The sequence below is a fragment of the Onychostoma macrolepis genome, chromosome 10, assembly GCF_012432095.1.
Source record: "Onychostoma macrolepis isolate SWU-2019 chromosome 10, ASM1243209v1, whole genome shotgun sequence".
NCBI classification, from domain to species: Eukaryota; Metazoa; Chordata; class Actinopteri; order Cypriniformes; family Cyprinidae; genus Onychostoma; species Onychostoma macrolepis.
In genome coordinates this window covers 15334518-15406606 of record NC_081164.1, presented here as the reverse complement: position 1 = coordinate 15406606, position 72089 = coordinate 15334518, and the positions used below count along the sequence as shown (strand labels likewise).

The 72089-nt window shown below is 35.2% G+C and overlaps 4 protein-coding genes across 9 annotated transcripts in view; 2 read left to right on the top strand and 2 right to left on the bottom strand.

Moving 5' to 3' along the window:
- The window catches only part of LOC131548755 (uncharacterized), an 18797-nt gene extending 4244 nt beyond the window's left edge, over nt 1–14553 (bottom strand). Inside the window, exons 1-3 of the mRNA XM_058790266.1 lie at nt 14349–14553; nt 12940–13236; nt 12701–12815 (exon numbers count right to left, since the gene is read on the bottom strand). Coding sequence (XP_058646249.1) covers nt 12701–12815; nt 12940–13236; nt 14349–14408 — 472 coding nt within the window. The 5' untranslated portion in view covers nt 14409–14553. The remainder of the gene's footprint in view (nt 1–12700; nt 12816–12939; nt 13237–14348) is intronic.
- A 4252-nt stretch (nt 14554–18805) lies between these two features.
- Nucleotides 18806–59682, top strand: xpo7 (exportin 7). Of its 2 annotated transcripts, XM_058788599.1 has the most exons (30): nt 18806–18962; nt 22496–22642; nt 22782–22875; nt 22964–23130; nt 27557–27622; nt 27839–27943; nt 28067–28232; nt 28890–28963; nt 29065–29184; nt 29402–29548; nt 29709–29881; nt 29970–30163; nt 30243–30348; nt 31376–31511; nt 33623–33696; nt 33804–33884; nt 34009–34072; nt 34315–34423; nt 34502–34608; nt 34758–34846; nt 35257–35364; nt 36048–36130; nt 36262–36476; nt 36565–36703; nt 36851–37011; nt 39727–39825; nt 40062–40189; nt 40386–40452; nt 55567–55626; nt 59623–59682. In XM_058788599.1, exons 1-29 carry the CDS (start codon nt 18945–18947, stop codon nt 55603–55605), a joined length of 3276 nt encoding a protein of 1091 aa, XP_058644582.1. In that variant the 5' UTR covers nt 18806–18944; the 3' UTR covers nt 55606–55626; nt 59623–59682. The 2 variants fall into 2 exon arrangements, with proteins under 2 accessions (XP_058644582.1, XP_058644581.1); XM_058788598.1 differs by lacking the exons at nt 55567–55626; nt 59623–59682 and having other exon boundaries at nt 18930–18962; nt 40386–42176.
- On the top strand, nt 40386–68901 carry dmtn (dematin actin binding protein). 5 transcript variants are annotated; one of them, XM_058788601.1, is made up of 15 exons: nt 48712–48791; nt 55567–55626; nt 59623–59685; nt 59831–59986; nt 60287–60331; nt 61836–61968; nt 62050–62094; nt 62213–62356; nt 63519–63628; nt 63820–63925; nt 64412–64476; nt 65574–65627; nt 66175–66240; nt 66528–66608; nt 67724–68901. In XM_058788601.1, exons 2-15 carry the CDS (start codon nt 55618–55620, stop codon nt 67835–67837), a joined length of 1191 nt encoding a protein of 396 aa, XP_058644584.1. In that variant the 5' UTR covers nt 48712–48791; nt 55567–55617; the 3' UTR covers nt 67838–68901. The 5 variants fall into 5 exon arrangements, 1 of the variants encoding a protein (XP_058644584.1); XR_009273042.1 differs by lacking the exon at nt 48712–48791 and adding an exon at nt 40386–40452 and having other exon boundaries at nt 65574–65622; nt 65861–66608; nt 67724–67791; XR_009273040.1 differs by lacking the exon at nt 48712–48791 and adding an exon at nt 45272–45351 and having other exon boundaries at nt 65574–65622; nt 65861–66608; nt 67724–67791.
- pbdc1 (polysaccharide biosynthesis domain containing 1) lies at nt 42705–44344 on the bottom strand. The gene is made up of 6 exons (XM_058788602.1): nt 44263–44344; nt 43754–43819; nt 43588–43647; nt 43374–43514; nt 43176–43287; nt 42705–43064 (listed from the first exon to the last, which is right to left on the bottom strand). The coding sequence occupies exons 1-6, from the start codon at nt 44290–44292 to the stop codon at nt 42952–42954; spliced, it is 522 nt and encodes a 173-aa protein (XP_058644585.1). The 5' UTR covers nt 44293–44344; the 3' UTR covers nt 42705–42951.
- Nucleotides 68902–72089: the final 3188 nt, after the last annotated feature.

Sequence of the window (72089 nt, the reverse complement as noted above, 5' to 3'; positions counted from 1 at the left end):
GAAATTCAAAATTGGATGTCCACAGGAGCAGGAAGAAGCCAGAGAAGGCAGCCCTGTCTAAGTTCGGCCTTTGTTCCTTCGGTTGATGTTCACAGCTGTCATTTTCTGAGCCTCTTCCTCCTCGCTCTACATCTTCCAGGATGAAACACACTCTCAGACTGTTGGCTTGTTGCCCTGTGAGGCCTCACCCGTGACTGTGAATGTCAAATTTACTTGTTTTTCCTGTTCGCTCTCGTTTGCAGCACTGCTCGGGGAGAATGTTACACGTAGACGTGCGCAGTTCTCATGCTATCTAGAGATACAGAGGGCACACGTGTGAAGCACGACTGTTAAAACGGATGACTCACTGGACACATGCAGCAGTTAGTGTTCTGATTTAGCTGGATATTTCATTTGATATTTTAGTAACACCTCTCTGTTTAGATAAAATGTCATTCACTGGCTGTGCTTTATTCTTACTTATTTAAGTAATGTCCTTCTGCTGGATTAATAATCATTCAGGTTCGTATGCACATGAGTTTGTTTTTACTCCTGTTATAATGCTATTGAATCATATGCATGTTTTTTTTGCTTTTTTTATCAAATGTAGAAAAAAGTAAATTACTGAACCACAACTGAAAACAGGTTTTATGCAAAAATAAGCATATACACTCTAAAAACGTATGTTTTTTTGTTGGGTTTTTTTAACCCAAATGCTGTGTTCAGCCTGTTGGGTCATTTTATTGGGTTGTTTTTAATATGTTTACCCAGGTACTGGGTTATTTTGTTTAACACAAATGCTGGGTTCGGCTTGTTGGGTCATTTTATTGGGTTATTTTTAATTCAGTTGAATTTAATTCTAATTTTATTCACCCATGTGTTGAGTAGGTTTTCTGTAACTAAGTGGCTTTGTCATTTTTAACGCTGAGTTATTTTTTCTACCCAACCACTGGGTTGAACCTGTCTCCAATGAGACAACCCTGCTGAGTTACAGCACTTTGGTTACAGTCAGTGCGCAGGCTTTTTGCGTCCACGACTGTAACTCAGCAGCTGGGTTGTTCCTGTAAACAGAAGAGAGAACAATTCTCAGCGTCGCCGATTTGGTTCACTTCTCCAGCGAAATAAAGGTTTGTATACATTTTATTTCATTTATAAAGTCTTTACTGTGCTGTAAATTGTAATATTTTGTGCAGCGCAACATAAGGACGAGATGTCAGTCAGCTGCATCAGCAGCGGTCGATCATTTTGCACGATGGAAACGCCTTTTGCCTTGCATAACATAAATGGATTTTATTCATTATAATACTGAGTTTAATTTGATGTTAAAATATGTTCTCTAATCTCAGTAGGCCTACTGTTTGTTTATGGGCAGGTTACAGAGTCAGTCGCGGCATCTTTCAGCTACGAGTAAAACACGAGGCCACGGTCTGAATTTCGCAATTTCCCCGGCAAACAGCAGCCCTTCACTGGCTCAGATTTCGGCGACACACCGGCACGAGAATTAGCACTACTTCTGTAAAAAGCGATTGAACGACTGATTACACTTCAGTTAAAATGTTTATTTTAAATGTTACATTTTTATGTCTAAAATGCTTGTTAAACGAGTTGAAATGTATGTAGACTATGCTGTATTCACTCGAATAAATTCACTTTGTCTTGTATTTTGTCCATGGGTGTTCTTGCCTAATAAATGTTCATCTTTTGATTATTGCTGTTGCCTCTAGTAATTCTGTGTGTGATTTTTAATTTCAAGTCCATGAAAGGAGAGACGGGCACCGTATAATGAGGTGTGTACTGCTCTTCCTGAGCCTGAGTCGTGATCGTCAGGCCGTCTTAGCCGAGGCCTCGCCTGAAGGACGGTCCGCAGATCCGGCTTCGGCTTAGATCCGGCTCTATCCCGCTGCTCTGTTTCTGCTGTTCTCAGTATGAAGAGGAGGTACACGGATGGGGCTGCCTCCTCCCAGCAGCCCCAGAAGCTAGAGAGTGGCGAGGGAGGAACCGCTGGAACGCCGCCGCTTGTCTATGAGCCTCCTGAAACCTGTCGACGACAGTATTGACACGTCGCCGAACAGGCCAGAAGGCGCAAGTGGGGCGTCCATAAGGTTATCATCTACTCTGACTTCCTCGCCCTCATCCAGCTCCTTCAGCAAGTCGGCTTGGTATGCTTGCAACACAACCATAGTATGCAACATACCCTTTGCCCACCAACGCTGAAGTAGTATGCAGTGGTTTGGAGGGCAATGCTGGGGCTTTCAGAGACGATGCTACGCTGGGAGACAGATAGCTCGCTAGCGTCTGTTCTACCCGGGGCATCGCTCTGTAACCGTGATCATCCAATCCCACAACGTTAGAATAGTGACTGGCAGTGGGACTGAAGATACGGGCCGAGTATGGCTTAGCCCATGATCTCGACACCTCAGTGTGGAGATTGGGGAAAAAAGGCAAGCCCCGGAGTGGAGGTAACATCTAGTTCATCTAGTTTGCTTTTTGGCGGCTCGGTCTGTTTTTTGGTGGTCCAATCGATGTGTAACTTGGCTACCGCACGAGTAACTACCTCCACTAACTCCTCATACTGGGGAGACTGGGGTGGTGCATCCGCAGTCTCATCAATGCTCTCCACATCAACCTCCTCGGAGGATGATAGGCAAAGCGCCGAGCCCTCTCCCTGAGTGGAAGAACCCGCAGTGCGTGCTTCCAATCTCTGGGAGGGGGCGCTGGATCTGGAGGGTGAGGAAGGAGAAAGGGACTGGCCCGTATCCATTCCCTCCACCAGATCCAACTGCGATCCCCACGACTGTAGCCGCTGCCCTGCTTCAGCAGAAGTGGGACTAGAGCCGCGAGGAACACTGGTGAGAGCTCCCTCCTCAAAGAGAGCTCTCCGGGAGTGGAGCGTCCGCATCGAGATGCACCCTCGAGGGCTGACTGAGCGTGCTCTGCTCCCAAACAAACAACGCACAAACTGTGTGTATCCCCACCCGTGATGTAATGAGGGCAGGGAGGAACACACAGCCTGAAACACTGTTTGTCACCACTCTTTGAATCTCTCTTAGCCATAATAAAGCAGCAAGACAGACACCAATAAATAGGACTGACACAGACAGAGAGCGCTTACTGAATGACAGAAGCTGCCGCTGTTTCCACCGCATGCGCTTTTAAGCTTCCTGGTCGTGACGTCACCCCGTCCGTGACGTCTCGTCACTCCGTTGGACTGATTACACATGTAATTCAGAGCGTGGTCACGCTGAAGGCATTCCCAAAGCGTTCAACGCAGCTTGAGTTCCTGAAGGGGAACTAAAAGACTTTCAAATCACATGAGCCAATATTTTATTCACAATAGAACATAGAGAACATAACAAATTTGTAAACCGGGTGTGTCTCAATTGTCCTTAAAAGTGAAGCTGCGGGCTCTTTGATCGCCCCCTGGTGGCTGGCTTCAGTACAGGTCATAAACCCCGCCCTCTCCATGTAAACGAATGGGACTTTAGTCAAAATAAAAAAATTAATTACAGTTCCAATACAATTTTCCGAAATATGGTTTTGGTCATTTAAGGTAGTTGTTATCATGCTGATATATGTTCAATTGTTCGTTTTTGTGATACGTTTGATTTTATCTGGTAATTTGATACTATAAAAACAGGGCGTGTTGTTATGGTTGATTGGGTCTGCGGGAGTTTGGGCAGGAGTTTGATTCCGCGGCTCCACCTCACGACTCTACTGCGCAGACTCGGGCTCCATACAAATCTCTACTGCGCAGACTCGGGCTCCAAATGATGTCATTTACTCAAGATGGCAGCAGCCATACTGAGATGTATTCGCTTCACTTTTCTATAGTGGAAGGAAGCGGAGATGCGTCGTCCATCTTTTTTTACAGTCTATGGTTTAAACAGAGAAATTTTACACTTTTATCCACTAAATGACCTCATTTCAAATTTGATGCCTGCTTCAGGTCTCAAAAAAGTTGGCACGGGGGCAACAAAGGGCTGAAAAAGCAAGAAATTTGGAAAAGATTCAGCTTGGAGAACATCTAGCAACTAATTAAGTTAACTGACATCAGGTCTGTAACATGATTAGCTATAAAAGGGATGTCTTAGAGAGGCAGAGTATCTCAGAAGTAAAGATGGGCAGAGGCTCTCCTGTGAAAGACTGTGTAAAAAGATTGTGGAATACTTTATAAACAACGTTCCTCAACGTCAAATTGCAAAGGCTTTACAAATCTCATCATCTACAGTGCATAACATCATCAAAAGATTCGGAGAAACTGGAGAAATCTCTGTGCGTAAGGACAAGGCCGAAGACCTTTGTTGGATGCGCGTGGTCTTTGGGCCCTCAGACGACACTGCATCACACATCGGCATAATTCTGTCATTGACATTACTAAATGGGCCCAGGAATACTTCCAGAAGCCACTGTCGGTAAACACAATCTGCCATGCCACCTGAAGATGCCAACTAAAGCTCTATCATTCAAAAAGGAAGCCATATGTGAACATGGTCCAGAAGCGCCATAGTGTCCTGTGGACCAAGGCTCATTTAAAATGGACTGTTTCAAAGTGGAAAAGTGTTCAATGGTCAGACGAGTCCAAATTTGACATTCTTGTTGGAAATCACGGATGCCGTGTCTTTCAGGCTTAAGAGGAGGGAGATCTTCCAGCGTGTTATCAGCGTTCAGTACAAAAGCCAGCATCTCTGATGGTACGGGTTGCATATACTAGGGGTGGCACGGTACACGTACAGAACCGTATGGTTCACGGGGCAAATTCCAAATGGAAGTGATCATACCTATCCCCTTGGAGTGGGGACTTTGGAGTGAACAGGGCACATGCGAGACAGCGTCCTGAAGTCCTCCAGGAGGCTTTTAAAAAATAAACTGTCACAGTCCTCTTGAGGAGTGCTAGCTCTCCTACTCACTGTTACAGTTGAATAGTAATACAGACGAAAATAACCGTCATTTTTATCGTTCCGGTCAAATATTGCAGCACAAATATTGTTAACATCTTTAATATATTAAGCGATTTGAATGCACTTTGCGGAGGCAACCGCTGCGTGTCGGGTGGTTCTTTGCCTCCACGTTGTGCATTCAAATCGTTTAATGCACAGCTAGCCGTTGATTATCCCTTACATAGCCACCAGAGGTCGCCCTTCCATCAAATTGACTCTTACACTACACTACTGTTGCACGTCACCCACAGACTACAATCATCCATTGCACTGACGACACACACACACACGCACACAGCTGATTGCACTGATCACACAGCTTACTTTAACCATGGACTTCCTTGGTCAGATCGCCTAGTATTGTATAGCATTTATCACTCTCCTAGCGATAGCTACTCGACGGAGCTCACTTAGTTGTCATAGTCTTGCCTTGCCTTGCCTGTTTTCTCGTGTTTTGATTCTTGCCCGTGTTTCCTGGATTAAACCTTTGCCTTGCTGTGCTCTGTTTGCACCTCACTTGGACTATTGCTCTTGTACCTGGATTATCTCTCTGCCTTACCCTGTTGTATATTGTTCGCTGATCGTCGACCCACGCTTCTGTGTCTTGTCCATGCCATACCTGTTTGCCGATGTTTGACCCTGCCTGTGTTTGACTATGTTTCTAAATAAAAACTTGCACATGGATCCGTACGCCTCACGTCTCCTCGGCTCCGTTACACCTATATAGCGCACATAGCCCCTAAATTTAGCGATCAACTATGCATATTATTAACTTAACATTTAACGTACAACATTTTGTCTTTGTTACTCTTAGTTATGAAGGATGGTAGCACATCATTTTTGAATGAATGTCTTCATGAGTTTGTCTGCATCCATATTGCATATTTCCTCTCACTTGTAAAGTATGGTAGCAGTTATTTCTTCTAGTTGTTTCAAAGAAGTTCTTTCTGTGTTTCCGCTCTCGTTTTTAAATCTGTTTCATTGAGGTTCCAAATAATGGCTCATTGGCTTAGATATAATACCTAGAAGCATATATTCTTCTTATACACACATGCGAAGTATTGCAGCTGTTATTTCTATGAAATTCTGTTGTCTTTGCTATTCTCTTACTAATAAAATAGTTTTTTGTTGTTTTTTTCACTGCTTGTATTTTGGCACAACCCCTAAATTGAACTTGAGTAGTTTTACTAAGGGCACCCATCTCACATGAAATTAAACTAGCCTATGTAAAACATATTCTACCCGACATCCTGATATAAATTACTATAAATTTCATGTAGTAATTAATACTGAGACAAAGAGCACTAATGACTTGTTTAAGGCTTGAAGCTAAAAGTTGAGGACTTGCAACTCAACTTGGACTTGCCTATCTTGACTCGGGACTTGACTTGGGACTTGCCTATCTTGACTCGGGACTTGACTTGGGACTTGTCTGTCTTGACTCGGGACTTGAATCAAGACTTGAATGCAAAGACTCGAGACTCACTTGTGACTTGCAAAACAATGACTTGGTCCCACTTCTGGAAAATTCTATGCTATTTTATGCGGTGGCAAAACCTGTCTTTTTTCTTCTTTTTTTTTTTTTTGTGGAAATACAAACTTTCCAGGAGGACTTGAATGCACCAAAACTAAATCCATCCATTGGCTCTATTTGAGAACCTAGTGAGCTGCTTACATTATTTTGTAAGTATTTTAAGACCTCATAGTTGCATTCTTAGCAAAAGTTCTAGAAGAAAAGATACCTAATTTTGGCCAAATTTAGGGTGACCACACGTCCTTTTTATAAAGTCAATCCAATAATGCCTTTTTTCACTAACAAAACTGATCCAAAATGGCACCTAAACATACTAATAAAATAGTCTAATTGAAACTATTTTGCTCAGTATTTGTCATTAGCTTAGAAACATGCTAACACTAAACAGTTAATCATGAGCCAAGTCTCTCATACAATGAGAATCAATCACCTATTAAGTTCCATCACGTTTAAGTGAGTAAGCAGTGAACTAGGTTCAGAAAAAGAGCTGTTGTCTCATTCTTGTTCGCTACCATCATTCACTTAAACGGCCTTGATCTCAATAGATCCGTTGTCAAGAATTTTTGTTTAGATGTCCAAGTTGTCATTTTGGGAACGATTCATTCAAAATTCTGTTGTTATTATGTTTTCCTCATTTGATTCGTGCTTTGGTGCAAAGAAGGACTTGACAATTACTTTTATGTGTTCATTAACGGTAAAATGACTCCCAGTGCCCATCTTGATTTCAAGGGTGTCTGATGAGATCTGGCGAGTGTTAATCAGCCTCTGATTGTCAGGTCACTGATTAAAAAGAGTCTTAACGACCCCGGTTCATCAGCGTATTGCGCAGATCACAAGAGGCGATACATGAATTAGCCATGAATTTTTTGCTTCAGCGTAATTGCGCATATGTATATATTTATTTTTACATTTCCCAAGTGTCATCTGTTTGCTAATTTCAAACAATGCATGATCAAAAACATTTCCATCACTAATTGGTTGTCTGTTCGTGTTCTAGGCTTTAAACCCACAGCCGTATCAAAGATACGGTCAAACCACAGCAGCACAGCCGGTATTATTAGAAAGCAACACAAGGCCAGTGTGAAGTTCACCTCAATGTGAAACTGCAGCACCTGCATAAATAAGATTCAGGTACTGCACAGCGGATTCAGAAGATGAGTCGGGGGCTTCTTGGGAAGGAAAGGCACGATAAATGCAATCCCAACTGTGAGACGCTGATATTGTCTTGACTCTCAAACTATAGATCAGAGAAAAAAAAATACCACTTCCTTCCTATCCGGCCCATGAGTGTTCACACTGAGCATCAGTCGGCTAAAAATAACAACAGGAACTACAATACTTGAGTTGCTGACCCAAAATCTATCTTTAAAAAAATTTGTCTTCCTGTTGCCAGTTTTGCTATGTTAGAATAGTGTACTACCATATATTGCAGTATGGTAGGGTGCACAGTATATACATTTTCTGTATGCATGGAGCTCTCAGATAAAATACTACATTTGCCTAAAATGTGTGGACAGAGTGCATGACATCCCAAAAAACTGTATCCCAAAATGCAATGCGTCTAACTTGCATTTTCAAGGTGACACAAAGTGGAAGCTATGAAATGTTTATCTTTTATTTCTTTTGAGAGTCATTGTTTAAAATATAAATAATATCATATTTTTGTATTTATAATTTGTTATTTATGTATTCTGTCATTTATATTATCGTTCTTATTGATTTTGTATAAAGATGTCTCTTATGTTAACCTAGACTGCATTTATTTGATTAAAATACAGTTATTGTGAAATATGATTTAAACAAACTGTTTTAATTTGAATATATTTAAAAATGTAATTTATTCCTGTGATGCAAAGCTGAATTTTCAACATCCAGTCTTCAGTGTCACATGATCCTTCAGAAATCATGCTAATAAGCTGATTCGATGGTTAAGAAACACTTATTATTATTGTAAAGTTAATTTCTTACCCCAAATCTTTGAATGCCGTATAACAGTTTCCACACAAATATCAAGCAGCACAACTGTTTTCAAGATTGATAATAAGAAGAAATATTTCTTGAAATCAGCATATTAGAATGATTTAAGGATCATGTGACACTGATGCTGAAAATTGCCATCAAAGGAATAAATCATCATTTAAAATATATTAAAATAGAAAACTGTTATTTTACATTGTAATAATATTTCACAATATTACTGTTTTTACCATATTTTTGATCAAATAAATGCAGCTTTAGTGAGCAAAAGCGACTTCTTTCAAAAACACAAAAAACTTCATAATCTGAATCATCCGGTCGCACAAACACTCGGAAACGTTTAAAGACCAGTCAGATAAATCATTGATGCTGTTTAAATGTAAACATGAAGACAGATGGAGAAAACGCCTCATCCGCCTGTTTGCCTCTCTGATTCCCAGAATTTCACTCCCTCATGGAGACCATTTGAACGTTTACTTTCCACCTGCTCCCAGTTTCTGTCTTTGATGTCGAGCTCCTATACAAAACATCATACACCACCCACAACCTAGCGACTTGAAACATTCTTTTTCATCCAATCAAATCTATCAGGGGGTGGTTGCAATCCAATTATCCCTAAACTGCTGCAAGCCTGACCTCTAGCATCCTTAAACTTACCAGCACTTGGAATTGAAGAGACTGGCAGCTGGACTGTGAAGTATTTCAGGTCAGCTTGACAACTAGATTGAGATCTTTTCCATACAAAGATCTATTAATTTGTACGTTTTACATGAATAATAGCCATTCTGTGAAATGTACATTGGAGAAAATGAAATATAAGGGACATTAAGAGACAGTTAAGAGAAGGGTGATGAACATAATTACTTCATGTTCTGCCAAGTCTAGCGATTTGCTTATAATTAAAAGCTATTTGCTCAGTCCTTAACCAAGGACACAGGAAATTGAGATTATGTTCAAAATAGCACACTACTCTTATCATTTCTGCCATATACAGTATGTAAAGTATGTTCTGTATGAAGGGAATATGATAAATGTGTGGTATGCAACTGTGTGTGGATACTGTATTCCACAATGCAATGCATCATACATGACCTTGCATTTTTAGTGTAATTACATTATTTGAAGCAATGCTATTTTTTTACCGATAGTTAGGTGAATTTTCCCTTCCAACATATCTTTCTTGACTCAATATTTTGCATTGTTTTTACACAAATTCCACTCTAAAAAATGCTGGGTTAAATACAACCCAGTGCTGGGAAAATATTGGACAGAACACATGCTGGGTTGTTTTCAACCAACAGTTGACCACTGGGTCTAAACAACCCAATCACTGGGTTTGTCCATATTTTACCCAGCGCTGGGTTTTATTTAACCCAGCATTTTTTAGAGTGTAGATTAAAAGTAATTTCTATATACGGTCCCACTTTATATTAGGTGGCCTTAATTACTATGTACTTACATTTAAATTAATAATTTGATACAATGCATTTATTGTGTACATACATGTTTTTACATTGTACTTATATATTTTTTTTAAATACCTATATGTGATTACATGAAACGACCCTATAGGTCGTTTGTGCAAGCCCTTATTACGACCTATATTTACGTTTTAAAGTTAAGCGCCCTCTAGCGCGCGTAAAAATAATGACAGTCTCGTGTTGCGTCTGTCGTCATGAATTGACGTATGACTATCATTACCAATCAAAATGCCTGTTTATTTAAATACAATGTGTGGACTTTTTACACCGATCTCACAGTATTCGTACATATTTTACTAGGTGGCTAATTCGTACGAATGCCACACCTAACCTACCCCTTACAGGAATCATGCAAAATCATGATTTTTAGTGCACATTTTATGAGCGCGTGCGTTCTCTGGGATCGAACCCATGATCGCGTAATTACATATCATTGTATAACGCAATGCTCTACCAACCGAGCTACACGAAACCTAAACTATAACGCAGACAAAAGAGTACAAAACATTAATATGAAAATGTCCTGTTGCCGATAGGGGCGCAATTGTAGTATACGCTCTGATGGGTCGTATTTCAGGGATTTGGACAAACGACCTACACGGGCGTATTGGTTGGAGGACAGGTTGGGACCACATCTGTAATTAATTTCTGTAATTAACTGTTGACCCATCCCTTACACCTTAACCCACCTTTAAACCCACCCATACCACCAAACCCGTCCCTAACCTTAATTGTATCCCACCTCAATAGCACCAAAAGTGTTTAGCAATACAATATGATCACAGTAAGTACATTGTACTTATTTTTTGTTGTAAGTACATAGCAGTTAAGGCCACCTAATATAAATTGTGACCCAATATACTTTTTATAACTTGTTCTGCAGTTTTGTGAGATTTACACATCATGGACAAGTTCAAAATGTATGTACCCATCATAATATACAGTATACATTACCGTTCAAAGCTTTGAGGTCAGTAAGATTTTAATTTTAGAATTTAGTACTTTTGTTCAAAAAGGATGTTAAATTGTCAAAAGTGGCATAAAATGCATTATATAATCAAACAAAAAAAATATTAAGAAGCAAAAGAAATGTTTACAGCATTTCTAGAGCAGCAAAGCAGCATATTAGAATGACTACACAATATTACTGTTTTATTTTTACTTTTTATTATATAAATGCAGCCTTGGTGAACATAAAAGACTTCTTTCTTTCTTAAAACATTAAGAAATCTTACCAAACCCAACATTTTAACAGAATTTATATACCTATTTTTGTAATATATGTTTTAATATACTTTTTAGTTCTTGTTTGTCGATGTTGCGTCACCCCTCCTCAGACGAGAATAGAAACATCTTGAAGTTCATGAAGTACTGATTTACACTCAGACAAGTTTCATCCTCCTCGCTTCCTCACTCTCTCTCTCTCTCTCTCTCTTGCTCTCACTCGCTCTCCTCTCCTTTGTGTCATTTTGTCTGTCTGCCTGTGCTGCTCTAAAAACTTGCAGAACGGAACCCAGACGAAGCCCCTCTGACAATCTGAGAGCTGTCACCCCAAAGTGATAAAACGGAAGTTAGAGCTATTTTTTGGCCGGCTGCTCCTCTGGCACAAAATGAAGTCAGATACGATGTCAGACAGTCACATCCAATTCTGAAATTTTGAACAACATCATTTAAAGCTGAACATAAAAATGTATCCATTTTCTGATTAAAATGTGAGTGGTGCTTGCCTGTGCAAAATTAACAACCATATTGTGGGTGGTTTCTAGGTCATTGCTAAGTGTTTTTTTTTTTTTTTTTAAGTTGTTATTGATTCATTCATTTGAAAGTGCTATTAATGACATTCTGATTCCCAAATATTCCTCAGGGCCCTCATTCAAGACACTACGTTGCGCACTTAGTAGTAGTGGTAGTGACGCTTGCCTTAGCGAGCGCCACAAAAAAAGTGCTCTGTTGTCAATGATGCACAAGGACCAATAGAAATCTTGAACTAGATGAAAAGGAAGAAGCAGGAAGTCAATACGAAGTGGCCTCGGGTGAATTTGAGGACAGCTTGCATCCCTGTGCTTCATTTCATTTGTCATCTCTCCTGAATGAGCTCTCTCTATACATACACCTGAAAACAGTGTCCCCTCTTTCCTGTCCTTTAATGGAATCAAGGTTGGCCACCTGTGGCCCAAATGGGCAATTTGACTCAAGCCTGAGGTTTCACTTGAAAAAAAGGCTGTTCGTCCTTGCAATAGGACAAACTAAAATAGCATCTCTCTCTCCTCTCTGTCCCTCCAATATCACTAATATTACCAGTTAGGGTGCGATGCATTAAAGTGTTACCTGACATATAAAATATTAGAATAAAAAGGTAATTGTTGTGATATATATATATATATATATATATATATATAAAACATGCTATATTATTATTATTATTTTATGTATTTAGATAGATAGATAGATAGATAGATAGATAGATAGATAGATAGATAGATAGATAGATAGATAGATAGTGTGTGTGTGTACTGGTGTATATGGTTTATGAGGACACAAAAGTGTATAATGACATGGGTACTACAATGTAAACATGGTTTATGAACAAAAGGCTTAAAAAACATGCAAACATACAACTGATTTAATGATGAAAGAGCAAGTTTAGCCTTGGGTTTGCAGTATTTCAGGGTCACAGTAATGCTTGTGCAACCCAATTCAAAATGGTAAAGGTAGATTAATTGTAAGGAACGTGATTTTATAATCATTTATAAGTTATGTTTAGGTTGTCAGCGTGACATTAAGTGCCTTACCGCTCTCGGCTGTATCATAAAGTGAGTTTTCCTGCATTTCGCTGGCGTGGGAACTGCTCACAGGTTCAGAATAGATGCCGCTCTCTCTCTGTAACCTTTGTTCAGCGTTGGTGTCCTGAAAAGCATTAAATAGTTTCAAAGTGTGACATCTGTCCCTGAACGTGTCCATTATGTATTACGAGCAATTAGCAAAACGCTCATCATCATTATGTGCTGTGAAATGATGTGATTGAACCTACAGGGAACGCCTGCTCGCACAGACTCTTGATCCAGCCCTTCACCTCTGAATGCTGGGCAGCGAACACGTAAAGTTTGTCTGAGGTCTCCAGATAAAAGGCGGCGCAGTCTTTGGGGCAGTCGGCTACCTCTCTTTCTGATATTTGGATGCACTCTCGCAGTCGGATCACCTGTTTGTAGTCGGGCTTGCGTTTGCTGGAGCCCTGTTTGATGGAGGAGTGTTTTTGCTCGTACAGCTCCAGCCGTGACACGCTGCGTCTGCTCTCCGCCACCAGCACACACCATACCTTCCTCCATCTCTGAAGAGCACACACGCACATCACAGCCTGAAATACTTCAATACATATAGCCTACTTTAAAGCCCCACGTTATTGCATTGCATAACAAATATCAAACCAAGCAGTATTTAAAAAGAAAAAAAGAAGAATGAAAAGCACAAAGACTCTTTTAAGCAAAACATTTAATTAAAAATTAAGGTTTTAAATGGTGAAACAACAGACAACAAGTATTTGGATGTGATTCTGGTTGCCAAAAGTTAGTAATGTATTCATACAGTGCTGGGTAGATTACTTTCAAATTGTAATCTATTACTGATACTGATTACAAATGACATGATGAAAATATAATATTGATAACTCATTTTCTCATTTTAGGTAATGTATTCTTACTACTTTTTGATTAATTGTAGATAACTTTTTTACCTAACTTGTTTATAGATTGTAATGGGATTGTTGTATAAAAAAAAGAGAGAGAGAGAGAGAGAGAGAGAAATAAAATAAATTTCATTCTTTTTATCAACATTATTAAATCAATTTTCTCTCTCTCTATATATATATATATATAGCATTATGTAAGTAACTTTAGTGACTTTATAACTATATATGTATTAATATAATAATGTTAGTTTTACTATATTGGTCTCAGAATAACTTTTTTAAATTGTTAGCATCTTTTCATCATCCTTTAACATTTTATAATGATATAATGATATAATAATGTAACATTAATATTAATAGATAAAAATGCAATATAAAACAACATTTCTATTTATCAAAACCGAAAAGAGTTTTGCTGCTTCATAGTTTTGTATAAATCACAGTATACATTTTTCAGCATTTTTCTATATATGTATATATCACGTATGTGTGTGTGTGTATAAACACACACACACACACACACATTAAATTGCAATATAATATATGCGTGTGTGTGTGTGTGTGTGTGTGTGTGTGTGTGTGTCATTCAAGGCCAGTACAGCGGCCGCATTTCTGATCTTTGCCATTGTCAGTCCACTGATAAATGCTGAATCCACATCCATGCAAGAGTATGCAAATGCATTAATTTCTTTAGTTTAACTTGTGAAAATAATTACACTACTCATAAAGCTCTTGAGAAGGACATTGAGTCTCACCTTGCCGAAGCGTTGCTGATGAAAATAAAGCATCCCTTTTCTCCTGATGTCCTCCTCCATGGTTCTTCGGCTGGCCTTTGTCTTGCTTCTCTCTCCCCAACTCTCTCTCTGTAGGTTCCCTTGATTCCCGTTTGCTTTTAAACTGTTTGAATGACTATGAGAGGCATTGCTGTCAATGGCGGACTGACCTTAGATACATTGCCAGTCTTACTTCCTGTCTAAGATGAAGTCTAAATCAGTCACTTGGAGAAGTCAGATGAGTGGGCGTGTGTCTGTATGGCTGTGGTAGGGTTGGTTTCCTACTCATATGATTCTTCCTGTTTGACACTATTTAGGGCTAAAGACTATACATCTTCTGCGAAAGTGTGAGTGCATTTAACATCCTATTTACACCTTGTTAGAATCAATCAGGGCCACAGGAAATATTCACTTTTCCTCACATCTTACAACTTTCCTAACAGCAAATGCTATGCAAAGTTGTGCATAAATTCAAATGTCAGTCCAAATCATATTATCATGATCAGCAAAATGTTTGCATTTTAGTATAGGCCTATATAAAACTGGTCACATCACATTATATACTTTGTCACCTCAAGTCATGTGAAAATAGCTCCCAGGAAACAGACCAGAAGATGTCAAATACAGTAAGGTTTCATGTCATAGGTCTGATGGATCTAGAGTGCCCCTTTGTGACCAATACTGGCTATTACAGCACATTCACAAACATCAACAGGTCCACATATGTCCACATTGTTTAGAAACCCCTTTAGACTTTCAATACAAGCACATAATTAGAACTATTAGAACCCCAGAACTAAATTAATATAGTGTGATTTGAAAAGGGTCAAAAGGTTATAGCTTGAACACTGTTCAAATGTTAGCTTTGGTCATGTGACATCCTGCTGTCATCTGGCCAATCAGCAGAAGCTTTAGATAGTGGAACTTACTTACAGGAGGTTAGATGACGAAATACTTTTGGGAAATGTCCTGTTGTGTGACATGCTAAAGTCAAAGATTATGTATGTTCTATTATTTATTTATTTATTTTTTCATATTTTGAATTAGTTTTTATTTTTATGTGTTCCATTTTCATTTTAGTTTTAGCCATATTAATATGTATTCGTTATTCGAGTGTTTTTTATATTTCTGTATTGCTTTAGCTCAATTTTAGTATTTCATTTCAAACTTATTTCAGTTAGTTGCAAAGACAACATTCCTAATTTAATTTGAAGTTTCTTCAATTTGAATGTCCATCTTATATTTATTTAATATTTATTATCTAGCTTTATTTCAATTACTGAAAATGATTTTTAATAGTTTTAGCTTTAGTTAACAATAACAACACTGTTTTACACAGCATTTTGGTAATTACTTTATTTTTACAAGCAGATTTTATGAGTTTTAGTGGGAGACCAAATGGAACATTTGTATTCTAATTAATTTGTCATGGAAGAACATGCAGAATAAAACTGGAATTAACTACTTAACCTAAAATTTTGATGTTAATTACAAAAACAAAAACAAAACAAAAAAAGATGGAGATGTCAATTACTCAGTTGCAAAACTGTTCTGTTCAAAGCAATTCTAAGTCACAGTGTGATAAATCCAATACAATAACAGGGAACAAACTCTGGATGGAAACGCATCTAATCCTGTTGCTGTCTCTGCGCTCTTTTCACTTCAGTGAATACTTTGAATGAGCTGTAAACTGGCACAACTTAATCTGAGTGAAACTGTCAGGCGTAATAAACTGTGAATATCTTGTGGTTTGGTAGAGAGCCTGAAAGCTGTCAGTCTAACCGTCTTTAAAGCTCTGTATTATAAGTTGACTGTGTTCATCTGAAGTTCATCTGGTGGTCAACATCTATTGATAAGATTAACCCTTTGGTGCTGGTTTGGTCAGTGTTACTGAAGAATTTTATGTCTTGTTTTTTTGTTTCTTTTTTTGTTTGTTTTTGTTTCTTTTTTCAGAATGGGACGAAATTTGGTAAATGTTTTAGCATTTGCTATGCAAACACACACACACACACACACACACACATTTTTGATCTGAAAGGTTAAATGGTGCTGAAGAACATAGTCACATTTGTACTGTTCGCAGTCAAAAACAAAACACATTGGTAAGGAATGGAAAGGAATTTCATCTAGTGGAAAGATTTGGTACCACCGCACCCAAACAAAATCTTACCGAAAAGTCTTTTAAATTTTTTTTAAAAATAAATAGAAATATCAAACTCAAATTTGAAACACAACAAGTTTAGACTTATGACTTTGTAAAACAAATATGTATTTGCAAAATATAGGCTATGGAAACAAAATATTTTTGTGCATTTTTCATAATAATACACTTTTTTAAAGAAACCAAATTTAAGTCTGTGCTCCAAATTTACGATTTACATTTAAGTTGGAAATATCGTTTATGCTCAAAAAGTGGTAAATGGTAAAAAAAAAAAAAAACTAAAATATAGTACATTAATTTCACAGAGAGAAAAAAAAAAAGGCAATGCAGGCAACACCAGAGGGTTAATGAAAATTTAATTCCAACCTCACATCATCATCATCATCAATGAATTAACTACTTATTTTAGGGTACAACAACCCCTACGACTTTATTAAGAACCTAGCAAACATCAAGTAGCCTACTAATTAGCAATGTTCCTAACTTCCTAACAAAATCACTCTTATTTATCACAATAGGGTTTTTATTTAAGTTAAGCCTAATGAATTAAACTCAATCCACAAATAACTGTACATTCTTATTTAAGGTGTTTATGTAGGCCTAAGTAGGCTACATTAAAAAGGACAACCTATAGGCTAAATAGGCCTAGTCATGATTAAAAATGTACTGAAATTTGGTTGTTGCTTCACAAACCATGGTACGAAGTCAGAGGAAAAGGAATATGAATACAGAAAATGCCGGGCTCTCAAGTCTCACGCATTCACCGTGAGACACGCATTTCAACCAGTTCACACGCTCTCACGCTGAGAAGGGATAACTTGTCCCGCTATATATACAATTAATAGGTGGAAATACGGTGGTAAATTCTCTGCCGAGTTCATAGCTGTCTCGAGTTATACAGAGTTAAATGCCACCTACCAGCCAATCAGAAATTAGGATGTTGTTGTTTAAATTACGCGATTCTGCAGCAAACTCATTCGTTACTAAGCAACATGGATGCGCGCGCACGTGGAATGTATGCGAAAACTCCGATGAATGCTGTAGGTAACACCTTCATTTTCAATTTTCGATTTTAATATTCCTGGACGAAATTACTTGCCTGTGAATAGATAGTGAGAGCTGATGTTGGGGAATATAGCCAAATTCGTGCTAAAGTATTATTGATGCAGTCAAAAACAACAACAACAACAAAAAAAAACTCTCCAACTGCTTTGCAACCAGCTTTAACTTAGCTTTGGCTTCCTGAAAGGACAGTACTAGAGATGTTATAACAGTTAGGATTTGATAAAAGACAGACAAATTCATCCAAATAAAATAAATTGTTTTATATATTTTTTAAAAGTATCAGAAATACAAAGAAATTGTATGCAACAAACATTTACAACAGAAAAAAAAAAACATAAGCTGAAATGTGTACTCACTCTGTCTGTCTCTCTCTCTCTCTCACACACACACACACACATCTTGACATACATGCTTAGGGTAAGTAACTGTAATCCTACTGTATGTGTACAGAATGTACATTGAGTACTGCTGCTCAGTTGGCTCGTTTGGGGCAAAAATTATTTTTATTTTTGATACATTTGTATTTTTAAATGTATAAATATTTTATTTTATTAGAATGAATTTGTCTTTCATCAGATTTACCAGATGTTATAATTTCTATTTGTGCTGGTCAATTATGAACAATAGGTAAAATTGAACTGCTAGCAAAAACTTGGGTGCTGCAAATATTGGGGAGTTGCTCCTCCCCTTTGCGTGGCCCCTCCCCTAATCTCACTCCAAACTTTTGCTATAACTTGAGAGCCCTGGAAAAATGTATTATTGTTGTGGTTATTAATATGATTAAATCAGTCAGCTGCATAACAGCTAGTCATGTGATGTCAATATGGCTGCATACCTGAGGGGCAACCCACTCCATGTAAATTAAAAACACAGAAAGCAATATGTCTAGAGTCTTTATCTCCCCAAAAGTACAAAATTTTTATAAAAAAAAAAATAATAATAATAAATAAAAAACTTGTGTCTGTTTAAAACGTTCTAATTAACCTTATTACTATTTGCACGTTTGCAACAGGTGTAGCCTTCAGAGTCAGAACGGCCGCAGAAGCCTCTTTGAACAATTAATAGCATTATTTCTCAACTTCACAATAAGCACTGTCAATCACGCTTATGTATTAATAGAATGATAAATCCACGTGACCTCTAATATCTGAATTCGCAGTTTCACTTTAAGAAGCATGTAAACAAAGGCTCTTTCCGGCGTTGGTGGTCTGCCGTAACGGGATTCACGAAGCCCCGAGCGAACATCTGGCTTTATCACTACGTGCGTCAATTGCGTAAGTGTTCCCGTGATCGTGGACAGATGCGCGCATGCTCATTGTCAGGGGGAGTGAGAGGAGCATGAATGGAGCAAAATGGCGGATCATGTGCAGGTAAGTAAATGATTTTGTTTTGTTATTATTAAATTCATGAAATATGATCCACTGCAGTCAAACGATAGATACCGAGGCTTATTTCGTTGATGCGCACGTGTTTGTTATAAATGCATGCGTCGCGCGGCGGGAGAGGTTCACTCGCATGCTTTATTGGATGCGATTATCAAGTGTTGACTTGTGGCCTGTCATCATGTTGATTTTAACTCTGTGATCCAGGCTAACACACAACTCTGCAGCATGCGTGAAAGTTGTTTTGAAGCAAAATGCAAAGTATTTTATTTTAAGCAGCAGAGCTCGTTAGATCCCGAGAGATCGTTTATATTAAATTGCACGTAACTCTATAGCAACAGTGATGTTTTACGTTGTAAACAAGGCATCATCCCTCAGCCAACCGCTTGCATTGCAATAATACACTGGCCTTGTATACACAAGCGATAGTAACTCGAGCTCAGCGAGGCTTTTTCCAAGAGAAAAGCCTCTCGGTAAGCCCAAAAGCATGTTTGCATTCAGTTATCTGTCATTCTGTTATTGCTGGACGCAAATGTGTCCGGTTTCGCTGTTAGCCTGTAGCTCGCGTGCTAACTCATGAGATTCTCCCGCGCACCGCCTCGTCAAACCAAAAGCCCGACCAGAAAAGCGTTTTTCTTCAAAATTATAGAAACGATGTGTACGTTAACATCTCCTGCGAATTGTAAATAGTTAGTAGTGTTTAAAGTCATCCAAATACATATAGTTTGCATTATCTGTAGTGTTTGAGGAGAGTTGAATGACTGGATGAAGTGAAGGCAGCCAACCAGAAATGTCTTTTGTGAGCAATTTTCGCTGTATTATATGTAATATTTAATGTTTATTTTCTCTATGGAGTATTTAGAGATGTTTATTAATCGAAGTTTTAGTACATTAACTATAATGTATTTCGTTTTAATTATACTTAAAAAGACTGTCCTGATAATAATCTTGATAACTGAGGGGTTAATAAGGCCAACTTGGCAACCAAAGTAGTCTCAGGCGTAACTTGATTGATAGATAAAGTCTTTTTTATTTTCCTCATTTTCTCAGTATGGCTGTTTCCTGAAAACCACCCTAGTTGGACAGCATTTTTGGACATGACTGGTCCGTTAAACACCATACACCATGTTTTCAAACAGCCGCTGCTTGTCATCTGTCAACTTGTACACAAGCTGCTCATGACAAATGACAAGACAGGTCATATTTGAGGGCAAAGGTTAAGGAGGTCTCGGAGTTAAACACAGTGTTGAATAACTGCTTATTCCCATGAAATTTAATGAAGTGGGGGACGATGCTTTTGTTAACCTGACTCTCATGTGCACAGGCAACAGTAAACATGAGCTTTCCAGTGTTGTTGCCACGCGTCCTGTTACTCTGTAGGTGGTGAAGAAGCCACTCCATTTGCAGTAATAGATTATTAATTACCAATGGAGCAGCTCTATGTCTTAAAGGCCGTTTGTGGATCACATATTGGTAGTGTAACACTTGTTTTAGACCTAAACCAACCAAATAATGCCTCAATATATATGTGTGTTTACATAATTATCAAAGAACATGTTAGGTTGATATGACTCAGCAGTATTTCTGGCTTGTAACATTCAATTCCTTTTTTGTTTGGCAGCTTTAAACTTTTTGTTTATTGTAAAATTGTAATATAATTCAGAAGCATTTAAGTACACTTAAACATTGAATGCAGAATGTTCAAAGCATGGGGTGGTTATTAATATGTTATAGGTTGGTATGAACAGGTGGATTGATGATAGTTTTAGTAAAAACCAATGCATGGTGTTTTCATTTTAGGTTTTTCAACTTGGAGGTGTCTTATCTTTTCTGTGCAGTTACTTGCAAATACAGCCTGCGTTTTATCTTGCATTTTTTTCTTGTATGTTTAGGGGTCCTCCCTGTTCTTTTAGGATCTCTTGATTCGGTTATCAGCAGGTTGCATCAAGCATATACATACATGGACATGAGAAACCAACTTAAAGTTGGCACAAGAAAGTGTATGTTTCTAAAGTATTAAACTGTTAATTTAACATGGGATTTATTTGTTGAGTGCAATAAAAATGTAGAAATAACTCTGTAGGCTACTGAGTTCATTAGTTCAGAATTTTTTAGCATAATAAACTTGAAGTTTTTCTTTGAGGCTGTGCATTTGTTGCAGCTGCTGGTTTTCTGCTGATGCTGATTTTGTATAGTTATGCTCCACAAGGGAACAAAGAACTGTTTAGAGTCAGAGGCTTGTTGCTGCATAACACGAGTTAGCTCTTTTATTGCTCATCTATGTATTCCCAAAGTGTATCGCTGACTTTTTTCTCCAATCACCATATAGTCTTTCATGCTTGCATGAACCAGATACTCCCTCTGTGACCTAGAACAATAACTTGTGGATGTGATGTCTGTGCATTAATTTGCTTAATGGAATATTAGTGTGTAGTTTTTCATAATTCTGATGTTTGATGATGTGATTGTACAAGAAGATCCTAAAGCTCTCTGTCTTAAGACTTGTGCACATTTTGAAGTATTGCATCAGAAACAAGCAATGGAGATGCCAAATGTGTAAAAAAAAAAATCCCTTCATTCACAAAAAGGTTTTATGCGTGCTTAAGATGGTTTTTGACTTGTGCGAAAGGAAGAGGAAGTGACGATTTTGTTCTCTTTGACTCATTGGATGGGAATGGTGCTTTATTCGCTAATGTTTTATGCAATATTCCAATTTAAGATTTTTCAATTTTAAATTCTCAACTTTGGATGGAAACATAGCTAGCTAACAATATTTCAAATTACGTTATTTGTTGAGGAGTTGTGCTATTACAGGTCTAAGCAATTGGAGCAGTTTAATGACACTAAAAATGTCATGTGCTGTAACTTTTGTAAGTAAAAATTAATATCAGATTTCCATAAAACCTTGAATGCATAATTTTTTTTTTCCAGAAAATATTTGCTTTTTAAATTTTATTTTTCTTAAGGTATAAGTATTTTTATACACAAATTGTGAATTATTAATTTATAAATGTTTTTGTTGAGTTGCACCACATGACGTCTAAACTAGCCTTGTCATAAACAGGCCAAATTATTTAATATTTTAGGATACTTTATGACACTTATTGATTCAAAACCATATGACTTATGATTTGGCATACAAAAGTTTTGTTAAAGAAATTGTCAAATTTATATTTTAAAGAAATGGTTAAAGATTGTCTTTAATTACCCTGACATTTTTTTTTTATTATCCCCTAAAAAAGTATTAAAATAGATTTTAATGCAGATATTAAAAACATACTTATGTCAGAATAGTTGTATTCAGGTCGTTTTTTTTATTTAAAAAAGTAATAGATGCGGATAAATGAATGTCATTGACCACATTCATTATCTAATTTGAATATTTACACATTTCTGCAAGTAAACTTTGTTTATAAAAAATAGTTTAGGTGTGTGTAAATAGTTTAGACAGTTTTATTGGTTCAACTCACAAATATCCTCTGAATGTGTTTTCACTAAACTCATGTTGGTCTCTTTTTCAGAGCCTAGCCCAGCTAGAGATCCTGTGCAAGCAGCTATATGAGACCACAGACACCACCACACGTCTACAGGCCGAGAAAGCTCTGGTGGAGTTCACCAACAGTCCCGACTGCCTGAGTAAATGCCAGTTGTTGCTGGAAAGTGGGAGTGTAAGAATTAAACTTTTTGAGAACTGAGAAAAACAAGATATCTCGATTGATCTGACAACAGTTTTCTCGAAAATCCAAGTCCATTAGTTTGAGTTAAGCAACTATTTAACTTGACACTGTATTTGTAAAATCTTTACAGTCCTCGTACTCGCAGTTGTTGGCTGCAACGTGTCTCTCCAAGTTGGTGTCTCGAACGAGCAACCCACTTCCCCTGGAGCAGCGCATTGACATTCGTAAGTTTATCAGATCAGCCATGAGATTTAGAACCCCAAAACCCAGAAAAGACACATTTTTGAAATAAATGTCACGTTGTTTTCTCAGGAAATTATGTTCTCAATTATCTGGCGACCCGGCCAAAGCTTGCTGCCTTCGTGACACAAGCCCTGATCCAGCTCTATGCCAGAATCACCAAGCTTGGCTGGTTTGACTGTCAAAAGGAAGATTACGTCTTTAGGAATGTCATTGTCGATGTGACAAGATTTCTGCAGGTATAATACATTTTATAGCATTATTAGATAAGATAATATTGTTCAAGTTCAGAGTTATACTACTTGGAAATGTTTCTTGGTTTTTTGCTATCACATCTTTAAGGCAAGTAGGGATGCACAACGTTTTTTTTTTTTTTTTTTGCACTTAGCATGAATGTATTTAACATGCATTTAATTCAACACTTTACATAAGCATGGTTTTATAAACCATTTACACAAATGTATTGCTCATGTTTCATGAATGAGGGCAAATGTCCTCACAAAGTTCAAGTTGATTTTGAGAATTGGATCAAAAATCCAATGTTTTTTGTTTTCTCACCTCAACTTAAAGTTTCTTTTTAAATACTAGATTATTTGGTAATACTTTAAATTAGGAACTATTCACTATTAACTGGTTGCTTATTAGCATGCATATTACTAGCATATTGGCTGTTTATTAGTACTTGGAAAGCATTTATTAATGCCTTATTCTACATGACCCCATACCAAAAATCAACTTACAATTGTACAATAATAAAAAAAAATCTTACAATAATAAGCAGCAAATTAGAAGTGTATTGAGGCAAAAGTCATAGTTTATAGTGAATATGTGTTCCCTAATCTAAAGTGTTACCAAAAAGTAAACGCATCCATATAAAATTTTCCACGTTCATTTGGATTTTTTTAGGGAAACTGCAGTTGATGGTGTTCAAAATACAAGTCTTGTTCGAGATACTGTATGTGGACAATATCTTGTTTGATATTTTCGATGCAGTTATCAAAATCGCCTTGAACTTTGTGAGGACATTTGCCCTCATTCATCGTGAAACATAAGCAATAAATTTGTGTCAATGGTTTATAAAACCATTCTTCTGTAATGCAAGGTAAATGCATCCATTTCCATATAAATAATTTATGAGCAAACAACAAAAATTTAAATACAAATTCAATAATCGAAAACTCCTGTTTTGTGAATGAGGACCTTTAAACATAACCGCACAATAACTAGATAATTATTAAAGGGGTCCTATTATGCTCTTTTACAAAGTCTTGATTTTGTTTTGGGGGTGTACTAGAACATGCTTGGTTCGAAAATCGCATTATTTCATAATTCATAATTTACATTATTACAATACCTCTCTCCCCCAGCCTGGCACAAACGGCTCGATTAATTCCGGGTTTGATGAAGGCCCGCCTTCCGATAAACGAAATGTGTTGTGATTGGTTAGCTGTCCCAGCGCGTTGTGATTTGTTAAACAGCTTAGATGGCGTTTCCGTACTGCCCTGCCCCCTGTCAAAACATATCAATTCAGACCCCGAGAATATTGAATAAGAGGAACTTTTGCACTAGGGATGTTCATTTCGGTTATTTTTCCAAACCGACGCTTGTTAACCGATTGTTAACCGACAAGATTATTTTAAATTAGAACTGAATTAAATTAGAAAGAATAAGTGTCTGTGACCCGTTAAAAATACTAACATTTGTTTTCTGGGGATTCATTTTACATGCGTAAAAAGCAGTAAACAACAGAACATGAGGATTCACATGGTCATCATAGCTATCACATCACGCACCTGCAGCGGAGAAAAACATAATAAAGCTAGGCGCTATATATATATATATATATTATAACGAATAAATAGGCCTATACGAGAAATATATTTTCACTTAAATCATAATTTAAGAAAACGAAAGAAAAACTGTGTAGTACTTATGTAGTAAAATCTGTGCCGTTAAGCGTTATCACCGTACCGCCATGAAGTTATGCGAAACGCTTTGTTTTACGTGGATATTGGGGGTGAAGTAGGCCTAGGCTACATAAAAGGTAAATAATATTTTGGCATTCAAATACATCACGAATACGGAAACATTTGATTTTGTATGAATGAGAGACCCAACATTGATTTCAGTTTCGTTTAGCCTAAATTAATTTGTTTTGGTTTGTCATTTATATAGCTAGGCCTATAGCTTCTTACATTTTTAATTCTTGTTCTTTTCTAAATAGCCTACTGTTAATTGAAAGGATTTGTTGAGGAGTGAGGGGAACTAAAATAGCCTATATGTTTACAGTGTTTATTGTAATGTTTGTAATTCGCGTCGGCCTATTTCTGAATGAAATAATAAAATGCGATATAAAGTGTTTTTTTTTTTGTTTTTTTTTATATACGTGTAGCATATTTTAACCATACAGCAAACCTTTTAAAATATTTTTATAAATTACTGAAAAATAAATAAATAAATAAGTGACTTTAAACCGTTTAACTGATCGTATTAATCGGTCAAAATTCTTATCGGTCGGTTAACGGTTAAACGGTTAAAATGAACATCCTTACTTTGCACGCACGGATATTGCAAGACATATTAAAGTGGTAACGTTATTGTTTTTTTGGACTAAATCACGTTTTAGATAGGATGTCAACAACAGCTTAAAAATAACTGCATTTACTATGTACAGATAAGTGCAATGGTAAAATTGATTGTTTATTGTTCTTTAATTCTAACATTATAACATGAATTGCAGTGAAACTGTTTATACAGTTTAATTTATTTATACTAGGGGTGTCCCCGACTAAGGATTTTCATAGTCGAATCTGTATTTTCGAATCTTGCCGATAGTCGAATGATATGGGGGCGGAGACAAAATACATTACCAAGAGTCAAGTCAGACATTCAACAGTCATAAATACTGACGTTAACACACAGGAAAAATGTGTAACGGACGCCTCGCAGATACAAAAATAATGTTTTATGTTTTAACGTCAGCGAAACCTTAAGAATTCACAACATTTTTTACAATAGTGCTCTCATTATAACGTTATGTATATGACAGAAGTTATTAATGTTGTGCATTTGAACTGCGCGCGCTGAAGATGACCAGTAGAGTGAAGCATCTGATAGCAGATTTTTAATCAATGGGATTATTTAACTCATCATTTATCTCATCTAGAATAACCTACGCTTCATTAATTATACAACATAACATTATATTAAGACTTATAGGCTATCTGCAAAAACATGCCCCGAAAGCATGAAAGTGTCTGCAGCTGCGCAGCTCTGAATGAACTCCTATTGTGGACGCGTTCTTTATGCAACAACGTGCAGAAACACAGCAACTAAACTCTAAAAATCCACAGCGTTTTATTATAATAATGTTCTCATTATAATTTTATGTATATGACAGTCCCTGTCATGGTTATTATTAATATTCTGCATTGTTGTTTGTACTGCTCGTGCTGCTCACTGAAGATATAATCACCGTACAATGAAACTTTACTGCAGCGTAACTCAACCAAATGCATAAGTAATATATACACGATATAAACCGGCTGAAATGTTTTGAAATCACTTGTACCCTACCTGGTCGAAAAAAATCCTGTCTTTCACTCTGCCTGTGTCAGTTTGAGTCTTGTTAAAGATTTAATTCCCTGCCGCCAAGATGCTCCTCTGTCGGTCACGGATTATGGAAAGTGAAACTTAAATCTATAGGGGGTGGTTGGATTTATTCACACATGTTAAAATATTTATTTAAAGCTTCCTTCTTTTCAGATTCTTATTAACAGCATTTTCATAATAGGCTGTATATTAACTTATTGGGAGAAAACCGGTAGTTCTATGTGAAAGCAGACATTGAGCACCCCCATATAGCCAAAATGGCATGACTGTGAGATTGGTAGTCGAATCAGGCTCCTCCTATCGAAGCATCGAATCGTCAACTACTCGGGGTCACCCCTAATTTATACCACAGTCCAGTGTCCCACAGACACACTATTTGTGGCGACATAAAAAATACCCGCAGCGGGTTCCGATTTTGAAACGTGCAGTGCTCAACCAAGCGTTCTCTCCACCCCCCAACCATTCGAATTTCCGTAGGCAGGATTTATTTTAATGATATTCTAATGGACCGCTTTGTGATATCACAAACACCGGAAATCAATGTTGTAGTTCTTGAAATGGGATTTTTAAAAAACGAAATATCTCCCTTTGGAGTGGACTTTGAGATTTGTAAGTTTGTAGATCTTTTTATGCCCAAACATACACACTACACACTGACTAAAATTCAAAAAGTGAAAAAGCGTAATAGGACTCCTTTAAGTCTATAGAAGCTTTTCGTGGTAAAAATTCAAATGGTTGGCTTTTGTGCGCACTCAGTATATGACATGATTCAAATGCTAATATAAATCACATCTCTGTTTTGGTTTTTGTCCCAATGTGTTTCATTTTTAGTTAGACATTTTCATTACAGTACATCACTAAAGCCGACTTGTCACATTTGAAGTGTTTGTCACTCACACTTTCATACTTCGCATGATGACATAAATGAAAACATTTGCAATAGCTAAAATTGGCTGATGTTAAATTTGAGTAATGTTCCTGAAGTTACGAAGTTCTTTGTATTTTTAACTCTTTTTTTTTTTCTTTTTCTTTTTTTTTTTTGGACTCTGTCAGGATAGTGTGGAACACTGCATCATAGGAGTCACAATTCTTTCCCAGTTAACCAATGAGATTAACCAAGTAAGTTTCTCTGCTCGCAGTGTGCCTTAATTTGCATATTGTTGTTCTTTTTTTGGTTTTGATTGCTTCTATTGTCCTCATTTGTAAGTCGCTTTGGATAAAGGCGTCTGCTAAATGACTAAATGTAAATTTCATTGCTGTATGTTTGGGTTCAATAACTGAAAGTTGCAATAAAGATAGAGTACTGATTCCTTGAATCTTCTTTCGATTCTCCAGGCAGACTCAACACATCCACTTACAAAACATAGAAAGATTGCATCATCATTTCGAGATTCCTCCTTGTTTGACATTTTTACCCTCTCCTGCAACCTCCTGAAGCAGGTAAGGGTAATGCTTCAGAGACTGAACAAAAGAACTGTCTGTCTGTATATTCTTCACAACCGCTAAACCAGCCTGCTTGGGATTTATGTCAATGACTTAATGGATTGTTCTGTATGTCTGCAGGCATCTGGGAAGAACTTGAATCTAAATGATGAGAGCCAGCATGGGCTACTCATGCAGCTCCTCAAACTGGCCCACAATTGCCTCAACTTTGATTTTATCGGTACATCCACCGATGAGTCCTCAGATGATCTGTGCACCGTCCAGATCCCCACCAGCTGGAGATCAGGTGATCTGGCAATTTCTGGCAAACAATGAATGAATGGTGCAACTGTGTTCCAGTGCTTGTTTAAAGAGGCTGCATTCAACATTTTCAGCAATAATTTTTTATTAATATTTTTAACCTCCTTTAGAATTTATTATATAGTATATTTTGTAATTTTATTTTTTTTATTTTTTGCTATTGTGACTCTTTTTTTTAAAGAAATAAATACTTTAATTCAGCAAGGACACTTTAAATTGATCCAAAGAAACAGTAAAAACATATATAATGTTACAAAAGTTTTCCATTTCAAATAAATACTATTATTTTGAACTTTCTTTGTATCAAAAACAAAATAAAAAAATAAGATTATCATGTTTGCAGAAAAATATTAACTATCACAACATTGATAACAATAATAAATATTTCTTAAGCAGCAAATCAGCATATTAGAATGATATCTGAAGGATCATGTGACACAGACATGAGTAATGATACTGAGAATTCAGCTTAATTAAAATAGAAAACTTTTAAATTCTCATTTCACAATATTTCTGGTTTGACAATTTTTGATCAAATAAATGCAGCCTTGGTGAGCACTTTTTTCAAAAAGTCCTTTTGAGCAGTAACAGGGTATTCATGTTGAATTCATGCATAATTTTGTGATTTTTCTCTCATCTATAGCCTTTTTGGATTCCTCAACCTTGCAGCTGTTTTTTGATTTGTATCATTCCATCCCTCCCTCGCTGTCTCCCTTGGTGAGTGTCAGATAAACAAGCCTTTGCCCCGTAGATAATGTTAAGACTCTTCCAATAATAATGTGAACTGCTTAGTATTGAATGTTCTGTTTGTCTTTCAGGTTTTGTCTTGTTTAGTCCAAATAGCATCTGTCCGGAGGTCTCTCTTTAACAACGCAGAGCGAGCAAAGTTCCTTTCCCATTTAGTAGATGGTGTGAAAAGAATATTGGAGAACCCTCAAGTATGCCATCCATCCTAATATTAGTTATAATAATAATAATAATAATAATAATAATAATTGTCATTAATATTTGGATGATATTTATGTAAAAAGAGTTGAATAATTCCATGTATTAAACATGTAGCCTGAAAATCGCTGCGTTAAAATGTCAAATCTATTTGCAGGTATTATGTGGTTGATGTTGTAACATTTTCAATACATATTGTTTGATTTGCAGAGTTTGTCAGACCCAAACAACTACCATGAGTTCTGTCGACTGCTGGCTCGACTCAAGAGTAACTATCAGTTGGGAGAGCTGGTTAAAGTAGAGAACTACCCCGAGGTCATAAGACTGATCGCTAACTTCACCGTAACTAGTCTGCAGGTGAGTGAAAGACTTGCTAAAATTAAGCTAATATGTGATGTCTACAGAAGTTGAGCCAACTTGACTGCGATTATTTGTTAATTTGCTGATGGAATTAAGTGAATATGATCTATGAAAAATTGGCGTTTCAAAGACTGATAATAACTTTGGTTTGTCCCAGCACTGGGAGTTTGCACCCAACAGCGTGCACTATCTGCTGAGCCTGTGGCAGCGGTTGGCGGCATCTGTCCCTTATGTGAAGGCCACAGAGCCCCACATGCTGGAGACCTACACCCCTGAGGTGACCAAGGCTTACATTACGTCCCGCCTTGAGTCCGTGCACATCATTCTAAGGTAGAGTAAGCACTAATTGAAGTCATGGTTAGGTCCAATAAGCAAGAATGTCATAGATGAGTGACTATACAATATCCGTTCTATGCAGGGATGGTCTTGAAGACCCCTTGGACGATGCTGGCTTGGTGCAACAGCAGCTGGACCAGCTGTCTACTATCGGGCGGTGCGAATATGAGAAGACCTGCGCCCTGCTGGTCCAGCTCTTCGATCAGTCGGCCCAGTCATACCAGGAGCTGCTGCAGTCCACCAACTCCAGCACAATGGACATAGCAGTGCAGGAAGGTGAGCTTGAAACAAAACCTAATATACTAATTAATATATTGTATCATAACAATGCTTACGTTATGTATGTGTTGTCCAGGTCGCTTGACGTGGTTAGTGTATATCATTGGTGCAGTCATTGGAGGAAGAGTATCCTTCGCCAGCACAGATGAGCAAGATGCCATGGATGGGGAGCTTGTGTGTCGGTGAGGAATCGCCCCTAAAGGCCTGTTCACACCAAGACAAAATGAAAATTCAGTCATACGATTTGTCTGTTCTGTCCAAATGTGTAAAAAAAAAAAAATAATAGAAGTCAGATGGGCTGAATGAATGCTTACATGAATGAATGGTGGTGCTTACAAAAAAGCAGAAATACCCCAGGACACAAAGCACAGTACAACTTTGTTTCTGACACACTCTTGCTAAGAAGAATACAGGAAGTCAAACAGTATTTAAATATTTTCGAAAAGCCTTTCAGATTTTTGTATTCACTATGATGTTTATCAAACAGCACCAAATACACTGTTCATGAGTGTAGTTTTATGTAGCAGCAGAGACTCTGGATATGTGACCAAAAACACAATCGTATTGGTTGGCCAGTTTTTGTTCACAGTGCAATTGGAAAAGATTAGAACTCTGTAAAAAAAAAAAAAAATTGCATTGACACACGATGATTGTTCACAATGAGCAGACACGTTAACAGCCAGTCAATTTGAATTGAAACATTTAAAATGTTTATCGCATTGAATTTTTCACACAAAACATTTGTCTTGGTATGAACAGGCATTCAGATTTTTAATGCTTCAAATAGTATATCAAACTAGTGATGAACAGTATCTGTATCAAATTTAAAGACAATTTATAATATGCTTTTTTTTAAAGTGGTCATTTGGGTATTCTTATTTTCCTTAATTTTACATTCATATTAACCTATGCTATTATGTGACGCAAAAGTAATAACATTGTTTAGATCATTTTAAAAACAAATAATTTAATGACTCTGTTAAATATGATATTTAGCAAATCTGAGGAAAAAAAAACTGAATGTCCTTATCTCATACTGTAACTTTCTAATCGGGACTAATTTCACGTAACATTTATAACGCTTGATTTAGTTTTAATTTATGTTGACAATTTATTTTGAGTATGAGTCTCCTGAGATGAAGCGATCTCACTTCCCATTGTTTAATTTTACGTAATATTTATATTGACTTCATATTTTGTCATTTTCAGAGTTTTGCAGTTAATGAACCTCACAGACTCACGACTGGCTCAAGCAGGAAATGAGAAGCTTGAGTTAGCCATGCTCAGTTTCTTTGAGCAGTTTCGCAAAATCTACATCGGTGACCAGGTGCAAAAATCATCAAAGGTAATTGCAGTTATGTTGTATTTGTCTGTGTGAGCGTGAACTTCAAGCTGTGGTTTGTTTAGATGGCTAGCAGTAAATTATTTATTGATCTCTTGTAACATTCACAGGGTTTTGCCATTGAACTCTCAGAATGGCTGAAATTTGTGATTGTGTTGTGTCTGGGCTTTGAAAAGAGACAGTCGATTCAGCTTTTTTGCATGCTTAGTTGTGGTTTCAATCTTTTAGTCTGCTTTGTAAATGGACATGTAGGTTTGAAACCATGGTTTTTTTATGTTGGAGATGAAAGTGTTCTGTCTCAACTAACCAGAAAGCTGAAGTTTTCTCTCCTGTTACTCAGATTCCAAAGTGTGAACAGAGAAGATAAGTGCACATAGAAAGACTAGCTGTTCCTCTAAACCTGTCTTTAGTTCTGCTTTCAGTGTTTCCCCTAGGTTTACGGCTTTTAATTTATTAAAAGTTTAACAAAAATTACATGTTTAATGCCCTATGAAATGTTTTATTTTTTCCAGCCTTATGTTTTATTGTTACCAAATTCTGTGTTTTAGCATGTCTAATTATTTGAAAGCATAAAAACACGTTTAATTTATTCTTACAATAGCCTTATGATTTTTTTTCTCAGAAATTGTGTTGTGTATTTACATTTAAGGCATAAAATATTCATTTAATTTATCTTTTAATTAATGAAAATTAATCACATTTTATTTTACAATTAAATTAAATTTTACAATATTACAATGAAAACATTGAAGAAATAGGCTATTGTATGATTATTCCTTAAAAATAAGGCTTTAATAATTTTAGTAGTAGTAGTAGCCTATTACGTACATTCTATTGACCAACAGTAATATATTTCTGCCACAATGTCTTCAAGTTAAATCAAACTTTTATTTTGACGGGTTGCCGTGAACACCTTTACATTTCTGTGTGATATGATATGAGGATAGTTTTACTTAAAAGAAATGGTCAAATGCTCATGAAGTGACTCTCAGAGCAGTTCTGGAGAGATTATTTATGTCCTCATTTAGTGAGACACAGATGTTAGTATCACCGGGAGCATCACCCATGCTTCAGTACGAGTAGGAAACAAAACCACACGTCTGCGCCATTCATTAACACAGAGACACAGAGAATTCATATTTAAATAGTCGTTTTGCGGCTTAATATTTACAAATACTAGTGGGAGTGTGCTCACTTGTGTGTGTGTGTGTGTGTGTGTGTGTGTGTGTGCGTGCATCGGGGTGGAAATCTGCAGTGCGCGATGCAGAGATCGCGACCATGTAACGCAGAGACAGAAATGACATGCCATCGTGTAAATAAGATAATAAAAGAACATGGTATAGACCTGACTGTTCTATAGGAATGGCAACTTTAAATGACTTCTGTTGTGATCTAGCACTATAGAGAAAATAAAATTAAATAAAATTAACTTGACCTTCAAGGGGGGACGGGGGGGCCCCCCTAATATAATGGCAGGGGAAACACTGGCTTTAGCCTGTTGTCCTTTACCTTGGAAAATAACACCTTATAAGTGCTCCTCCTACCTGTTATGATGTGTACGAATAGTGTGAGAACTATTACGAAGTTTGATTGGATCTTGATAATTGGATGTATTAGATTTAATGGAGAATTGTCCCAAATGGCACACTTAATTTGGACTGTAGGGATGCAAACTTACAGTGTACTGTTACCCAGCTGCCCATGCAGCAAAGTGTAGACTCAGTGGAAGGTGCCATTTGGGACCATAATCAGGACTCCACAATAAGGATTTTTTTCTTCCAAGATTTTATTTTTAGCAGTGTGTTTTATTTGTGTTAGAAAAATATTTATACTGTATTTGTCACTAAAGGTAACATTTTAAGTTTTAATTTGGAAATTAATTTGACCTACCTTTTTCCCCTTATCTGACCAAATCATTATAGTTTATGGATTTGTAAGAGCCCCCTGTGAATTGCCGCAGTTGCTTGCTTCTCATGGCCCTGTTTTATTTTGTAGTTTATCATGTTACAAAATTTTACATTTATAAAATCAATTGTTCAAGCTACAGTGCAAAACACCAGTTCAAAATGAATATATGATGACAGGAAATAATACTACTTTTGTTTGACCCCTAGTTGTATCGAAGACTATCAGAGGTTCTTGGCTTGAATGATGAGACCATGGTACTCAGTGTTTTCATTGGGAAAATGTGAGTTAATGTCAGCTAATGATGGGTAAAATTGTTATAAAACCTTATTTTACCAAAAATTACAATTAAAAACAATGTTTTTAACGTAGAGTTTTGTTTTAATGCAGAATCACCAACTTGAAGTACTGGGGACAGTGTGAACCCATCACATCTAAGACACTACAGCTCCTCAATGACCTCTCGATTGGATATCCTTACATACTTGTTGCTGGTTTAAATTTGAAACAATATTAGTATTGTTATTGAGGATGATTGACAGTTATTTTTGACAGTGAATATGTTTTGGTCTGTTTCCTTAACCTTATTTCTCACGTACAGCAGTGTTAGAAAACTTGTGAAACTCAGTGCTGTCCAGTTCATGCTAAACAACCATACAGTAAGTGACCAATTTGAGCTTTTCTCCTTCTTAACTCCACTTTAACTTTATTTGTCCCTGAAGCACAATTAATGGACAATGACATAAAAGGGCAAGATATTTTTTTCAATAAAAAAAAAATAAGGAAAAGGCAAAAAAAAAAGTAATGTAATTACAAATAACAGTTTTACTATTCTTAAATAGTTTTTTGAGTACCTTTTTAAAGGGCTGACAAATGTCTTGTTTTTTCTTCTGTGTGACAGAGTGAGCACTTTTCTTTCCTGGGTGTGAACAATCAGGCTAACCTCAGTGACATGAGGTGTCGGACCACTTTCTACACAGCCTTGGGAAGACTTCTTATGGTAGATTTGGGTAAGGGTGTACCTATAGATATAGCATATAAGTGTCATGTAAAAGGACATCTTTAGAGACTTTCTTGGTCTTTGACAGGTGAGGATGAGGACCAGTTTGAACAGTTCATGCTTCCTCTCACTGCTGCATTCGAGGCCATAGCTCAGATGTTCAGCACCAACACCTTCAATGAACAAGAAGCAAAAGTGAGACGTTGTATTGTTTATCATGCAACCTCAGTGTGGCATGACCTTGTGTTTTCTTATTTGTTGCTGACCTATATAATGCATCTGCACCCCAGTCTTTTCATATATGAGAAATTAACAAATGTTTTGTTTTTGTTTTGTTTTTTCAGAGGACTTTAGTAGGACTGGTGAGAGATCTGAGGGGAATTGCCTTTGCCTTTAATGCCAAGACCAGCTTTATGATGCTCTTTGATTGGATGTATCCTTTAATATGCTTTTGTTTTTGTTTATTTTATTGGTGTGTAATTATTTATGTGCGTGTTCTCTTTTTTTATTTACGTTTTGTTTTTATTTATTCATTTATTTTTGTGCAATTGTTTATTTTTATTTGTGTAGCTTTTTTGTTTTTGTTTGTTTGTTTGTTTTGTGTGTGTGTGTGTGTGTTTGTTCACTTATTTTGTGTAATTTCTTTGTTCACTCTTTTTTTTTCATGTGTTTTTGTAATTTTGTTTTTTATTTATTTTCTTAGTATTTTTGTTATTTTCTTTTATTTATTACTTGATATTTTCTTAATTTTAAAACAAACTTATAAGTAAATGATATAAAACTAATCTCTTAGGTCAAATCAGACTGAATGCCAATTTTAATGTGTTCCTTAATGGATCTTAGTTACCCCTCTTACATGCCCATCTTACAAAGGGCAATAGAGCTCTGGTACCATGTACCTGCCTGCACCACACCGGTCCTCAAACTCATGGCTGAGCTCGTCCACAACAGGTACACAATATTACATCTTGCATATGTCTCAGAGACCTGAGTTTAAGGGTTATGTATGTTCTCCTAGTGCTGGGCGGTTTACCGGTTCATACCGAATACCGGTGTTTATTTTTCTTATGATATGAATTTTTAAAATACCGCAATACTGGTGTCATTTCAATAACGTTTGGAACGCGACACTGTTTGAGAGGGGTCTCTTTTCTGGAATTATAAATATGAGCATAGGTCGTCTGTTAATATTATGCACTTTTTTTTTGTTAGTAGTTGTTTTTTTTTGTATTTTATTTTATTTTTTTAGTTTGTTACTCAGACGCAGGCAGTGCACTGCATGAGACAAAAAGTAATATAGCCAAAACCAGCCGCTCTTTAGTGTAACGTTAGATGCCTGTTGATTTTATCAGACGATGTTGCGATTTATAAATGAGAATGACTCCTGGTTAACATGTATTGAGTGTTTAGTCACTATTTAGTGTGGAATTTTTCTACAATATTAGCTCATCATGACAGTAAAATATGGCATTCTAAGTCAATCTACTTCAGTTTTTCCTCTCTCAATCAGTAGAAAATGTGGTTAACACCCGGTCATGCATGAAAAAAATAAATACCGTCACATGAAACGGGTATAATTTTGCCCAGCACTATGTTCTCTGACTCAAAGTGGGGTTTTTTTTTTTTACATGAAGGTCACAGAGATTACAGTTTGATGTGTCATCACCGAATGGAATCCTGCTGTTCAGGGAAACCAGCAAGATGATTACAACATATGGTACAAACTCTCCTATAATAACCCAGTTTTCATATTTCAATCAACTGTTCCTCTGGTATGTTGTAGCATTATTAAATCTGAAGAGCATTAATTGAATAATCATGGTAATAGTATTTCTTTTTCATTTCAAGGCAATCGGATCCTGACTCTGGGTGAGGTGCCAAAAGATCAGGTGTACGCGCTGAAACTGAAGGGAATATCCATTTGTTTTTCCATGCTGAAAGCTGTATTAAGCGGCAACTATGTCAATTTCGGCGTCTTCCGTCTGTACGGCGACGATGCCTTGGACAACGCTCTGCAGACCTTTATTAAGCTGCTCTTGTCCATCCCTCACAGTGACCTGCTGGTAAAAATCATCAGCTGTCAGCTTCAGGATTTTTTCCTTCAGCATTCAGATTGGTTGACTTTTGGTTGATTTGTTCTTGTTCTTGCAGGACTATCCAAAGCTTAGTCAGTCTTACTACTCTCTTCTGGAGGTGCTAACCCAAGACCATATGAACTTTATCGCCAGCCTGGAGCCTCATGTGGTCATGTACATCCTGTCCTCCATATCGGAGGGGCTTACAGCACTTGGTAAGGACCTTCTCTTCAGCTTATGAATTTTCTTTTGTGTAGCATCATTTTTATACTATTTAATCTCACAAACCCTCCTGTAGTTCCATCGTGGACCCTTAGGTGTTTGTGAACTTTTGAACCTGAGCTTTCTGTTTGTCTCCTCAGACACAATGGTATGCACTGGTTGCTGCTCAAGCCTGGACCACATAGTTACTTATCTCTTCAAACAGCTGTCACGCAGCACGAAGAAACGAGCGGCACCTATGGCCCAGGAGAGCGACCGCTTCCTTCATATAATGCAGCAGCACCCTGAGATGATCCAGCAGGTGAGCTGAGGCTTTGAAAGACCTGAGATTTAAAAATAAAATCATAAAATAAACCCTTTTTTTCATCATATTTAAAGCATAAGAGGAACAAAATTCGTAATTTTCACAGCAATTTATGTTCATTATATAAAAACTTTTTTGTGTATGTCTAGGGTTGGGCGATTTAAATAAAAATACCGATAATGATAATTATCGCCATATAATTTTCCTCAAATCTACAAATCGCCATCATTTACCATGGATTTACTGTAGTAACAGTAACTACACCATGGTATTTGGCAGAAATGTGGGATATTCATATTGAATTATATTATTAATGTATAAATTGTATTAGAGAAGTAATGGGATATAATTACAGTATATGTGATTAAGCTATAGCGTTTGTGCATTAATACTAAATGCATTTAGACTACTGTTTTTTTTTCATACAAATACCTAGAGACCAGAGCGTTACATTTTTACCATGAAATTGTAACTGTGGTTTTCATGATCTAAATGTTTGCTACTATGGAAGACCAATGGTTAATTTTAATAGAACTCAAACAGTCAGAATAATTAAATTTCAATATATAAAAATGAGATGCTTTTTTCAGATGTTACCGTTTTTGATAATGAACATAAATTTACATCTGCATTCTAACTCAAGCTGCTACTACTGTCACCTCAAGCTTGTCAAATGTGCATTTCTAAGAGACAAAACATTTACTATTTTAAATATTGCAGCCTGCACTGCAAACTGTGCTGAAGATATGTATCAGTCACAAACCTGTTTTCATGATTTGTAACAATATCAGTGTAAAAACTAAGAAATAAATTTTTCTATTGATATATTTATTTTAAGGAAAAATGACTGTAAAAGTGTAATAAAAAAAAACGTGAAATGTAAGTTTTTGACCATAAACAGTTGTTTAAAACCATTAATAAATGGTCTGATTTCTACATTCACATAGGAGCAAAAATCTGCCTTTAAACATGAAAGAAAGAAATATTTGAAATTTATCATAATTATTGATATCGACTTGATATAAATAAAAAATCATTTTTTGGGCCATATCACTCAGCCCTATGCACAGTGCACAGCATAAATGAATAAATATAAAAAATGTCATTTCTTAATGATCACTTATATAATTCATGGAAAGATGGTAAAATTGAAATGTGTTAAACATATGCTTAATAAAAACAACAAAATATATGCCAATATTTTCTGTAAGATAAGTAAATTAGCCAATTTTGTTTAAATGAAGGATTGCAGAAATGAGTACACCCTAGAATTAATTCAGCAAATGTATAATATTCTAGTACTTAGTATGTCCTCCAGAACTTTAAGTATACTGCTCTGACCCTTCTTGGCACTGAGTGTACAAGTTCATGACAAATTTTCACATCTGTCCTGTTTAACTCCTGGAGGATGACCTCCTTAAATGCTCTGGTCTTTAATGGGGAGTTTTGCTCAGCTCGTCTCTACAGAATCCCCCACAGCTGCTCAAGAGCGTTAAGATTGAGTGAAATACATGTCCACTGAAGGATTTTCACCTTGGGAGAGTGAATATCTTCATTGTCATGCTGAAAAAATGCCCAATAATGCAGGGAATGAGGGGAGGGTAGCACCTTCTGTTTCAAGTTTTTTTTATTACATCACACAGTAGTGTGTGAATTCATGACAGCGCTGATAAAGCACACCTCCCTCACACCTTCAGCACTCATTCATAAAAGCTTTACTACCACTGAGCGTCACTGTGGGTACCAAGCACTTCTCACTGTACTCCTCTAGCAACACCAGAACATTTTGGATGCTTTTGGATCCAAAATGATTGACTTGGTCTCTTGAGACCAGAGTATGGATTCCCAGAAGTCTCTATTTTGTAAATATGGGCCTTGGAAGAGGTTAAATGAGTTTATTTTCCTTTGGCTACAGTAGGTAATTCTAGTGGTGACAACAACCGTGCATGTCACTTCTGCAGGCTGCGTCATACTCTGTGAGATAAAGTGTTACTTTTTTCATAGCTTTGAGACACTTGCTTGTTATTTCTCCTGCTTTCTCTAGCAAAAATTCACTCATCGCTAAATGAAAACTTAAAGTGAAGATCTGATTATTTCAGGAGCCTTGTCACAAGTCCATTGTTTTTGAATGTAGGTGCTACTTCTGCTATATTTTCACACTTAAAACAATAATTTGGTATTCCTCTTGTAACATTGTCCTCTTTTATGTTAAGAAATAAGTCAACTGGCAGTTCTCTCCCAAGTGGTTCCACTGCTGCCAGCATTAAGTCTGAGTATGATTCAGTGGGCTATATAACGCTTTTAATTGTCAGGAAATTACTTGGTTTTTAAAAGTTTTGGTTCAATATACTTACCTGTTGATCAAAAATAGCCTTAAAGCTATACACTTTTTTTTTTTTTTTTTTTTTTTTTAAGTAATTTTCAGGAGGGTGTACTCATTTTTGCAACACATTATCTTATTATCTTATCAAAATCTTATTTTGCTGAATAATTTTGATATTCTTCTTTGGTAATTGATCAAGCAGGCTTGTTGGAACATTATATATCCAAAGAACCCTAACATGTCATCTAAGTAAAGAGTAATTGCTGAATTTAAGTTTTAGAGGGGGTGTACTCATTTATGCTGTGCACTGTATGTCTGTCAAATACTGTTACATTTTGAAATGTATTGGATGCACTTAATCTGACAAGAGTTCTCACAATCTTATCCAGATGCTGTCCACAGTGTTGAATATCATCATTTTTGAAGATTGTAGGAATCAGTGGTCAATGTCACGGCCACTGCTTGGCTTGATTCTACTCAATGAGAAGGTATGAGATAGATAGGATATAGAAGATATTCAGACAAAGGCTGCATTTATTATAACCAAAAATACTGTAAAATAGTAATATTGTGAAATACTCTTATAATTTAAAATAACTGTTTTCTATTTGAATGCATTTTAAAATTTATTTGTTGCAAATCTGAATTTTCAGCATCATTACTCCAGTCTCCATTGTCACATGATCCTTCAAAAATCACATGCTGATTTGCATTGTGTTTGTAGTATTTTGCAGATTTGAGGAACAGCATTGTGAACAGCCAACCACCAGAAAAGCAGCAAGCCATGCACTTATGCTTTGAAAATCTCATGGAGGGCATAGAGAGAAACTTGCTGACCAAAAACAGAGACCGGTAATTTGATTTTCTGAGAATTCCAACGAACTTTGCATGTAAATGGGGGTGGGGGTCTGTTAAATGTATTAATTTCTGTAGAAAAGATTGATATAGCAAACTATAGTAAACTAGACTGTCTTATTTATTTGCATGTATATGGTACATATATTTTAAGCAAACTCACTTTTTTTTTTTCCCCCTGTTTCTTTCGCAGGTTTACACAGAATCTTTCAGTATTTAGAAGAGAAGTCAATGACTCCATGAAGAATTCCACATACGGGGTAAACAGCAACGATATGATGAGCTGACATTCCATAGAGCACCAGGCCCCGCCCATGTGGCCCGGCCCCGGCCCGTACTCCCACCCGCCCCTGGCCCGGCTGCCGGGGGACCACCGCTGCGCAAGCCTGCACCTCCCACTCCCCAGTCCCTAAAAATACCCCATTACCTCTCTCCCTTCACACCTCCCCCCACCCCTTTTTATATATATAAATATATATATATATATACACATATAAATATATACATATTTTAAAGCCAGTTTCTAGAGGTCATTCTCCTTGACCATTCTCTTGTCATTTGGGGCTCAAAGTCCAAAGAGAGAGACGAGGGTACGGCTGGGGATTGGCTGGGAATGGGTTTGGGGTGTGGGACGGCACCAGTGTGGACTCTATAGAGTGGGCGGCACACCCAAACCACTCAGAGGGACGATGGGAAGTGGGCGTCTGTGTGTGTGTGTAAGCGTGAGAGTGTGTTTGAGAGCATGTCTGTGGGAGGAAGGGTTAGGATGAGCTGGTATACATAGTGCTCTGCTTTTGCCTGCCTTGTATAGAAACACATAAGGAAAAAAAAAAAAAGTGTACATTTTTTTTCATAACATTTTCAACAATGTTTATAATGATTACGATTTAAGACAAATAATGAGTGTGATTGAAAACTTTTTACAGTCTAGTAAGTTAGTGCAACTGTGCTGAAGTGTGGGTTTGTCTGTATGGAGAGTCGTTTATATCTGGGTGACGATGTGGGATTGAGGCGTGAGTGCTGGGATTGACACCTATCCGCAAAGGGGGCGGGATGAAGCGTCAAATAGGATCACAAGTTGTACATTTATTATTTTCCCCCCCTCAAATTGACTCTATGGAACACAAACGGGAGCTTTGTAAATACACAAAACCTCTTGCGTTAACGTTTTCAGAAGGAATACTGTTTTCCCTCATATCTTGGGCATGATGAAGTCCGTCTTGCGTCAACCTTTAGGTCACATCCCCACCACCTCCGCCACTGAGGATGTTCACCACCGACCTGGCAACAGTCCTAAATCCACCCCATCCTCGTGTGAAATTCATCGGAGAACGCACGCGTAACCTTTCCCCTTTGTCTCTGAAGGGTTCGATCATGTCGTCTGTGGATTTGATTAGATAAATTGACTTGGTTGTGGTGAAGTTGCTCTCTGAGCTTTCGTCAAACTGTTTTCCCTGCTTTTTAATCTCACAGGCTTCCAGTCTCTCGTGGCTTTATTGTTGATCTGGCGTTCTTCGGTAGTGGAGCCTATAGAATGTAGCCGTGTCCTTCAAAAAAAGAGCCTGGTACTCGAGTCATCGTGACCGGATCACTTTCGACAGTTGTCTCTAGCTTTAACCCCGTTTTTTTTTTTTTTTTCGTTCTCCCCCCTGGAATCCAGGTTTATTTTTAATAACAGAAAACGCATCAGAATATGGTAGATTTAAACACAGAGGCCGAATGGAGTATATTAGCAACTTGTGCTACTCAACAGATGTTGCTGCTAACTGTTTGTGAAGAACTAGCTCATCTCTTAACCATGTCCAACACTCATGGATGTTCACTTTCTTTTCTTGGTTCCCTGATGTGAATGTGTTTTTTGGCGACTGTGTGTTGGGTCCATTGAGTGATAAGGTAGCTGGTTGAATTGTTTGATTGTTTGTTTGGATGTCTGCTACATATAGTGTAAGCATTGTGACTGCAAAATAAACATCATTGGTTTGTACTAGTATGTGCAAGTTTTGTGATCGCAACATTAGACCAAACAGTCATGGTTTTTAAGTCACCATGAGGTCAAATTTGATCCTTTTTGTAATAAACACTCCTATTCTTAAAAGCAGCAGGGTTCCCATGATCATAGAAAACCTGGAATTTCCTGTAAATCAAAGTCATGGAAGTCTGTAGTGAATGGAATCTGCTCAACAATGTTCTATTGGATGGATCTGAGTGTAGCAGTATTGCCTGTTGATGCAGTGAAAGTTAAGCAAAAATGCCAAAATAATGACAAAATTGAAAGAGAAAGTCAGCATTGGGGTACATCGAGATGTTTTCAAAGGTGAACTTTGAACTTGAGCCTCCACATCCCATCAAAATCCTCGGTTCTGGAGAGGTTTAAGAAAGAGAGATGTCAAAAAAAAAATTGTGTTCAAGTCCATTTCGGTGTTTAATTTTAACAATACTATCAAATGCAATTTTGTCTTTCAAGACATGGCAATTCTAATTCCAACGCAATCAAATCGCACAACACAGCAGCAGTTTTTCAGGGGGAAGCATGTATTGTTGTTTATTGCAAACAAAAGGTGCCACACATTGCAGGAAAATCAAAATTGAATTACCATCCAACTTTTGAGTACAAATGAGAAAAACAAATCTCTTACACACAATTACGTAAGGGGGCAAAAATAAGTAGGACACTTATACGCGTTTCTCCACTGTTGAGCTTTGTGTAGAAAGATCTCCTCTACACCAAGAAGGCCACTTCAAATATTAAGCTGTCATGATTAACTCTTATCCATCTTCTGTTGTTTGGTTTTTGAATTGGCATTGTGGACAAAGTCATTGTATCCTTCTCTGTTTCTCGCAATCTCGATGGCGTAAAACTGGATTCTGGTCGCTGAAATGAAAATGGAGGGGAAAATTACGCTTTTTGTTCTTAAATTGTTTCCTGTGCACTTGTATGATGTGTGTAAACTACTAAAAGGAGTAAAGGTATGGCATCACATACCAAATGTTGTGTTCTCCTCAAAGTAGTCCTTTTGACAGTCTAGACGTAATAATGTACCATAGTTGAAGTCTTCTACAACACCTTCAAACTGGTTACAAAAGGGCCTCCATTTCTGGAAAGAAAAGGAAAGATGTGTTGACCAACTAGATACAGGTGAAGTTTAAAACGCATGTCAAATGCCTGAGTGACTGAACGCACCTCTTTAGCGTCTGCTGACTTCAGCAGCTCTGGGTCCAGAACCTGAATACTGAGGTCAGGAAATGCTTCTCGGAATTTAGTGTATATCTGCTCGTCTGATTTTGTTAGTTTTAGAAATTTGGGATCAACCGAGGAAATAAGCTGTAGAGAAATAAACCCCTCAGTGAAGCTGAACATTTAAGCAATTCAACTAACAGGACACTCATTCACTTACATTATAGTAAACTTCTGCGTGATTGTAGGCTTTCATAGCCCACATTACTTCCAGTTGGGCCTGATGGCAAACATAAAATATGGTTAGTGTTTTGAATCGGTAATAGTTTTACTAATATTTAACATTTTCTAATTAATTTGTAAAAAATCAAAACATCCCAACTCACATCATTTCCATACGCCTCTGCTGGAAGAGAGAGCGCGTGCGCAGCCGCAGTGGCTCCCTCTGCCCCCTGTTTATTAAAAACAGAAATATCCAATTCAGTGGTAAATTTAACATTAAAGTGTATTCATAAATCTAATACGTAAAACCAGTTTCATTAAAAACAAATGCTGCCTCAAGAGACTAGAATTCATGTAACGTTATTCATCAACGCTGTCAAGGACCCTTCTTCCTCAAGTGCTACCTAAGCATTTTAAACCTGGATGCGTATAAATATCAGTGATTAAGGAAATTATTTCGTATTCCTGATCTAATTCGTTATTTTTGCCATATGCTCATAACATGCATGTTAGCATGCAGGCTAACTAAGATAACATATATTACTCTGGGCTTTGAATGGCTACGAAAATTAGCTACATGAGAGCATCTGTTCAGTAAAATGCTGTTTTTGCCTATCACGTTGTTGTACAGTGCATTATATTTGTTGATAAGTTACAATAACTAATCGCCTACCAGAGACGCGAGAACATCCCCCGTGTCCATGCTGACGCCTTTTGACCCGGATGAGCTACAGACAAGTCATGTGATTTAAATGCGTTTGGTGTGTTGTTGTTTTCTGTCTGCTGTTCAGATCAGGTATTGCTGCAGTGGAATTGATTTAAGAAAAATGTGAAAAAAATTAAATAAAATAATTAAACGAAATTGCATTTATATTATGGAATATAAAATGAAACAGCGAATAGTGCGACTGTGCCCTCTAGTGGTTAAGCTCGGTTACAGAGCTCGTTAGTTTTTTGTTAACGTTAATCAAATGCTATTTATGTAAAATGTATTTTGGTAGAATACAACCTAAATAAGAAGCTGCGCTTCAAAGCCGATTTTTTTGTTTGTTACAAAAAAAAAAAAAAACTAACAATGTTTAGTAATAATATTACCTTATTTAGTCTTGTTAAGCAATTATTTTAAATTTTAAGAGCTATTGGTGCAATGTCAAAATACATTCATATTTTATCAAATGTAATTTTTGAAGGGCAAATTTGAGCAGTTTGACAAAATCTGGCACCCTTTTCTCTGTTTCCTTGATGGAAACCCTACAAACTAATGCATCATTTGTTAATATAACGTCTTAATATTTTTCATCATACTTGTAAGAGATGGTTTGTGATGTTGCCTTTTTGTTTGTCTTTTTCATTCTCGGGAGGAATAAGGGCATTATGACAGGAACAGGACGGTCCCATCTTGAGTAGGCTACAGCTGTTTACTCTTATTTTCTCTCATTGGTTGGCCATTCACTGTATTAAAAAAAGAAAAATGTTAAACATTTCCTTCGCACATTTCCTTCTCAGTGGTTGTGTTTCAAATGCAACAGAGCGCATTTTGGGGATTCTAAGCGCGTTCCGAGTCAGCTGACGCCGAAAGCGACTATGATGCTCAAAATGCTGTCTAGGTAGGCAGCTCGCTAGTGTTTGAGACACGGCCAATGTGACACACGCATGTGAACGCGTAATCCACGCGATGATCTTGAGTGAGTGTTTTAAGACCTTTGAATTTCTGCATCACCGGATGAAAAGGACAGAATAAACCGCTGCTTTACAGTCTCAGGTACGAATAGGCTACATGTTTATTTCTCATCACATCGCAGGGATGCAATGGAGGATGTGCAGACAATATGGTCAAGTTATTGACGTATATGGGTTTGCGGTCATCTCTTGCGGCTGTTTGATGTACCTATTGGTGTATTGATGGATGTAATTGTTAATAGCTTATTTTTCCTTAGTCGAGCATGCATCAGTAGAGGTATCATCAGACACTTGTCCTTCTACATGCACAGAAGAGTCTCGAGATCTCTAGAGGACAATTATAGCTTTATTTAAAAATGTCGAATCTGGGTTTAAAAAGCCCGACTAGAAAATAAAATGTGTCCTTAGGCCACATAACCTTCGACAAAATCTTAAGACCTTAAACAAGGAATGTGTTTTCTGTTCTGTATGGGCCTGTCCTTTAAATGTCCTGAACGCGTTATTATTCATGACTCGAGTCATATAATTAACATTATTTACGCAGTTTGCATTTAAACCAATTATATTATGATTACATTAAATTTCGCACGTATATAAACGTTTTTGTTTGATTTATGAGCGAATTACATTTTACTTGTGCCTTTCTAGTGTCCCGAAATAACACAGATAAAAAACGGAGTAAATAAAGAAAGAAACGTAAGGAAAACAGCAACAGTCTCTTCGCTGACACTAAAGACGCGCCCCCGTACAGCTGCGCGTCCCCGCTGCTTCAGTGTTTTCCTGTCAAAAGCAACAGGAACTACTGCTTCCTTCAGTCCTGCAGTTTCTTCTTTGAGCAACACTTGTTTTATTTATTTATTATTTATTTATTTATTTATTGTTATTATAAGGCTAAATGAAATATCCTGTTGTTATTATTATTATTATTATTATTATTATTATTATTATTATAGACTTGTATTTAGATTTTTAAAAGTGTACTAGTGGGGAATTACCAGTGTTTGACTAATACCAGCAGCTCTGATTCATTTTTGTTGAAATATTCATCAAAGGAATGACTGCAGACAAAAACAAAAACATTTCCTCATGATCACACACACTGAGGTGACAGCATTGATGGTGGCAGTGAAAAGACTTTCTCATCATCAGATAAAAGGCTGAGATGTAAGGAGCAAAGAGTCACGTGGTGATTTTCTTTCTGGTATGTCCACCTGTAGCTAAAAATTGCTGTGCATTTATTTCGTATTCCCCATGGCATTCGAGAGACTATTTAGTACTGAAACATATGAAGATGAGTAGTGACTTTGCATAATGAAAATTTGAAGCAGACTGAATGTCTGTTTGAAATTATAAAGTTAGACAGCAGATGACTTCTCCTTCCTTTCACTTAGATTGGATTTACATGGAAGATCAATGCTAAAGAACAATTTCATTTCAATCCAGTGTTCTGTTATGTTCTATTCTATTCCATTTTGCGGTTTTAGGCCTATTCAATACTATTCTGTCTGGTTTATATCTATTATATTCTATTCATTTTATTTTGCTACATTCTAATATTCCCTGTCATAATAATTATATTTTGCAGTTGTTAGTTCAGAACTATTCTAATCTAGTGTAGTATATTCTTAATGTCTGGTCTAGATCTATTCAATTATATTCTATTCCATTCCATTTTTTTCTATTCTATTTAATTTGACCTTATTTAGGACAGGACTATTCTATTCTAATCTGTATTGTTTAGATCAAATCCGTTCTATTCTATTATGTCACGTTCTGTTTTTTTTTTTCTCCTGTTATTCTTTATTCATTCTTGTCATCGTTATGTTATTATGTTCTATTCTTTCATATTCTACTCTCTTCTAATGTATTCTAATGTATTTTATTTAGCCGTTTTTAGGATAGGACTATTCTGTTTTGCTATATTCTATTAATTCCTGTCAATCTGATTTTGCCATTTTCAGGACTATTCTATTCTTTCCTGTCTGGTTTAGATCTATTCCCTTCCCTTCTATTGTTTAAAAATTCTATTTTGTTCTATTCTGTTTTTTCCACTCATATTCTCTTCCATTTATTTTGCCATTTTTAGGACTAATTAGGAATATTTCTGCTAATTATTCTGCTATATTATATTCATTCCTGTCATATTCTATTATATTAAATTTTAGAACAGGACTATTCTATCATAATTGTTTCTGCTCTATTCTATTCTATTCCGTTCTGTTCTATTCTTTCCTGTCTGGTCTAGATCTATTGCCTTCTATTCAGTTCTGTCATGTCATATATTCGTTCCCGACATCATAATTTTATTTTAGAGTTTTTAGGACAAGACTATTCTATTCTAGTCCAGTCGTTTCTTCCTGTCTGGTATAGATCTATTCCTTTCTCTTTTGTTCTTTTCTGTCATATTATTTTATTCCTTCCTGTCATGCTCTATTCTGTTGTTTTCTATTATATTTTGCCGTTTTTAAGACAGAACTATTCTGCTCTGCCATATTCTATTCTATTCAATTTAACAGTTTTTAGGACTATTCTATTCTGTTTTGTTCTAGGAATGGACTATTCCATTCTATTCTGTTCTTTTCTATTATAATCTTTCCTGTTATATTCTGCTCTGTTCTATTCTGTCGTATTCTATTCTGTTCGGTTCAGTTCAGTTTTGGATCTATTCTCTTCTGTCCTAAAACTTCAAAATAGGCTGTAATACTTTGTGAGGGAAAAAAGTGATGGAGTTGTTATAATGCACTTTCCAGCCACTGATGTCGTCTCCTGTCATTTGGATCGCTGTTAAGTGATTCTCTAAGAGTGGGAACTGAGAAGCATTGCAGGTTTAATCAATGGAACACTAATCTGATTGAACAAATCCAGCAGTCAGTCTCTCCGCTGGTCTGATCTTCACAAGCTTGTTGACTGAACTAGGCAAGACAATCCAGAGCTCCGCTAAACCCCCAGGCTTATGACCTGGATAGCACTACATGCGGAATAAAGCTGAGTCTGGAATAAAGAAACATGGCTGCCCGACTACGTGCAGCACATCAGAAGTGATTGGGAGGAGTTAGGAAGAGCTTGTTTTCTAGGCCGTGATGTGCAGCATGGCCATTGTTCTATCATGAAAGATCTTCAGAGGAGGGCTTCCTCAGGCTGTTTATGTCAAGCCAGAAACACAAGCTCCACAGCTCCTCAACTCCTCACATCATGCTCCCAGCAGAGCAGCAAGGCCTCACAGAGGTAATGGATCCTGTATCCATCAGCGTTGCTTGGAGAATTTGCTTCAGACGGAGCAGAGCGTTGCCCTGGTGACGCAACCGATGGGTCTGATTGGGCGTTGGCTGCTCTTGGTCTGCTGAGATAAGTGCATTTCAGTTTGGGTGGAGAGAGAAGTGGGTGGGGTCTTCAAGGCAGCGTGTAGAGAGAGAGACGACGACAAGGACTGGGGAGAACGGGAGTGGGATGACAGGAAGTCTGGATCTCTCAGCATATAGGATTTCCTCTTCATCATAGAGCTGGAGCTGAGGTAGAATCCCGGTGTGTATTGTGGCTTGTTTTGCCTCCAAAATGACTGTTTCCTTTCAGACTGATTACGGTTGGTTTTGTGACCCCTTCCTCAATTTTTTTTTTTAATGAAGTTATGTATTCTTGGTGCTTGGTGCTGTGCAGTTTATGTCTTAAATAAGCAATATTATTATTATTTATTTACATCTTGTAGTTGTATCATACCATAAACGTATCACTGGCTTCTTCTGTTTACTACTGTAAACCAAATTATTTATATTAAGGCTCAGATTCAAATCTGGTTCTTTTCCATTTAAAATTTAAAAAAAATATGATTTTAAAAAACATACATGTGTGTCTATGTTGTGCTTGGAAGTGTTTTGATGGTCCTAGAAGATGGTAATTTTGCCTCAATATGAAAGATTTTTAATGTCCAACCAAAAAATCGTTTTCATATCAGTATTTTTGTCTGAAATACTTGAAAATCCAGCTAAGCATCCTTAACGTAAGAGTAATTTACTTGAGAAGCAAAACTATGTCTGATACACACATACTGATTAAGAAATTGATTTCTTTGCAGTGAATAAGAATCATTCTCCCTGACTGCTTACTCATGCATGCTAAAACCATGCTGGAGTCTGATTGGAGAGAAGATCTCATGAGTGCGCTGCCTTGCTTCCTTATTAACACGCTCTGTTTTCTTTAATGCTTGCCTTGAAGCAGGTCCATTAATACCAGTCTGACACACTGTGCTGTCTTAGAGGAATGTTAGTAATGGTAGATCTGATCATAAGCTTCTCTCTGGTTGATCGGCATGTTTTGTGGTAGTACTTGTTTTTATGCTGCTATGGACATACATGCCGTTCTTATGTTCTCAGTACATACTTTGTTCTAAGTACAATAATGCAATGGAACGGATGAATTTTAAGCTCTTCTACAAATAATTGTATGGATAGTAGTAGTAGCAGCAGCATGTTAAAGTCTGCCAGTCACCATTGAGTATATTTTGTTGTTGCTTATTTTATCTATAGGTTGGTTAAAAGTTAACATAAGGTGCTGCTTATTTTTATTGAATTTAATTTATTAAGGTTTCATTTGTTAACATTAGTTAATTACATTAGTTAACATGAATACTGATACATAGTTAATTTCAACATTTACTAATACATTATTAAAATCAAAAGTTGTATCTGTTCATATTATTTAATGGACCTGAACGAACAATGAATTAACAGTTATTATTATTGTTAGTTAATGCATCAGCTAATGTTAACTAATAGAACCTTTATTATAAAGTGTTACCATTTCATCGCTAGGATGTTGGTTAATAGATGCTCATTTATACTGATTGAGGTCAAAGGCAATTTCACCACTGGTTATGAATTGAAAATTGTATAATTTATTTGAAAAATGTCATTGTTTTTCAACATTGAAACAACATTTAATGCTAAACAGTTGTAAAAGGTTTACCAAATTTTTCATATAAGTAATTTGTTGAAACATCATCACAATATCCAATTTTTATAATCCAACCTTAATCCATGACATTTATTAACCCATGAATAAATGTTAAAAGACTGGTTGTCCCACTTAGACTGTTATTTTCCTTATTATTCCTTGTTATTCCTAATTAATTCAGCACAAAAGACAACAATAATTTAGTAATATTAAAGTAACATTAGGGGATAAAGTTGGTTAATGTCTTTTGACATTGTCTCTGAAGACTTGTTAACATCAATATTGTGATCAAGTCTATTGACCATTATGAGTATTTCATTAAAAGATGGCAGATAGATTTGCAGTTGTGGTGCTTCATTTTAAAAGCAAATCGAAAAGCAATCGCCTCTGGTTTCTGCTGTGTTTTGAGGTGATGTGTGCTATCAGATTCCTGCTGGAACAGCAAATGGCTCAGTTTTAAGGTTACCTGTAATGTGCGCAACAGCACAAGCTACAGCAGAAAAACAATAAAATGTATGAAATCTCGGTTACACTCTACTTTAAGGTGTTCTTGTTACAGTGTAATTATGCATTTAAGTAATATTAATTAACTGTGTACTTACTATATGGTTAGGGTTTGGCTTGGGTTACTTGCATGTAATTATGCATAATTAATTGTTGTTGTTATTATAATAGTAAGTACATAATGTAACAGTGGCACGTTAAGAATAAAGTGTTACCAAAATCTCTATAGAGTAGGAAACTGGATTGTAAGAATCATACAAATGAAAATATCCTCACAGATGCCATGTAATTATTTGAGTGCTAAATTGTCTTCTCAGCGTGTGAATGACCAGTAAATCAAACTTTATTTGAGCCTGGTGCTCAGGGACTCTTCTTAGCCAGATTGAACTTGAATTACAGACAGCTTGATGCACATGGGTCCCTTCATCTCAAACACAGGCCATTTACATTGTATTCTCAGAGTGATCAATCATGTCAGTAAGGAGGTGTACAGCGTCCTTCACGCCAGACTAAACCTGACCTGAGCTGATCGTTAACCCTCCTAACCAGCAGAGACAGCCGGCTGTGGCTGAGGTCAGGCCAGGCTGAAAAGATGGAGGAAAGGAAACCAATAGGGATGTCTGGTGCTACAATAGATTTGTCTCGCTGCCCTTTGTGTCAAAGCGTTGTTTAAAAGAAAACATGGAGGTTTTGTCTTTAGAATGATCAAAAAAGGAAGGTTTAATTAAAATAAAATAACACTTCAAAATCAAAAGAAAAGAAAGTTCTCCTCCTATAGGGTCGGTGCAGTTAAATTGATAATATTACTGAATATTAATTGTATTTTAAACCCCAATGGAGCAAGTCAAAAGCGTAATTGCACTGTAAAAAAAATGCCGTAAAATTTTATACGGAATTCTACCGTAAAATATACGGTAGCAACGTTTTAGGTTTTACGGGTTTAACTTAAATTTACAGTTAAATACTGTAATTTCATTAACTGACATAATGTTAATATACCAACCTATTGAAGTACTGAAATCTGTTTTGTACCTTTGAAATACACTGATAACCACCAAATGCAGGTGGTGATGAGAAAGTCACATGATGAACCAAAGCCCATCACAAGCAGCTTTTAAATAATAACATATATAGAAGGTGCACAGTGTTGTTCACAAAAGCACTAAACACCATCATGGTGAGACTCATTAAACTGAAATATGCAATAAACATTAATTTAACAACATTAGATGTAACATACAACCTTAATAAACATAACTGATAAGAAAAAACTAAGAAGAAACCTAGTTATTTCAAAGAAAAAACATCAAATTCAAACAAAATTTGAAATTTTGGGAATTCTGGGAACGTCAATTTACATTTTTTCCCTGTAAATTTTACATTCTTTTCACTTCCAAAAGCGGTATTTCACCATAAAATTGTCTGAAATGTCTATTACAGTTTTTCACCGTATTAGGGGAACTTACCGTTAACCATTTAACAGGTTTTACCATAGCTTTTTCACAGTTTTTTACCGTTAAAATCACGGTCATTTTTTACAGTGTGGCTGTAATGAAATAATTACAGTGGTTAATTAAAGTATGAAATTGAGAAAGTGTTAAAAGTGAAGAAATGTTGCCTTGTCAACTAACTGAAATAAGTTGAATTACTAAAATTATTCAAACTGAAATAGATATAAATAAAAGCTAATTATACAAAAAATAATAATAATAAATTACATAACAAACTCATTAATTCTTCAACTAAAATGAAAATGAAAACTCAAAATATAAATGTAAAAGATCATTTAAAATATTAATAAATACCATAATAGTATATATAAATAATACTAAAATAACACTATACTGAATCTCTTTTCATGGAGATCAACTTACAAAAAGATTTACTTATAGTTGTCTCTGCATATTAAACTGAACAGTTTTTTTATTATATAATTAGAAATTTTATTGCAGTATTTTTGAAAATACTTTTATTTTGAAATTTTATTGCAATATTGGAAATTTTGTGTGTGTGTGTGTGTGTGTGTGTGTGTTGGTTTTAAGATGAAATATGACCCAGATTTTTCTTTTTGAGATTTATAAATGTAATGCATTTCCCTTGACATTTTGTCTCTTTCCCCCTGAAGCGAGGCATGAGCAGTCAAAACAAAGCGGAACGAAAAACCTCTCGCATTACCTCAAGTGAACTCCCAACTCCAGCAAATCAAAAAGCTGTTTTTGCAAAAAAAGCATCTTTGTCAACTATTTTAATCCAAGGAAATGGATTCAAAACGCCTTGAGGCTTGTATCCTGCTCAGAGTGTGTTACTTATGCTCTTGTCATAAAATATTCAAGGCTCATACTTATACGAAATTGAAATTACTGCAATTCTAATTAGCACATTAACCATTGCCAACCCGAGACCATCTGTACTGAGTATAATTCTCCGATGTTTTCTGATGCTGGAACCTGATAAATGCTATGGTCAGTTCTCCATTCTCTGCTCATGGTGAAATTGGGTGAGCAATCATGATGTCACTTCCCCTCCCCCACACTAACAGGATACCGTCCCTGCATCTAATGAATTAACATCATTTCATAAAGACACAAGTCCACTGATCCTCAATAATGGAGAACAGATGAATGATATAACTGTTCTCCTTCCTATTTATTCACACTGATAGCAGCTATTCACATTGATACCAGTCAATTCTTCCAGAATGGACAAAAACATGCTGTTCATTGAAATATTAATACATACTACAACATTATATAAGCCTATAAATAACATTACACAGAATTGCAGTTCTTGGGATGAACTTTACATTGTCTCTGCATATTAAACTGAGCTAGGAGAAAGTATTTTAACAGAAAAAATGACACATCGACTTTCATTTTAATTTTATGGTACCTTTCTACCATAAAACAGATGATATGCATTTCTGAATCCAATGAAGCTGCATGTGGAATAAGCTTGTTATGCATGTATCGTGCAGTGAGTGCTGAATGAGTGTGATATGGGGGTGTGTTGAACGCCCTCAGTGGTAGGCTAATTAAACGGATCGCCTCAGACTGAATTTCAGGATCGTTCCGCTGATACAGTCTGCTAATGTGAGATCTTCACAATGTTGGTTTGGCAGACTGTCATTTCTAAAACTGTGATTTATATCAAAGCGTAGTATCAAGACCATTATTAAATTCCATTTCCAAATTGATTTTTACATTTTACACTGAAAATGTGAGTGGTACCACAATGCTGGGTTGTTGTGGTGGGATTGCAAAGCCATTGTTTTGTGGTTGCTTAGGTGTTCTGAGCCATTGTTAGTGCGTTACTATAGAATTGCATCGCTTTAGAATTTTATGGATGGTTGCTAAAAGCGAGTATACTTAACCCCTTGGGCTTTACAAAATATAGATTTCAAATATCTAAATATAACAAGATTTATGAAGATTTTACAGTTTATGTGAGAAGAAATTGGTCATTATTAAAGAACAGTTCAGGTTGTCTGCTTTTTGTTGTTTTTTGAAGAAAGAAGGAAAATTTATCAAAAGTGACATTCAAATAAAAATAATTTCTTTTCAAATCTGTCCTGAAATGTATTATGGTTTCCACAAAAATATGAAGCAGCACAACTGTTTCCAACATTGATAATAATAAGAAATGTTTCTTGAGCAGCAAATCAGCATATTTGAATGATTTCTGAAGGATCATGTGACACTGAAGACTGGAGTAGTGATGATGAAATATCAGCTTTGACATCACTGAATAAAATGTGTTTTAAAACCTATATTCATTTAGAGAACAGTTATTTTAAATTCTAATAATATTTCACGATATTACTGTTTTACTGTATTTTTTAACAAATAAATTTAATAAATGTGGCCTTGGCGGGAACTGAAAGAATGGACTTTTAAAAAATTAAAATAAATAAAAATCTTACAGGCCCCAAATTGAATAGTAGTATACATAATAATAATAATAATAATAATAAAAATAATACATTTCTTAAAATTCTAATAAATAAGATTAAATGTAATTCAAGAGATATTCTCTGAAATAAATCCTACTGTCTCACACATTTTTTTTCTCATATCTTTTTTATAATAAATAATATAATAATACAAACATACATTTTTACTGGAAAATGAGATTAAAATATTGCTTAACAAAATTAGCCTTAACGCCACTTTAGCATTGTCATTTAGCATGTCTAAATATCAGAATCAGAAAGAGCTTTATTGCCAAGTGTGTTTACACACACAAGGAATTAGTCTTGGTGTTAGGAGCTTCCAGTACAGAAGTACAAACATAGTGCAGACAACATATAATTAAGGTAATAAAAACACTAATAATGAAGAGAATATATAATAAATTATAAATAACAACAGTAATAAAAATGTCCATGGACAGAACTGTGAATGTGCATATGTCCTATGTACGGATGAAGGTTTGATGAGTTATTTACAGATGTACAGTACTGGGGTGTGTTATGTGTTGTTCAGGTGGGATATGGCCTGGGGGGGAAAACTGTTCTTGTGTCTGGCTGTTTTGGTGCTCAGTGATCTGTAGCGCCGGCCAGAGGGCAACAGTTCAAAGAGAGAGTGAGCAGGGTGTGAGGGGTCCAGAGTGACTTTCTTAGCCCTTTTCCTCACTCTGGAGATATAAAGATCTTGGAGGTTGGGTAGAGGGGCACCGATAATCCTCTCAGCAGTCCTGACTGTCCGTTGTAGTCTTCTGATGTCTGTTTTGGTAGCTGAGCCAAATAATAGCTAATAATTCATTATTTATAATACCTATCTTAATTTGCTTCTATTTTGAATTCATGTTTGGCCTTCTTGTGCTTTTTTTTTTTTTTTTTTTTTTGCAGATCTGTGTAACTGGAAGAACAAAGAAAGGAGTTTTATAGTTTACCTCAGTCATGCAGAAGGTAATGCATCTATGATATTATGCTTGACAATAGGCTTATGTCAGTGTGTGTATGTGTGTATATATATATATATATATATATATATATATATATATATATATATATATATATATATAAGTGGTGTCAAAATTAGCGCGTCAAAGCAGGCGATTATTTTTTTCAGTTTAACGCGTTAAAATTATTTAACGCCGTTAACGCAGGGGCGGAGCCTAGGTTTGGCCACCCCACTCATAACTGCTATTGCTGTCTGTTTTTTCTTGACAAGAAGTGCATTTATTCACTCGCAGAACGTCTTTACGATCACATCAATCCGGAGACAGTTCAGACCCGCGCTCCAGCTTCACTTCAGCGGCCGGCGCGCGCTGTAGCCTGTATCAATTCATATCAAAGCGCGAAATAAACTACGTGGATGCAATGTCGTGGTCAGTTAAGGCATGAAGTTACCAAAAAGGCGATTTAAAGCTGCCTTAAAACTGTGCTTGCGTGTAATATGTTATGAGCAGAGCTGAGTAGTAACTGATTACATGTAATCTGGATTACGTAATCAGATTCCAATTAAGTAGGCTACTTGTAATCAGAGTAAATTACATTTTAAAATACTCCTAATCAGACTACAGTTACTTTTTTATGGATTACATGATTACATATTATTCACACATTAGCAATAAATCATTCATATATCATTGATTCTCCCTAATTTCTTTTTCATCTTTTAAATTTTCCTTTCTAAAATAGCCTACTGATTATATAAATATTATATACAGGTGCTGGTCATATAATTAGAATATCCTCAAAAAGTTGATTTATTTCACTAATTCCATTCAAAAAGTGAAACTTGTATATTATATTCATTCATTACACACAGACTGATATATTTCAAAAGTTTATTTATTTTAATTTTGATGATTAGAGCTTACAGCTCATCAAAGTCAAAAATCAGTATCTCAAAATATTAGAATATTACTTAAGACCGATACAAAGAAAGGATTTTTAGAAATCTTGGCCAACTGAAAAGTATGAAAATGAAAAGTATGAGCATGTACAGCACTCAATACTTAGTTGGGGCTCCTTTTGCCTGAATTACTGCAGCAATGCGGCGTGGCATGGAGTCGATCAGTCTGTGGCACTGCTCAGGTGTTATGAGAGCCCAGGTTGCTCTGATAGTGGCCTTCAGCTCTTCTGCATTGTTGGGTCTGGTGTCTCTCATCTTCCTCTTGACAATACCCCATAGATTCTCTCTGGGGTTCAGGTCAGGCAAGTTTGCTGGCCAATCAAGCACAGTAACACTATGGTCATTGAACCAGCTTTTGGTACCTTTGGCAGTGTGGGCAGGTGCCAAGTCCTGCTGGAAAATGAAATCTGCATCTCCATAAAGCTTGTCAACAGAAGTAAGCATGAAGTGCTCTAAAATCTCCTGGTAGATGGCTGCGTTGACTGTGGACATCAGAAAACACAGTGGACCAACACCAGCAGATGACATGGCAGCCCAAATCATCAATCAATATTTTGAGATACTGATTTTTGACTTTCATGAGCTGTAAGCTCTAATCATCAAAATTAAAAGAAATAAACATTTGAAATATATCAGTCTGTGTGTAATGAATGAATATAATATACAAGTTTCACTTTTTGAATGCAAACGGCAACGGGTTTCCTCAACTTTTTTAAGTTAAGTCAACTTTCACTTTTTACAGTGATAGGCTACTGATGAACACATTCATTTTTTTTTTTTAATTATTACTCTGTAGGTTCATATATTATTAATTATAACTAATTAAAATGCACATATTCACATGTAATGTTACATGTTACATGTAATGCAGGCATTCCAAAACTTTTTGTCATCTAAACCTTATTCATCAAATATATTTGCTTTAAGTACCCCTTAGATTTTAAAATAAATATTTCAATAATTAAGTAACACATTTGTATGCTCACGGTTTCTTTGATGTTGATTTAATGATCACATTTCATGCAGGTAAATAAAAATATTTCATTTTGTTTTAGTAAGTATTTTATTTAAAACAAAGACTATAGAAATGCAAAGACTGTTCTCTGCTATACTTATGAATGGGAGAAACTGCAACGTGCAATATGGAGGAATAGTCCCACCTTCTAAATGAAAGAGCCAAATTTCCCATAGAAACCTGACTAGACCAGCCAATTCACATGCGCAATCAAAAGCACGTTATGACTCCGCATGCACATTGACTGGTCTAGCCTGAAAAATAAGCTTTTTAAACTCTATTTGAGCGTAAGAAACAACATTCATGGGGCAATTCAATTCAAATTTTTGTTGCTGATTTGACATATGTAATTTAATTGTGAGTTCAGCGAGCAGTTTTTGAGATTTCAGGATTCCCCCATTCATTAAGATTGGTCTTGTACGAGCTGCCCTGAAGCGTTGCAAATATGGCCACCAAGTGAAGACACTTTCCTTGAAAGGGAATTCAAATAATAATAAAAAATCTGAAAAAAAAGGGAATTTGCTTTAAAATGATTTATTTTCATTTAAAATTTTATAATTTAATTAATTGTCAGCTTTTCATTAAACTCACACGAACCCTAGTTTGGGAAACCTTGATGTAATATAATGTTTAATGCACTACATGTTGTAAATTATAATTAATAGAACAACTTTTCTTAATCTTTGCATTTTTTTTTACATCATGGTACAAGATAATTCTATTTAAATCAATGTGATAAACGCGTTAAATCAAATCTAAAAGTAATCTAAAAGTAATCTGATTATATTACCTAAAATGTGTAGTGTAACGGATTACGTTACTGACTAGTTTTTGTCATGTAATCTGGAATCAGTAACAGATTACAATTTGTAAGTAATCTACCCAGCTCTGTATATGACTTACATTAAGAACATGTCTCTGAAATGGTTTTCAGCACTGTCTCCCTCATCTAACACACTCGATTCAACTCGTCAGCTCATTAGAAGAGACTGAAATGGGTCAGAAAAGATTATGAGAGTTGAGAGAAAATACGATGCGTGTCAAATGTTCAGAAGCGACAGCTCTTAAAGAAATAGCAGCCAAAACAACCTAACAACCAACTGCTGTGATATCTGTTCATCAAGAATAAAAGAAAAAAGAGGAAATCAATAACTTTAATATAGCTTTAGTATTTACCTGTATTTAGTCCAGAATTTAGTGTTTGATAACTTTATTCAATTTCTGTGTATTTCTGCTGAGGGGCACAGGTAGCCTAGCTAAATATAACATTTATTATAATGGGTTTATGTGAAGATTGTTTTAAGTTCGCTTAAATTAGAAGTTATTTTTAAAGTCTAATAAATGTTAAAATTGATAGCTCTTAGTTATAATGTAATGTTTAATGGCTATAGTCAATGGTTAAATATTAGAGGACATTTTTTATAGGGAAATCAGTATTACTTGGTATCAGTGACACTGGCCTTCATTCATAAAAAGATGCCATTAAACAAGTATTAAAAATATATTATTTATACATTAATTTGAAGATTGAATGTGAAATTATTGCAATATAAAAGTATATTTAAGAACGTTAATGTTAATATTAATCGCGATTAATTAAAAAAAAAAATTAGCGTGGTTAATTAGTTATTTTTTTTAATCAAGTGACAGCACTAATATATATATATATATATTTATATATATATATACACACACACACACACACACATTAGTTCATTTCACCTTAAAGCTGCCATTTTTGCCAAAAATAATCGATCTCCTAGAATTTCCAAAATGTTTATATAGCTTTTTCTCATATGTGGAAACTAATCTCTATATTGTCTTTCTGTCAAAGTAAACCCATTAAACTATGATCAGATCTGCAGTGATTTTTTTCACTTAGTGTGGAAAAGGGGCGTGGCTGAGTGACACATCATCAGTTTGATTGATGATATTACTTATAGACCTTATTTCTCATTAACACCATGCCCCTGGATAGGAGCAGTTAAATGATGACCTCTGACCTTTTTGCTCTGCTCTCCCGCCGCAGGCAGGGACGGCCCCGTCCTCCCGGGGTCCAAGTGCTCCTGGGTCCCCAGCCACCTCGATTGTGGTAAGTAAAACTTTCAGTTTCACAGATAACACAAGGTTCTGTTATCTACCATAGAGCACATGCTCAGTATCCCAGTTCCCAGGAACCCCGTGAGGCATCACAAGCGTTTCTTTCACTCACCCTCTCTCTTTCTAACTCCCCAAAGGCACGAATGGACAATCAGGTCATTGGATATAAAGACTTGGCTGCCATTCCCAAAGACAAAGCCATTCTTGAGGTGGAACGGCCAGATCTGATGGTGTACGAGCCGCATTTCAATATCTCAGCCCTGGATCGGATAGGTCTCTCCAGAAGCAGAGAGGTCAGAAAAGAACGATTGTGTCTTTAGATCGAGTCTTTGTTTCATTGTACCATTGGGAAGCATTTGAGAAGCTTTATTGTACGTTTTACAACTTCCACTTCAAGTGGAATCAATATCTGTGTTTTGGCGAACAGGAAGCTGGATATAATGGTGAGGTGTAACTTTAATGCTATTAGTCGAGCTTTGTTATGCATGTGAAATCATTTGTGTGTGTTAAAGAGCCAGAGAGCCATTGGATGTCAGACGTTGAATACGATGCATGTATGTGTGTGTTCTGTTTTCTCTCCTTGTCTCCTCCAGAGATCAATGTCTCCTCATTCTATCTCGCCCCCTCCTTCCCCTGAGGTGAGCCATCAAGCCTCTGTCGATCAGGACTGACACTAGTCACCGATCACTAGCTTTAACCACCACACTTATCTTCCTGTACACTTCCAGTGTGATTGTTTTACTGAGCCACTCAATTAATGAAGGACGCTGCCTCTTCGAATGACTTTCAGTTTCAGAATTACATTTCAACTATGTTTGACAAAGCAAATATCACACAATGACTTTAGTTATGTTTAATTCATGTTAATAATGACTTTTATAATAGTTTAATTGGCCATAATATGAAAATAATTAGCAGCACGTTGTAATCATTACAGTTCTTATTATTCATTATAATTATTCCTATTAATTATAATATTATATTGTAGTATCCTATTTTTAAATATTGAATTTGAATTAATACTATTAATCATTAACATTTATTAATCATAATAGTTCAATTATAGTCCTTCTCCGCTGATTAATATTATTACAATTTAATGATTTCATTTTAATTTCTTTAATTCACATTATTGTGTTGCAGTCATATAAACATTATTTAAAAAAATCATTATTTAGCAAATCTCAAAAGGAATACTTACTTATTATCTATATTAATTTTTTTTTCTTGGCCACTATTAGACATAACATGACAATTAATAGTGGCATATAGTTATCAGCCAGCAGTTTAATATGATTTATTTTTTTAATTAAAATTGTATACTATTCATTATAATAACATATTGTACTATGTATTTTTTATATTGAATACAAATCTGAAGTATACTATTAAGTACTGGCATTATTAATCAGAATATTTCAAATGTAGTCTTTCTTGAATGATTAATGTTATTAATATATAATAATCATACTACTTTTGATTAATATTATATATTAAAGAATTATGTTGTAATACTGATATATAAGTCAATAATATTATTAGTTATTTATTTTATTGAATATAAAAATTAATGTCTTTAATTATATTATTATGGACTTATTATCCATAGTGTTTCTTTAAAAAAAAAAAAAAAAAAAAAAAATTTTTATATTGACCAAGTATCGGTTATTGGCAATAACATGAGCATATTGCCCTCATGAATTTTAACATGATTTATTTTGTATTCATTAGAATTAATACTATCCATTATAATATTATATTGTAACATTCTAATATTTTTTAAATATTGAATATGAATTCATACTGTTACAACATATCTGTATCAGACAGAATGCTATTATTGCACATTCCTAATTAACTACATTTAAACTAACTAGAACACTGAACAGTGGAATCAAATGGCATTCTATGCTGCTGACCACCCTTAGCATATTTTACAGTGAGGCATGAGTTTGCATTGTCATATTATTGATGCAGGCAGTGAAATATGATGGTCTGGCTTCTGTTAACATGCTGAGTGTTTAAATTATGCCCACTCTTTAGATCAGGATTGAAACGTGAATTTATGTCACCATAATCAAGTGCTTCATCGTTAGTATTCCAGAATAAAAGAAGGTTTATGCAGTTCCCCTGTATCTTCAGATATTTGCTTCAAAAGAGTCAAAGGAGTGGTCAGAGCAGGGCTCTCCAGGAGGCTCCAACATGGGCTCCACGGTGCAGCTCCGCAAAATCAGCCCCGCTTCCAAAGGCCCCATGCAGCACTTCCACAGGCCGGGTAATTCACAGCACAATCACACCTTTCAGAATCATTCAAATCTGTGCGAGCTGTAACTGTACATGTACATTTATGTTTCAGACAGTGGCACCAACATCTATAAGAAGCCACCAATTTACAAACACGGTAATTGTTCTTTTATTGTTTTCTAGTTAGTGATCTTCACCTCACTCTCCTGAGGGATTGTTGGTTTTCCAGGGTGTATTGAAAGATGTTTTGATGTCTATCTTGTCTCTGTCCTCAGACGGACAGACGGGAATATCTCATAGTAAACATGATGTCATCATTGAGTCCTCCAAGTTCCCGGCAGCCCAGCCTCCTGATCCCAACCAACCGTCGAAGATAGAGACGGAGTACTGGCCCTGTCCACCCTCTCTAGCCACTATGGGTAAATGCTCAGCAGCTTCATATTTCTGTAGCCCCTCCCACACTCACATTTTACTGGTCCGAACTCCCACTCCACATCACTGCATATTGAAGGAGAAATGACTGAAATGTAATGTCCCTGATACTATTGCGGCTTTAGAGAGTTGATTAACTTGAATTAATCAGAGACGATTAACTTTTTTTAGCGTATATGCGTTTAAAATGTAGTATAATAAATATGAATATTATTAGTACAATAATAATAGTATAATAAATATTAGTCATTATAATATTAGATTGTAGTATTTTAATATTATTGTGATATTAAATACAAATTAATTAAATGTAATCTTTCTCCACTGATTAATCATTTTATTTTTATATAAAAATATTAATCATACAATATTACACTATTATATTGTAGTAATTTATTATTGTAATATTAAAATTATTGTTTTTAATTATTTGTATTGTGTGTATATATATATATATATATATATATATATATATATATATATATTAATACTAATCAATCAGTACTATTAATGATTATTATTAACATTATTAATTATAAGAATTAATATTTAGTCTTTCATTTATTATTGTTGTTGTTGTTGTTTGTATTATTATGATTGTAAATTATATTATGTGTAATATATTGTAGTATTCTGACATTGTAATATTAAATATGAATATGAATTATTCAATTGAATTACTAATGACTAGCATTCATTTTATTTATATTAATTTAAATGTCATTTTCTCCACTAGTTTATGATTTAATTATTACTTCTTAATATACAATCTTACAACATTATATTTTAGTATCCTAATATTATTGTAATATGAAATATAAATATTACTTAATACTATATACGAAGTACTACTATTATTAACATTATTGATTATAATAATTAAAACTGATTAATTAAATCAATATTATCATTTATTTCATAGTCACAATGAGCATTCTAATATTAAAAATGAATATTAATTAACAGTGATTTATTAATTATAGTAATTAAAAGTTTTTATCCACTGATTAATATTTGATAATATTTATTTTTACTATTTATGTATATTATAGCATTTTATTGTGGTATTCTATATTGTAGTATTGTTGTAATATTAATTATGAATATAAATTGACTCACGGTCATTCGTACACTGTCAATTCCTCCCAGAGATCGAGTGGAGAAAGAAGGCAGCCGAGCAGGGAAAGCCAGTCGAGGACGATGAGTTTGAGGATCTGACAGAAGATGCAAAGAGACTCCAGGAACAGGAACTTCAGAAGGTAACAGCAGGACATCAATACTGTTGAGATTAATATCCCTCTCTGTCTACATATATCAGCCGCTGCGCTGGGAATATTTCTCTAAGGCTAGAATGATGAAGTGTTTTGTTTGAAGGCAGTGCTGGAAGGATACGCACACACAACATGAGGCCAGCGCTTAATGGAGCTCGCTAATCATGTTTGTTTTTCAGATACAGTCCAACTTGGGCAAATTGATCCTGAAGGAGGAAATTGAGAAATCAGTGCTCATCCGCAGAAAAACACGTTCCCTGCCAGATGGGGCTAACATACTTTTAGGTATGTGATGTCTGTTTTAGTCTTAGTGCTTTCAGTTCATCTATTGACATTTGAAAGACATTTTATATTAGAGTTTACACTCTTAAAATTAATGGTGGTTCCATAAAGAACCTTTAACATCAATGAAAACTTCAATCAATAAAAGATTCTGTATAGTGAAAAAAAAAAGGTTCTTTAGGTTTTTAAAAGCATTTTTCGCATTTTTCACATTTTTGTTTCTTTTAAGAGCTGTTTTCACCTAAAGGTTCTTTGCGAAAACTAGAATGGTTCTTCTGTGGCATCACTGCAACAAGCTTTATTTTTAAGAGTGTAGGCTATGTATGACCTGCATTGTGCTCATTTGAATCAAGCTTCTCATGCGTGTTGCTCCTACCAGCAAGTCACTGAGGACACCCAGTGTTCAAATGATGAATTGCAGTGAATAGAAAGTCTATTGAGGAATGTATTTGTGCTTCTAATTAAATGTTTCATTCGCATTCATTGCAGGATCATCAGCCAGTGCGACTAAATCCGCTTCTTTACCTCCCTGCAGTCGAACAGGCCTCACGAGGGTAAGAGAGATTCATCTAAACAGGGGTAGTATTTTACATTTGAATCATCATATGACTTTTCCTATAAAGTTTATTTATTTATTTAAATTCATAAATATTCTAAAACTATTGTTATTAAATATGAATATTTATATTAATTGTTACCATTATAATTATACCAATTATACCAATATTATTTGTAATATTAAATATTTAAATTAAATAATAATAATAATTAACATTATTAATTGCAATAATTAAAATGTAGTCTTTCTTTACTGATATATATATATATATATATATATATATATATATATATATATATATATATATATATATATATATACACAGTATATATATGTGTGTATATGTATATATTTTCTTTTATTTGTAATTATAATATTATAATTGTCACAAGTTTTTCTAATTAATATCATATATTTGTATTTGTAATTTATTAAATATGAATATTAATGAATAATATTACATATTTGCATTAATAATTGTAATAAATACGTTATTTTTCTTTACTGATAAATATCAAATAAATTCTTTGCTATATTAAAATGGCAATTAAAATATTAATTATTAATATTATTAACTGTAATAATTAAAATATTTATTCTTTACTTATTAGAATCATAATTTTTATTTGTAATATTAAACATGAAAATTCATCATATTTATTGTAATAAATAACATGTAGTCTTTATTTACTGATTCATATCATACATTTTTATTTGTAATATTAAATATTATTAATGTTTTTCACCATCTCTCTGACCCTTAGATGTAAACGCTTTTTTCTTTTCTTTTTTCACATTTGCTTCTCTACCTTTAAGAATGTGTGTAAATTTGAATGTGTAAATACTGTTTTGATTGGTTAGAATGAATGAATTATGGTAGATTTGGAAACAAACCATTTTTTTTTATTATGAAATTCTGTTTGTTTACATACTACATACACTGTTTTATTTTAGAATATCAAGGTTGAGTTTTATATGACCCTTTTAAAGATGGGCCAATCATGTCAGCTGATGTTTAAGATGTTCCTGTAGCTCTTATATGTGTGTGTGTGTGTGTGTGTGTGTAATGTGTGTTTCTCTTCATGCATGTAGCTGCAGTCTGCAGACTTCACCTCCACAGACAATGGAAAAGCAAAAACAGGTATGGTAAAGAAAATTTGTATACATAAGCAGGGTATAAAATTCTCATTTATATATATATATATATATATATATATATATATATATATATATATATATATATAAATAAATATATATACGTTTCTGCTATAAATTCTGTTATCAGCTTAGCAATTTGAGTGAGAATCCACAAATATGAGAAAAATATTTGTTTAATGTCACTGTATTTTTCAATAATCTTTTTTTTCTATATTCCTCAGGTGTACAGGTAAGAAGGCTTTGTTTATTTGATTTCACAAGCATGGCTGTTGGGTTTTCTAATATGCCAGCAGCAGCTAATAGGCTCTGACATGGAAAACACATCCTTTTCCTGCTACTAATGTATCTTTACCCTTACATTAGCCTACACTCCTTTCATGGCTTCAGACTCATTTGATCTCCACACACTGTTTGCACACTTAATAATGAGTCGAATGAGGCTGATTCATTATTATGGATGTAAATGTACCTGTCTCATATTGATCTCCTTTGTCCCGGGGGGGCATTTTTCGGGGCTGGGGTTGCGTCTTCATAGAATGGCGATTCACAGAGTGGGAGAATGGACAGAGGAAGCTCTCTTCCTAGTATTCTGGAACAGAAGGTGAGGCAGATCTTACGAGACCCTCCAAAGTTTTCATGTTCTGCTTCTCTCTTCTAACCCCATGCCATACATTCCCTCACATCCATGTTGCTTCAAAGCCTCGCATCCATTGAATGCAGAATTCAATATGACGCCATCCATGAAGACAATATCGAAGTGAAAACTTTGGAGGTTGTTTGTGTATTGAACATTCTCCCTCAAGCAAGCTGCTAATATGTGATGGCCTGTTTACTGTGTCCAGTCAATCAAAAAGGACCAAAATGTAATGAAACCTCATCTCCCTTCAGATATATCCATATGAGATGCTGGTTGTAACCCACAGAGGGCGCAGTAAGCTTCCTCCAGGTGTTGACAGGACCAGATTAGAGGTAAATCACAAATAAACACTAGTTAACCCAAGAAAGAAAGACAAAATTATGTTAATGTAACAGTTTAATGTCCTTGAGTTTCTTTGCCTTTATATGCCCAAAAGAATTATCAAAAATAATTATTTATAATATTGTTTTATTAATAAAATATGAATAATAAATCATAATTATTATTACATTTTATCAATAATAATCATTTGAAAATGTGAATTTGTTTGTTTGTTGTAGGAGTTTTTGAAAAACAACAACTATGATATAATAATATTATTTCAAATAGATTATTATTATTATTATTGTTGTTGTTGTTGTTGTTGTTTTCTAAACACTCCTACCACAAATACATAAATACATTTTAGGAATTTTAATATTTTCAAATTATTATTATTTTTATTATTACATACAGGAACTGAACATATAAACAGATTTATTTATTTATTTGCTATTGCATGTTTGAGGGAAAATAATATAATAAAAATATTAATAACAGCAACAACACATTCATTAAAAATATGTATTTATTTTATGAACACGTTTAAATATTGAATACATTTCCATATTTCTTTTGAATAAAATATGAAAATAAATAAATATTTCTTAATATTTTCTAACATTTTCAAATAGTTCATTATTATTATTATTATTGCTGTTGTTGTTGTTGTTGTTTCCAAACACTCCAACCACAAATTCATTTTAACAGACATTTTTTATGAATTTTAATATTTTCAAATAGCTTATTATTATTATTATTAGTAGTAGTAGTACTAACAATAATATCTTATTGTTGCATTTCCCCAAATATTACTACCACAAACAAACAAAGAAACAAACTAACTAAATAAATTAAATTATGATTTTAATCAATTAAATCATCTTTTATTTTAATATTTTTAAATGTAAAATATTTTAATGACATGATGATGCCATATCTATATATATATAATATATATATATATATATATATATATATATATATATATATATATATATATATATATATATGATACCGTTATTAAATACTGTAAATAATATTGTAACATAATTACACATTGATTACACAAGATGTCTCTCTGACCGCACATATAAACTGACCGATTGTTGTTCATTTGTTTTTACAGCGTCATCTGTCTCCAGAGGAATTCCAGAGCTTATTCGGAATGCCCATCACAGAATTTGATCGTCTGTCACTATGGAAACGGAACGACCTGAAGAAGAAAGTGTCCCTTTTCTAACATTTGGCCATTTGGACTTGGATACTGAACACCTCGCCCTCCAGAGACGCCAGTAATATCCACTCTAATCTAATACGGATGCTATGCAGACATTTGATGATAAGCAAGGAAGATGACGCCACATTACCAGATGTTATATTTCACTCACATATTCAGCAGTCTCTGTACATCTCTGGTGTACATAATAAAAACAGAACGAAGACTCGCGCATCCTTACAGTCGCTCCATATCTGAAAAATCTAATTATTAGTGATGGAATATCAATTTCATAAACTGCTCCAGCCGTTTCTTTAAGCCTTACATCTATTCAAATTCTTAAAGTGCCCAGAGATGTTTATAATAATAGGCCTATATATTTACACAAAGTTTTAATCGTAAACATCACTCTTTTTTTTTTTAATCGTGTTCACTAATATTCCACTATAAACTTAATTTATTGTATCCCAAACACATATGGCACTGTACATATATCATGGTATTTTTATTTATTCTCGGTGTCGATATGTAAAAGTTCAGCTTTAAAAATCACTAGATGAACATTTCTAACATCTAGCAAAAATTAAATGTTCATCATCATTCATTAAAAAATGCATGGACACTAAGTTTTCATAATTTATTCAGTTTTACTGATAAAAGCACTGCGATATATGACTTCTATTCGTGCTAATAGCAGCAGTGTTATATTGTGGACTAATATGAAATATCTAAGCTCAGGCTTGCTGGTAAGCTCTGGCTTTGGGTTCTTGTACACTGTTGGTGCTTCATACAGTAGGTTGTAATTACTGAACTACACTAGAAGATCTTTGTTTCACACAAAATCACTCCATTTTCTTGGATTTCGAATGTCTTTTGTCGATGCATACTTGCGTTTTTACTGCCTTTAGTAGTTGGTCTCCATTGCAGTGTCTTTTAAAATGGCATAGGTGTTATCGAATCATGCATTGCACGCGTACAATGGAGACCGTCCAACGATTATGTGTCTGTTCATAGTTCTGTGTTTCATCACCGTTTTTATGTAACATGGTGTAATGTTGAAAAAAAAAATAAAAGCTTCATGTTAGAAAAGCAAACATTTCAGTTCATTGAAAAAAAATATGTTGCATTGATATAATAATCTGCTGACTTGCATGCATTGTTTTGTTAAATTGAACACTACCGTTCAACGATTTTTTAAATGCTTTTGAAAAGTCTCTTATATGCTCACAAAGGCTGCATTTATTTAATCAAAAATACAGTAAAAATAGTAATATTGTGAAATATTATTATTCTATTAGAATATATTTTAAAATGTAATTTATTCCTGTGATCAAAGCTGAATTTTCAGCATCATTACTTCAGTCGTCAGTGTCACATGATCCTTCAGAAATCATTCTAATATGCTGATTTACTGCTCAAGAAACATTTCTAATTATTATCGATGTTATAAACAGTTGTGCTGCCGTGATACATTTTTTTTTTTACGGATTCTTTAATGTATATAAAAGTTCAAAAGAACAGCATTTATTTGAAATAGAAATATTTTGTAACATTATAAATGTCTTATACTGTCATTTTTGATAAATTCAATGCATCCTTGCTGAATAAAAGTATTAATTTCTTTAAAAAAAAAAAAAAACTTTTAAACAGTAGTGTACATTTACACAGTACATTGTTCTTCATTTTTTAAGATTTATTTTTAACATGTATTATATTTTATATTATAATCATGTACATTTTTTATAATCTTGTCAATTTTTTGTTCATTTTATTATTTTTTAAAATATGTATTATTTGATGTTTATTTTATTATTTAGTTTTACTGTTTTTATAATTTTACACTCTTAATTTTATATTTACATGGTTTTTCAATGCATATGATAAAGTAACTTAGAATATTATAATAATTTACCAATCAACTGGCCTTTAATGTTTTAGCATTGTTCAAATAATGACCGTTTTAGTGATAGAAGAGGGAACTTTCAGTGTCCAAAGTATTCACCAATTTTAATCAACAAATGAGGACATTTTTTTATTTTTTAAAAAACCTTATTAACCTCATTTAAAGAATAGCAGACACTGCAACTTAAAAAAAATTTTCACTGAACACAAGGTGTCAGCAGTGTTTAATTCTATGACAGGCCCACAACCGCGAGAAATGTCTGTTCTGAGACTATCTTTCACATTAAATACTTACAGAAATAGTTTTTGAACATATATAGGAATGCATTTTTTTTTTTAAATGCCTGAAGTACCATAATAGAGCAAAAAAATAAAATAAAAATAAAATTATGCATTAAAGTTAAAGATGTCTAAATGTTGAATTTTAGCAGACTTTTCGAAGTTTGCTATATGGGTACCCTCAGGAATCGAGCTGTCTATTATAATGTGGAGCTGAGCTGGATTTGCAGGAGCACTGCTGCGGATCTCAATTGTGTGATTAGAGAGGCAAACCTCAGGTGGCCCATCAGGTCATTAGACTTTGCTGCCATGCCTTTCGCTTTCTGGAGGTCTAAATGGGCTTCTGGCTGTTTTACTCCCACAATAGAATAACTGGAGACAGGTCACATGACCACCTATGAGTCAGATCAAGACAAAGGATCGCTGTAGGGAAGCCAAGTGCTCTGAAAAAACAACACCTTCTGTACAGCCGGATCCGAGGCAGCCAGGTTCGGCAGCGAGTTCGTTTTACCCAGTGCTCCATTGTGCTTATCTTTAACATGGCTTAGAAATGCAGGGAGCATTTCATGTCTTCGCAGCACGTTAATGAGTGTGGGTTTTGGAAATTAATGACAATTAATGAAACTTTGGCTGTATGGGTTCAGACACACGTCATCCTTGGCAATGCAAAGATATGAGAAGTAAAGCCTGATATTTTCCATAAAGCAGCATTAATTCCAACTGTACTTTGAAGTTTTGGCCCTTTGACTTTGATCTCATTTCAGTTAGTGCATGGCTTGAATTAAATGTGTAATTCACTTAATGTTCATTTGATTGCGACCACGTCACTCATTATGATGTAGCATGTTAAAATCAATTAAAAGAAACATTTACTAAATTAATATACATTAATATAATATAATGTCATAAACGTGCCTCTTACATCCTGGGGATTTTAAATTAAATTAAATTTAATAATTAAATTAAATTAAATTAGCCTACAATAGACAAATAGACACAAAAGTAAATTTAACTTAAATTCAAATGAAATTTAAAATAAATAAATAAAATGTTAAATTCAATTAAATTACATTACATTGTATTAGCCTACAGTTGTCTAGTAGACACAAAAATGAATGAAAACATCATTTAAATTAAAATAAAATAAAATGCACATATAATTAATTAATATAATGTGTCATAAACATATCGTATACTACATTCTGTGAATTTGAAATTAAATTACATTAAATTAGCCTACAGACATCAAGTAGACCCAAAAATGTAAATTTAATTTAAAATTAAATTAAATTATTAAAATTAAATTCAAATAAATTAGCCCAGTAGTGAAGTATACTCAAAAATGTAAATTCATTTTTATTTAATTTAAATACAGTTTTAGAATACACATTAGAATAAATGTAAAATATAAAATATATTATATCAGGGGTAGCGAACTCCGGTCCTGGAGAGCCGCAGCCCTGCAGAGTTCAGCTCCAACCATAATTAAAAACTCACCTCTGCATGTAACTTTCTAGTAACCCTTCAGACCTTGATTAGCTTGTTCAGGTGTGTTTGATTAGGGTTGAAGCAAAACTCTGCAGGGCTGAGACTCTCCAGGACCGACATTTGCCACCCCTGTCTGCTCATTATTAGGTGTGAATATATAAGCATGGCTTTGTTTGGTGTTTTACACTTAAATTCATTCTGCTCACGTTTCACTTATGTGTTGAAAGACTTTGAAATATCATCATCATCTAATATCATCTCATTTTTTATTTCCTGTGATGCAGAACTTGATGATGGTGCAAAAACAGGCAGCCTTATATCATATCTGATAACTTCAGCTGGTCGACTTGCTAGCTTGTGAATGTTGCGAAACATTAATGCACCAAAACCCCGTGAATCTCCCTATGCTATATTAAGGTTAATTGAAGTTCAAGGTGTCTTTATCCCCCAGAAGAGGGCTAAGGAGGAAATGCAGATGGTAGAAGCTGTCACTTCAATGGAGCAGTGTTGTGGGATGGAGAAACCAGGGCAGATGGAAAACCCTGAAGTGAGAGGCTTTAATTCAAAACTTACATTTCAGTGCACAAGTGGAAGTGTGCAGAAGCCC

Excerpts from the sequence above, each read along its gene's own strand:
- pbdc1 (XM_058788602.1), bottom strand. The coding sequence starts at position 44,292 with ATGGACACGGGGGATGTTCTCGCGTCTCTG. Across the intron at positions 43,288-43,373 it reads AGTCAGCAGACGCTAAAGAG|AAATGGAGGCCCTTTTGTAA; the intron begins GTGCGTTCAGTC and ends TTTTCTTTCCAG. Across the intron at positions 43,065-43,175 it reads TGAGGAGAACACAACATTTG|CGACCAGAATCCAGTTTTAC; the intron begins GTATGTGATGCC and ends TTTTCATTTCAG.
- dmtn (XM_058788601.1), top strand. Across the intron at positions 64,477-65,573 it reads GTCGAACAGGCCTCACGAGG|CTGCAGTCTGCAGACTTCAC; the intron begins GTAAGAGAGATT and ends TCATGCATGTAG. Across the intron at positions 65,628-66,174 it reads GAAAAGCAAAAACAGGTATG|AATGGCGATTCACAGAGTGG; the intron begins GTAAAGAAAATT and ends GCGTCTTCATAG.
- xpo7 (XM_058788599.1), top strand. Across the intron at positions 33,697-33,803 it reads AGTGTTTTCATTGGGAAAAT|AATCACCAACTTGAAGTACT; the intron begins GTGAGTTAATGT and ends GTTTTAATGCAG. Across the intron at positions 34,073-34,314 it reads TCATGCTAAACAACCATACA|AGTGAGCACTTTTCTTTCCT; the intron begins GTAAGTGACCAA and ends TCTGTGTGACAG.